At 46.5% G+C, this 70,826-nt stretch overlaps 3 protein-coding genes across 3 annotated transcripts in view; all 3 read right to left on the bottom strand.

Moving 5' to 3' along the window:
* LOC129342980 (ly6/PLAUR domain-containing protein 5-like) overlaps window positions 1–5,714 on the bottom strand; it is a 7,064-nt gene extending 1,350 nt beyond the window's left edge. Inside the window, exons 1-4 of the mRNA XM_054998938.1 lie at window positions 5,636–5,714; window positions 4,463–4,615; window positions 2,571–2,753; window positions 1,748–1,879 (exon numbers count right to left, since the gene is read on the bottom strand). Coding sequence (XP_054854913.1) covers window positions 1,748–1,879; window positions 2,571–2,753; window positions 4,463–4,615; window positions 5,636–5,714 — 547 coding nt within the window. The remainder of the gene's footprint in view (window positions 1–1,747; window positions 1,880–2,570; window positions 2,754–4,462; window positions 4,616–5,635) is intronic.
* A 5,759-nt stretch (window positions 5,715–11,473) lies between these two features.
* Window positions 11,474–29,342, bottom strand: LOC129343414 (urokinase plasminogen activator surface receptor-like). The gene is made up of 7 exons (XM_054999605.1): window positions 29,208–29,342; window positions 23,839–23,949; window positions 20,141–20,287; window positions 18,516–18,680; window positions 16,048–16,185; window positions 14,296–14,442; window positions 11,474–12,500 (listed from the first exon to the last, which is right to left on the bottom strand). Exons 1-7 carry the CDS (start codon window positions 29,260–29,262, stop codon window positions 12,235–12,237), a joined length of 1,029 nt encoding a protein of 342 aa, XP_054855580.1. The 5' UTR covers window positions 29,263–29,342; the 3' UTR covers window positions 11,474–12,234.
* A 10,362-nt stretch (window positions 29,343–39,704) lies between these two features.
* LOC129343299 (uncharacterized) lies at window positions 39,705–64,252 on the bottom strand. Its single transcript, XM_054999450.1, has 7 exons — window positions 64,167–64,252; window positions 59,131–59,244; window positions 54,900–55,046; window positions 53,259–53,402; window positions 49,995–50,129; window positions 47,984–48,139; window positions 39,705–43,025 (listed from the first exon to the last, which is right to left on the bottom strand). Exons 1-7 carry the CDS (start codon window positions 64,213–64,215, stop codon window positions 41,590–41,592), a joined length of 2,181 nt encoding a protein of 726 aa, XP_054855425.1. The 5' UTR covers window positions 64,216–64,252; the 3' UTR covers window positions 39,705–41,589.
* Window positions 64,253–70,826: the final 6,574 nt, after the last annotated feature.

Raw genomic sequence — 70,826 nt, 5'->3', positions numbered from 1 at the left:
CCCCCTGCCCCCCCTCGATCCAGCCCTGTGTGTGGCATGAGGGGAAAGACATCCAGGTGACTGTGACCAGAGCGCATGTGACACTAGGAGGGGCAATTTATAGAGCTAAAGGGGCAAAACTGATACGTGTAGAAGGGTTGCCACTCTCTAGGTGGGGCCTGGTGATCTCCTGGAATTGCAACAGATCTCCAGACTACAGGGCTGGAGAAAACAGCAGGCTTCAGAGGGTGGACTGTATGGCATCGCATCACTGCTGAGCAACAAAACTCTGCCCTCTCTAAGCACTGTCCCACCTCCCAAATCACCAGGAATTTCCCTAGCCAGAACTGACAACCTTAAGATGTAGGGAAGTGCCGGATCCTCCCCTGCCCCCTCTAGATCTTGTTCTTGCATCCCAATATTATTCTCTCCAATGGACTCGCTTCCAGTACCGGGAACAAGACCCTGGAGATTGTACTGTGGGGCTGTAAGAGGGCCAAGGGAAAGGATGCAGCAGGCGGCACCCAAGAGCCCCAGTTGTGCCTGAATCTCCCCTTTGGAAATTACCAGGCCAGACCTGCATTTGAAGACCCATGGGTCTGTGGCTGTCCAACGTAGCATGTGGGAGATGATGTTCAAGGCCTGCTAATGCACGTGACCAGTTTCACTGCTTGAAATTATGAGGGATTAGTATGGGCTGCGCCCGGCACCATCATTTACGTTAAGTGATGTCATTGTGCTGGCCACACGAGTGCTCCTGCACTCTGCATGGCTCCGATTTGCCCAGTTTGGGGCCCAAATCAGCCTGAAATAGAGCACAGGGACACTCCCGTGGCCAAAGAAATGACATCACTTACAGAAGTGACGTCGCTGAGCTGGGTGGGAGTATGTGCATGGCGCACGTTCCTGATGTGCCTGCTGGTGGCAATCGAGAGAGGAGGGGGCAAATCCCTGGGAATTTGCCCGTTACCAGCGGGCACCTAGGAACCCTAGTCCTTCCCCTCCCCAAACTCTGCCCTCCCCAGGTTCTCCCCATAAATCTCTAAAAATTTCCCAATCCATTTTCAACCATTTCCAACTCTCTTGGAACTAGGGATGCCAGACCCCCGGCAGGGGATCCCCCGCCCCCACACCCCGCCCCCACTTACCTGGCCAGTGGGGGGCGCGCACACCTTCCATGTGTGCTCCCCTGCGGTGCTGCGTGTTCCTTTACACAGCAGCCTCCAGAATCGGGCCTGTTTTGGCCCAGATCGGGGCCACTGTGGAGCACAGGAGCACTCCTGTGCTCCACAGCAGCCCAAAACGGGCCTGATCCGTGCCAAAACGGGAGTGGATCAGGCCTGTTTTTGCATGGATCGGGCCTATTTTGGGCTGCTGCTGAACACAGGAGCGCTCCCACGCTGCACAGCAGCTCAAAACGGGCCCGATCTGTGCCAAAATGGGCCCGTTTTGGGCCACTGCGGAGCACTTCTCAAAATGGGCCTGATCTGTGGGGGCGCGTTTTGGGCTGCTGTGGAGGGCAGGAGCATTCCTGCGCTTTGCAGTGGCCCCCCAACCCAAGCCCCTGCGGAGCGTGAGCATGCTCCCAGGGCTGTGTGATGACGTCACTTCCCAGAAGTGCTCCCCCCTGCTCAAAGGTAAGAGCCAGGACCCAATCCCCCGCTGGGAGATTGAGGGGACCCAACCCTACTTGGAACTGAGAAAAATGTTCTTGAAGCAAGAGTTTGGTTTGGGGACCTTGCTGTTGGAGTTTGGAATCAGGCCTCACCTGCTGTTATGGTGCCGTTGCCATGGTAGCACTGGGAGTAGTCCCTTCCGCACGTCACTCTGTCTAGGATGTCTTGGTCGGAGTCCATCGAGAAACCAGAGTAGCATTGGTTGGAGCTGCTTGCTTTAGAAGCTAAAATAATTTTTTAAAAAGAGAATATTTCTTGCTTCACAATACAACCCTTTCCTTCAGAAGTCTGTCTGCCCCCTTATCCCTCTCGCAGCACTCTTGTGTTTTGAACAGTTGTGCGGCAGGTGGAAATTCACCAGGGCTTGTGACATTTCTTTTTCCATACCAGGAAGCATTGTCCCTGTCAAATTTCTTTCTGGTATACAGTGATTAACGGCTTGGGAGCTCTGCCTCAAAAGAGGAGTCAGCTCAGCAGCCTGTTGGTTTTATTTTTTAAATTAAAATATTTAAGTCCACAAGCCTGCACACACAATCCAAAGCTTCACCTGTTGTCACCCTGTCTGGAAACTAGTATTTAGAGGTAGACTGCTTTAGAAGAAGGAGGCTCCATTTAGCCTCGGTGGTTAATAATCATTAATAGACTCCTCCTTCAGGAATTTGACTAATCTCCTTTTAAAGCCATCCATTCCTAGCAGCTGTCACTATATCCTGTGGCAGTGAATTCAACATATTATTTATGCACTCTTTGAAGAAATACTTCACTAAACTTCTGCCAACTAACTTCAGTGGGTGTCCCTGAGTTCTATTGTTATTGGAATGGGCGAAAAAGTTCCCTCGATATTCTTGCCCTCTTGCTGTGCCGCAAGGGAAAATAATGTATTTTATAACTTCTCCCCTCTGGCAATCGTCTTACCTTTCTCCTCTCCAGGCATCTTGAAGACATTAGGGTCTGTGAGCACCTCATTGCAAAGGTCACTCTGACAATAGCACACATTGGAATGAATGAAGGGCTGATGGTCAGAGGTGGTGCACCCTGCCTGGTCTTTAAGGCTCTCACTGGTGCAGCCTCTGTGAGTAACTAACATAGCCTTGTTTTCTAGAGCAAGAAAAACAGATCAGGAATAAGTCAAGAAAATTATATTCAGAATAAATCAAGGCAGCAGCCAGAAGTTCCAAAGAACTTACACTGACAATCTTACTAGGAACGTTTACTTTCAGTTTTTGTTACCCTTAAATTCTGCCCTGATCTAAATGGTCCAGACTAGCCTGATGTCACCAGAACTCAGAAGCTAAGCAAGGTGGGCTCTGGTGAGTATAGGATTGCCATCCCCCACCCGGGGCGGGGGATCCCCTGATCTCACCCTTCCCCCCCCCCGTGCCCACTTACCTGGCTGGCAGGGGGGCATGCTCCCTGGGGCGCCCACTCCCCGGGTGGCGCAGCGTGCCCCCAGATGCGGGGCACACTCCCGCGCCATGAGAGCGGGCAGTGGTGGTGGTGGTGGCAGAGAGCAGGCAGTGGCAGAGAGCAGGTGGTGGTGGCAAGAGCAGGCCGCTCTCCCCACTGCTGGTTCCAGGGTCTCTGGCACCTGCGGCACCCCTCCGTGTGTGCACAGTGCACACGCGCCACGGACTGCGCGATGACATCATTGCGCAATGACATCGTGCAGCGCAAGCTGGGGCATTCTCCGGCAGATGGCTGGGGTGGTGGGCGGAGGCTGCTCTGTGCTCCGCACGCCGCCCCGGCAGCGGCTCGTAGCTGCTGCGCCCGGCTGTGGGCGTGTGGCAGCGGCGGCAGCAGCGGCCCAGGGCTGGCTGGCTGCAGCAGCTGCGGGCCAGCCACCCCAGCTCCGTGGTGCGTGCCTCCACCCCCGACACCCCCTCCGGCACCTCTCCAGGGCCCTTGCGCCTGAGGCCATCGCCTACCTGGCCTCTATGGGCGCACCGGCCCTGGCTCTCACTGCCGCCACGGCGGCCCACTCTCTCGCAGCCTCCACTGCCCCTGTGCAGCCCGCACCAGCAGGGACAAGGGGCAAAGCGGTGGTGGCGGCGGCAGCGGCAGCAGCAGCGAGAGAGCAAGCTGTGGTGGCTACGGCCTGTTCTCTTGCTGTGGCCGCCACTGCCCCTGTGCAGCCGGCACCAGCAGAGACAAAGGGTGCAGTGCTGGTGGCATTGGCGCTGGCAAGAGAGCGAGCTGTGGTGGCCACGGCCCACTCTTTCACCGTGGCTGCTGCTGCCCCTGTGCAGCCCACGCTGGCAGCAACAAGGAACACGGCAGGGTGGTGGGGAGAGAGAGAGAGAGAGAGAGCTGCCTGCTCTCTCTGCCCCTTCCTGGCTTGCGTGACGTGGTCACACAGGGCACCCTTTTGACCCTGCGTGATGATGTCTCTCCTGGAAGTGATGTCATCACGCACGCCAGGAGCGCGTGCGCTTTGCGCGCGTGCAGTCAAAACATCAATAGCAGCGATATGGTGAGAGCTCGCGTCCCAGTCTCGCTAGAGTCCCGCTGGGAGACTTGAGGGACCTGGCAACCCTAGGTGAGTACTTGGGTGGGAAACCACCAAGACAGTCTGGGGTTGCTAAGCAGAGGCAGGCAATGGAAAACCACCATTGCCTCTTGTTTTGAAAATTCTATGGGGTCATCATAAGTCGGCTATGACTTAGCAGTATTTTACAAGCATAAGTTCTTTTCTACTTGGTCTCTAGCATGGTAAGGAAATTTTCCTCCCAAAAGGTTCTTGCTTCCTGGGATCTGACCTTTAAAAATCTGGAATCCTTTCTGAGTCCTTTTATCAGACCTACACTTACTTGTCCAGATCATAAGATGCGCTTCCACACAAGCAGTCTGGCTGGTGGAGCAGTTGTTGACAATATTGGATGTCACAGAGAATTCACTGCTGATTTTATCTCTGGAAACAGGCTGAATGGAGGTATAGCTGTGACACTGCAAGCCAGGAGCTCCTGAAGAAGAGACCAAAATGGGAAAATAAAAATTTAGAACTGATGTCAAAAATAAATGAGACGTTCCTTTGCTAGGAGAGTCATCTGTTCTTTAAAAAAAAACCCTAAATCAAAAGCTGCATAATACCACTGATATATAATTATTATTTATTAGCATAATAATAAAATAAAGTCTTAATAAACGCTATTACATGGCTTTTGTTTTTGGATATTTCTATAGCTACATCTTCCTGAAAAGCTCTTCAGTTGATAAATCCTAGAAGTTTTAATTGATACACTGATTCCAGTAATCCCATGTACATAAAACAACTCAGAAGGGGGCAAAGCCCAAACATTTTCCTGGTTTTTAGTTGATATTTGTATCCTAACACGCACTGTCTTAGGGTCACTCTAAATGTTACTTCCTTCACGAGTTCACAATGGAGCCAGCCTGGGCTTGCACAGACGCACAGCAGCTCTGGGGAATGGCTTGCATTAAAATAGGAGAGCCCAAATGGGCTTGGAAAGCTGCCTCAGGAGGAGAGAAAGTGCCTGCCTTTCTCCCAAACATTTTTCCCTGTGCAAAAACAGTGCAGAAGGGGAGTTTTCTTGTTTCTGCTACCACACACACACACACCACAGTTTTTGCACAAGGGAAGAAAAGCTTGTGAGAAAGGCAGGCGCTTGAGGCACCTTTCCAATCCAATTTGAGCTCTCTCTTTTTTTTTTTAATACAAGCCATTCCCCAGAGTTGCTGTGTGTCTGTGCAAACCTGGGTTGACTCCATGGCCAATGTGTAAAGGAAGTAACATTTAGAGCGACCCTTAGAAGAGGCATTTCCTGATGGCATAAGAAAGGCAGAGATGTTACTTTGGTACCTACCAGCTATGCTTTTGCTAAGTTTCTATTTAAAAAAAATTTTTTAAAGGTCCTCTGCCTTTTAGTCGTGTTCAATGTAGCTAGTCTATGAGCTAAATGTAGCATCACAACGCCTTCCCACACAGCAATTAAAGGTAGACCAATACAGGATAAGCTTGGTACCTGGGATAAGAAGGGTCAAGGGCAGGAAACGCAGCAACGCAATTGTGGTGGCCCTCCATCTTAATCCAGCACCCTCCATTGTGCTAGATCTGCCCACAAGACATCAAGGAATTTCTGATCAGGGGCAGAAGCAAAAGAAGAGAGGATATGCGGTCTGAGGCAATATTTGTGTGTGTGTGTGCGTACAAAGATTGGGCAAAGATCGGCTTCCTGACTCAGGGAACAGAAGTGGCCAAAATTGTAAACACAACACAGGGGCGAAGACCAGGGGCTTTTCCATACTGTTTTTTTCTTCTTCTTCTGCATCAGGGCTGCTTAACTGCATTGGTTCCCCCCTCCCTTATTCAAGGTTTTGTTTGCCAGTTATTGCTCTCCCATTTTTTTCCCAAGTCTTTCCCTTGTTGTCTGAAAAAAACATGGAAAACCCTTTGGGGAGGGGATTTGTCTACTGTCTACAATAAGAACCGGGAATCACTTGGCATGACTTTGTTAATCTATTGTCTCGTCTCCTGGACTCTCCTGGACTCGTCTTCCTGCCAGGATCCAGGCTGCACGAACCCATTCGACCCCCTGAGCAGTCCTCTTCTACAACTCAGATTATCTTAGCTATTAGTTTTTGATTGCATATTAGCTGGGTGTGCATACATTGCATTAGTATTCATTCCATTTCTTGCCATTGTTATTTCTGCATAGTATTTCTCCCAGATTTGTGCTATTTCCTATCTGCTCATTGTTAATTCCGCCTCGGCCTGTTTATGAAGTGCTGTCCAGGTTGGTACCCCAGTATACACCAGACAGTGATCCTAAATATAAACTGCTGAGAGGTGCAGGTGTTTGACCTGACGCAGACGGTCGGGATGCTCCGAAGTTAAGTCCCCTGCATGCATTCCCCATTTGGGTAACACCACTGCCATACAATGGTGTGCCAGCTTGCTCCTTTCCTGAGCGGGTGCTGTGGCGATAGTTTTACTCTCTTCCCTGGGTGCAGCTGCCCAGGTGCTGGGAAGAGAACACCAAGGCTGTGGGTTGCTGAAGATGATGGGCCTTGCCATGGAGCATGCATTTCAGGGAAACTCACAGCTTACTTGTCCTCCAGTCCCTCTTTCATTGGCTGCGTGAAGGTGGGAACCACCTGCCAACCACAAGTCCCACGGGGCAAAAGCTTTGCCCACTTTCCTGAAACACTGGTTGGGTGCCATATTGGAGAAAGGGGCTCAGAAGTGACATGGGAGCATGCCCAAGGGCCACACGTGGCTCCCAAGCCTTACAGATCCAGAGGAGGTGGCCGTGTTAGTCTGTAGTTGCAAAATAGTAAAGAGTCTAGTAGCACCTTTAAGACTAACCAACTTTATTGTAGCGTAAGCTTTCGAGAACCACAGATCTCTTCATCAGATGAATCTGATGAAGAGAGCTGTGGCTGTCAAAAGCTTATGCTACAATAAAGCCTTATAGAGTTGTCAATGATCCTTACGAAGCTTTTCTTCAAAAATGGCATTTAGTGTGCCTGTCCAGTAAAATTCAAATGCAGCAGAAAATTGTTAAATGTAAAGCAAGGGCGACCACACAGGATGGGCTACCACACAGAGCTTGCTTCATTTAATTTTTGCAAAATCAGGAACTTTCCCAATAGATGATTGTTGCAAAAAAAGTGCATCATCTTTAGGTACATTTTTTTTTGCAACAAGTAGTTGTTGCAAAATATTGGGGTAGGCTCACCAAAGGGTGTTTCAACACTGTTGAGTCCCCTCCCCCAGTTGTGTCACTATAACCATTAGAAACGTGTGAGGTCTGGGTTCAAATCACTGCTCAAATCCTTGGGTGATCCAGTCTTTCTCTCTCTGCACAACCTATCACATGGGGCTGATGAGAGGATACATTTCATCTCTGCACTGAACTCCCTGAAGAAAGGGCAGGATAAAGATGCAATTTTTAAAAATGTAGAATTTTTTTGCTATGATTTGAGCATGCCAAAAAAAATTGCATAGATTGGACAGCCTCTGGCACATTAGATAAGGGTTAAGTCAACAAACCAGATGGTCTTTGGTTCTGATAACTGGGCCAATAGGGATGGAGGCATGGTTAGGGTCGCCACTGCTGCCTCAGCAAATGATGGGAGATTTTGAGGGTGACACCTGGAGTCGGGGGGAAGCTGGGCAGGATTTGTGGGTAGTTCTGGGTGACATTCTAGGCATTTCCCCCAATCTCTATGGTAAAGACTCCTTTAGCATCGCAATGGAGGTCATTTCCAGCCATTTTTTCTCCCGCTCCTCAATTTTCCAAGAGCAGGGGTGGGGGGTTACCTGGCAAGGTTACGTGAAGAGGGGCTGGATGTGAGTTGCAGCTGAAATAAGTGATGGTCTCCCTACCAGAGCAAGGACACAGAAACAACTCTGGGTGTGAGCCAGACCCTTCCAGTAGATTTCCCTCACCAGGGATTTTTTGGTATGTTCGTCATCTGGCTCTCTGGGGATGTGGTGGGTTGGCATTCCGCCTTGGACTGTACCTAGCAGCTGATTCAGAACTGTTGTGGGGGATTCTGCATTTTAACTCAAACAAAGCATTGCAAAGGCCTGCGGTGAATGTTGATGCAATATGATTTCTCTCCCATAGTCCCCAGGCTGCACAAAGCATGCAGCCATGGCAGTCCAGATCTGCTCAGAAGCACACAAGACGTTGGTTGTTGTGGGTTTTCCGGGCTGTATTGCCGTGGTCTTGGCATTGTAGTTCCTGACGTTTCACCAGCAGCTGTGGCTGGCATCTTCAGAGGTGTAGCACCAAAAGACAGAGATCTCTCAGTGTCACAGTGTCATAGATCAAACTGTGACACTAAGGGCCAAGCTACACATGACGAAAGACACTTGCCTGGCAAGTGGATTGAGTGGAGGGCAAGTGAACAGGGAGAAATACACTTGCCGTTCAAGTACCATTTGTCACTTGTAGCTTGGCCCTGAGAGATCTCTGTCTTTTGGTGCTACACCTCTGAAGATGCCAGCCACAGCTGCTGGCGAAACGTCAGGAACTACAATGCCAAGACCACTGCAATACAGCCCGGAAAACCCACAACAACCATCGTTCTCTGGCCGTGAAAGCCTTCGACAATACACAAGACGTTATCGGCTCGATCCACAATCTTTGAAAATGGATGGTGCTGGACTGTTGGGCCCATATTGGGCTGTGGCTGAAGGTGAGGGCCGTGAGGGTTGCAATGAGTAGGAGAGCCACTGTGCTGGAGTTTGACGCCTAAAGCCTGGACAGGTGGAGCTGCCGCAGACGTGGACCTTGATTATACATTGATGGAATCTCTCCTTCCTGCAGTTCCTGCTGTGGCACTTCAGCGTACAATTTACAGGCAGCTCAGCTCTGGCAAAGGCAGCGCTGTTTCCCTGGGGGCACACCCTTCGGTGGTGCCAGAAACCCAGCCATGGCCTCTGTACAAGCCACAAGGCCTCTACCAGCCATGCTTCTACTGAGGTAACATTTCTGGAGCAAAATATTACCCTTCATACTCAAGGATCAGAGGGCCAAGCTACAAGTGAGGAATGACACTTGAATGGCAAGTGGATTGAGTGGAGGGCAAGTGAACAGGGAGAAATACACTTGCTGTTCAAGTGTCATTCGTCATGCGTAGCTTGGCCCTGAGTCCATTTGTACCTTAGGGCCAAGCTACACATGACGAATGACACTTGAACGGCAAGTGTATTTCTCCCTGTTCACTTGCCCTCCACTCAATCCACTTGCCGTTCAAGTGTCATTCCTCACTTGTAGCTTGGCCCTCAGAGACCAACAAGATTTTTAGCCTAAAAGCTTTTGAGAGTCAAAGCTCCCTTCTTTAGGTATCAAGCAGTCTGAAGAAGGGAGCTTTGACTCTTGAAAGCTTATACTCTGAAAAATCTTGTGGGTCTCTAAGGTGCCACTGGACTCCAATCCTTCCATTCTACTGCAAACCAACATGGCTACCGACCTGAAACTTTCCACTCAAGGTTTCCTTGGCAACGTCAAGGAGATTTGGAGATCAGCTGTAATTCTGGAAGAATTCCAGGCCCCGCCTGGAGTTTGGTAACACTGGTACAGCTCCATGTTTTATGAGTCTGGAGAGAACTCTCCAAAGACACTCTTTTCCCCTTGATACTTACGGAGAAAGCTTGTAAATATCAAGCCAATTCTGAGTCGAGCCTAAGAGAACTCCATTCTGCCATCATTGCAGGAAATTAATCACTAGTGCATTCATTGTTGCCTTCTACTTGATCTTCCAGCACATTTGGAAAACCATTAAGATTTGGCAGAAGTTACTGTAATGAAAGAATCAGTAAAACTCCTTTTTTAAAAAAGGCTCGTGGGGATGAATACTGAAGCTAGACTGGTACTTAGAGGGAAACGGACCTAAAATAGTGATTAACGGAAATCATTTTAATGGACAAGGTTTGGATATTAGTGTTGGAAATTGCAATGTCTGGTGTGCAGCAAAGAAAGAAGGAAGACGAGCCTTCTATGCAGGGGGCAGCAAGGACCACTTAGTTAGGATAGTGAGAGAAAGCATCTCTCTTGTTTCCTGGGGGTAATTTCCTTGACTTGTCTCCTATTGGGCTAAACAGGGCAATACCCTGCTTCTCTCTCCTGATTCATTCATTCTGCTCTCTCTCTAAGATGTAGTCAGATAGTGAGGACCTATCTCTGTCTCTCCTTTTTACTCTCAAGTATGTAGTTCCTAAATAAACGTTTTAACTTCTTTAATCAGCACTAGAGACGGGCACAAACTGAAATATGAACCAAAATTAAGCACAAACCAGGCCGGTTCGTGGTTCATGAACTACGGTTTGTGAGATCCCATTTCTGACGAACTGCCACGAACTTTTAGGCTGGTTTGTTTGGTTCATTTTTTGGTTTGTCACTGCAGACAGCCTGGTGCCATTCAATACGTTTCCTAGACAACAGGGGATGGACTTCCTGCAGACCTTCTGCTGACCTGGAAGTGACGATTTTCTGACCTGGATGTGACGTTTTCACGAACCAAACGAACTGGTTCGCGAACCAGGGGCAGGTTCCTGAAAGTTTGTGGTTTGTGGTTCGTCAAATTTGATGAACCACGAACCACATGGTTCGGTTTTTTTCCAGTTCGTGCCCATCTCTAATCAGCACAACTTCACTGCATTATTACCTAGCCTGGATGACACAACCTAGCCTGGAACTGAACTGCATGTTGCTCTCCCCTACCAGCCCCAAGTCAGGCTGCTAGTTCCTCCTAACCATGTGGAGAAAACTGAATTAGGAGATAGATCAAGATGGGTAGCCGTGTTAGTCTGTCTGTAGCAGCAGAAAAGAGCAAAAGTCCAGTAGCACCTATAAGACCAACAAAATTTGTGGTAGGGTATGAGTTTTCATGAGTCTGAATTATTATTGTTGTTGTTGTAATCATCATCATCATCATTATTATTATTATGGTCCACCCTCCTTGTGAACGGACTCAGGGCGTATTACAACATACAAATAAAATACAGATAAATTACAATAAATAGGGCAATAAAAGCATAGAGTTTGCAATCTAAGTTCAGCGGCATAAAACAAGCTCTACGATCTAACTTCTAATATCCCAGTAAAGAAGTGAGCTGTGACGAAAGTTCATACCCTACCACAAATTTTGTTAGTCTTACAGGTCCTACTGGACTCTTGCTTTGAATTGGGAGAGAAAGTAAGGCCAGTGTGGTTAAGATTACGTTCCTAAATTCGTATCCACTTCCAGCAGGCATTCACTACGATTCACCAAGGCCTGCAGGAAGAGAATGCAATTGTTCCTCATGGCATCGCTTGCATTTAAAATAGGGCAAACACACAAGACGTTCATTGCAATATTATAAAAATACTTTATTAACATAAATAATGCTTATATATAAAATAATATTGGATTAATTGGGATATACTGTTCACTTGTGGCTAAGATACTTCAGAGGAGCAAACTTTGGAGGACAGCCATTGCAGAAGAAAAGATCTTGACGTGATCCACGAGTCTTTTCAATTGCATGGAATTGCAATTCCTCACGTGAGGGAGGTACCTGGTGGGAAGGTACGAAAAGAAGAAGCAAAATCCTTGGGGGTGAGAGTCCTTAGCCTCAATAAATAAAAATAAATAATAAGCTGGGATGTTCCTGGTTTTGATATTCAGGATACGAAACTGATTTTCCAACAGCCATCTTCAGACCGAAGAGCTGTCCAGCACTCACACCTTAATTCGCTCACCTCCTTTTACTCTTCCATGGCCGAGAACAGAACCCAGAAATTCTATGTTCCATTCTTGCCCTTCTCTAACCACTAGTCTCTATTTCCACTCCAATTTCTCAAAAAATAAGTTAGTGGACAATTTGGGTACTGTTTGGAACTGTTTGGAACTTTTACTTTCTATCCTGGAGAAGCCAGCTTCTCATATCTGCTCCCTCGCCACCAGGGTTGAGAGAGTAGACTATCATTCCTCAGCAATATGGGAATTGCACTCTGCATAGACTCAGATGCCACGTGTTTATTCACAGCTGCACTGCAGAACTGGGGGAAGGGGAGCTGTGCTCTGGTATTTCTCGGCCCAAACTAAACTCAGGTGTTGGTGCCGGAGGTCAGGAGTTCTCTGAGCAGAGCAGAAAGGCAACCCAGAGAAGCAGGCTCGATGAAAGCAAAACAGAGGAGGTTGTGGGGTTGTGGTCGGCTTGGCTCCTGGCAGAAGGCTTCAAAGTGGACTCATTGACGATCCAGTTGTTGCAGAGCTCGCCAGTGCAGCAGCGGGTGTAAGGGGCCCCCAGATTCTTGTAGATGGCAGTGTAGGGGCTGTCGCACCAGGAAGAAGAAGCACAACCCTTGACAACAGAGCTCTGGCCAGAGATGCCTGAGTGGAGAAACGAACAAGGCATGAATGCAAGAATAACCTCGAGGGGCTTTATTTTGCCTTCTTCCCCAACTTTCTGCATTGGGTGGGCAGCACTGCCTTGGCAAATACCGGGAGATTATGAGGGAGGTGCCTGGGAAGATGGAGTTTGGGGAGAATGCAGTGTCCCTTCTGCGTGATGCTCTAGGAATGTCCCCTAATCTCTGTGGTAAAGTCCATAGAGACAAGGGGAAATTCCTAGAGCATCACTACAGAATCAATTTTCCAGCCATTTTTTTCTACAGCTCCTCAGTTTCTTGAGGATGGGAGATTGAGGCTGAGTGTAGAGGTTTGTGCACCTTGGGCAGGCAAGCCACAAACCTGTCCCTGGAATATCCTCCGTGCAGACAGAAAATTAGCCCAGCATGGAGAAATCTTTTACCCACTACCCCAACTATGCTTGCTTTGCTTATTTTCTATTTGTAGGGAGTTCCACCCCCACCCCTCTTTAATGCAGGGTGCAAACTTCCAGCACGACAAAGAAAGCTTTAAGGCTGTTGCTTTGAAATCTTATTTTCCAATGTCACTCAAGGTCAGTTGTGAGGTTTCCTCAGAAGCCAGATGTATGTTGTCATAGATAGCAGATCGGCAATACAAACAAAACACTGTGGAAACTGGCTCATAGATGCTACTGTTTACACAAAGTGCTTTATAGTATAACTGTTTGAACAATGAAATATAATTAGTACACTGTGTATCCTCGTTTATTTCATAAATAGCAGATTGACAAAGACTTCTGACCTTGGCCCAGCAAAACTAAGAGGGCTACAACACAGCTTGGCTTCTATGCAGCTCCAGTGCAAGTTGGACAAGTTAAGAAATTGGAGCTGCTCTATAGCTTAAGTTGAAAGTCTTGTCAGTCATCTTTGGATTATAACTCCATCTCTTGGCCAAGGAAAGCTTCACCTCCACAGCTTTTGTGTTGTACTGTGTAAAGTAGGGTTGCCAAACCTGGGTGGAACCTGGAGGGGCAGAATTTGGAGAGGAGAATTACCTCAACAGTCTACTTTCCAAAGCCACAGTTTCTCCAGGGTGATGATGAATCTGATGAAGAGAGCTGTGGTTCTCAAAAGTTTATGCTACGATAAGGTTGGTTAGTCTTCTACTGGACTCTTTTACAATTTTGCAACTACAGACTAACACAGCTAACTCCTCTGAATCTATTTTCTCCAGGGGAACTGATCTTTGTAGTAGAGATGGGCACGAACTGGAAAAAAAAATTGAACCATGTGGTTCGTGGTTCATTAGATTTCAAGAACCATGAACCACAAACTTTCACGAACCTGCCCCTGGTTCGCAAACAAGTTTGTTTGGTTTGTGAAAACGTCACATCCAGGTCAGAAAATTGTCACTTCCGGGCCAGTAGAAGATCTGCAGGAAGTCCATCCCCTGTTGCCTAGGAAACTGATTGTTCGGCACCAGGCTGTCTGCAATGACGAACCAAAAAATGAACCAAACGAACCAGCCTAAAAGTTCGGGGCAGTTTGTCAGAAATGGGATCTGACGAACCACTGGTTCATGAACCACGAACCGGCTTGGTTCATCATGAATTTTGGTTCGTGTCCATCTCTACTCCGTAGTCTAGAGATGTTGTAATTCCAGGAGATCACAAGGTCCCACCTGTAAGCTGGCAACCGTATCGTAAAGCACCATGCACCTTGTAATAACAATTCTGAATGACCCATGCCTGACAGTAAAACTTGTCTATGCTGGTTGACCTTGGGAAAGTGAGTATGGAAGGAGTTAAGATACTCACCATCTATTCCCGAGGCCTCTAAGCACTGGTTCATGGAGCCCTGGCATTGCACCTGAGTGATGTCGTTGGGGGCGCAACCATGGCTAAAGTTCCCCTCACAGCTGTAACACGTCAGTCCATTCAGGGGCAGAGGGGTAGCCTTATAATCTTTAGGAGAAAGAATGGGACACTGTGAATATTAAAGGGGAACCAGGATTTGGGAGACCCAAGTTTGAACCCCAACTCTGCCATGGAAGTTTACTGGGTGAACTTGGTCTTGTCTCATGCTTGCCTAACCTACCTCACAGGGGTGCTGTGAGAATAAAGTGGAGGAAAGGGGAACAAGGTAAGCTGTTTTGGGTCCCAATTGGGGAGAATGGCAGGGTATAAAAGAAGGAAAAACAATTTAAAAAACCGAAAAACTTTAATTTAAAAAATAATGGACTGAGGCTTAATATCTTTCATCTATGTGCGGAACTACAAGTGACAAAAGGCACAGATTGGACATTTGTCAGCTTCCCTCAAGTTTTGGCGGGAAATGTAGGCAGCTTGGCGAAATGTTGGACAAGTGACAGTTGAAAAGTCCATTGGACAGCAGTCGGAGAGTCAAGCTGCAAGACCAGGACGCCTACATTTCCCATCAAAACTTGAGGGAAGCTGACAAGTGTCCAACCTGTGCCTTTTGTCACTTGTGGTTCTGCTCTGAGTTCCTGCAGCTCTTTTTTCTACAAAATGACCCCTGCCTTTCAGGTCACTTTGTATGTGTACCTCAGTCTTCATGTAAACAAAGGAGGATGTTCCAATGGAACATCCCAGAGCAGAACCACAAGTGACAAAAGACACAGGTTGGACACTTGTCAGCTTCCCTCAAGTTTTGGCGGGAAATGTAGGCAGCTTGGCGGAATGTTGGACAAGTGACAGTTGAAAAGTCCATTGGACAGCAGTCGGAGAGCCAAGCTGCAAGACTAGGATGCCTACATTTCCCATCAAAACTTGAGGGAAGCTGACTAGTGTCCAACCTGTGCCTTTTGTCACTTGTAGTTCCACACTATGTCACACAATAGGCAAAGGGGACACCGAAATGCATTTGCTCTCCAAAGTGCTTTTCAAAATGTTATACCTTGAAACTGGATATGGATATCAGAGAATTTAACATTAGGTTTCCAGTATTTGGTGACAGATATTTATTTATATTTACTTATAGACATGTGGTACGTAGTGGCATTTCACTGTTGAATTCCATCCAGGATTTCTAGCTTTTGATTTCGAAATATTATCTCCTGCTTAGCTGCTCACTCCAGCTGGGCTTCTCTTATGTTCATTTTTTAAAAATGGTTCTGATTGCTTCAATTCCACTTTGGAAATGAGGCCAAGTAATTTGGAACTTCAGAATTGTGGGAGAAATTTAAAAGCATCCCTAGTTAACGGAGAAACCAGAAGTAACATACTGGTCAAGAAAGATCCAGGGTGACAGCTGGCATTTTCTGGCTTTTCCGACCACAAATACGGTTTTCCAACACAGAATAGAAGCTGGATGCTACCATCTTTTTTGGTATGTGGTGATGTTTATCATTTGATATATAAATCGAATGCTATTATTATTATTTATAATTAACTTGCGATCGTCTGAAATCTGACACCAGCTGGATTTGGGTCCGTCATGCTACATCTAATGGCTTCGATTTGTGGAAAAGGTATTGGCAGCATCACCAGTTCCATCTCTCCCCTTCCCCGGCTTTGAGGGTGCGCCCTCCATTCCAAATGACATCTTACCTTCCGTCTCTTTGTTGCATAGGCTGGCATTACAGCATTTGATCAGGTAAAAGCTGCCCTGGTTGTGGAAGCCCAGGGGTTCCTGGCAGTGGGCTAGCTGCCCGCAACCTTTGATGTGCTGTGCATCCTGGGAGAACTCTACCAGAGGGGAGAGAACAGGGGTTGAGAAAGCAGCTTTTCACCACTAGAGGGCGTGGATGCCAAAGAGACTGCAACTCACAGCACAACCTTTGGTGCATATAGCTAGCAAGTCAAGAGCACCAAGCATCCTGTTGGTGCAATGTAAATATTACCACTGATAAATATCTGGATCGCCTAGGTGAGTCTGATCTTGTCAGATCTCAGAAGCTAAGCAGGGTTGGCCTTGGTTAGTAATTGGATGGGAGACCTCCAAGGAAGACTAGGGTTGCAGAGGCAAACCATCTCTGTTAGACTCTTGCCTTGAAAACCCAACCAGGGAGTTGCCATAAGTCAGCTATGGCTCGAGGGCAGGATTTCATTTTGCCCTGATCTGGATCGCTCAGGCGAGCCTGATCTCATCAGATCTCAGAAGCTAAGCAGGGTTGGCCTGGGTTAGTAATTGGATGGGAGACCTCTAAAGAAGACGAGGGTTACTTAGGCAGACAATGGCAAACCACCTCTGCTAGTCTCTTGCCCTGAAAATCCCACCGGGGTCATCATAAGTTAGCTATAACTCGATGGCTCTTTTCACTACCAATATCTAACAGGAAAGTTGGCAGGACCCAAACTTTCTTCTGCTTCCTTGGAAGATGACCCGATCCCAGTTATGTGTGGGGGGAGGGGAGGCAAATATAGTGGTTATTCAGCGACAAGGGCAAGGTACTCTGCACATGCTTTAAGTCATGTCTCTTCTGAATAATTTGCTCTGTGTGTTCCAGGGTACAGTCTGCATTTTCAGCTCAGCCCTTTAAGGCCAATGTTTGCAAAAAAAAGTTGATCGATCAGCTATCTTGAAACTGATAGCTAATTCAGTTTAAAAGACACATTACCAAAGCTTCAAGAGAGGTGTATTTTTGAGATACTGAAGGAAATGCAGGAGATTCCAATTTAATAAATGATTAGCTTCTACTCCTCGGTAGAAGGATGTTCTCTGTTCTTAGAATGCATGACAACCCAAAATAGTCCCCAATATTTTAACTTGGGCCCTTTCCACATGTTGTTAAAGGAACGGCCCACTCACCGAACGCTGGCGGCTTTCCCCCTTGACTCCAGACATCTCTGTTTTCAAAATGGTTGCAGGCTGTTCGGCGGAAGCCAAACAGCCTGCAACTGTTTTGAAAACAAAGACGTCTGGAGTCAAGGGGGAAAGCTGCCAGCATTCGATGAGTGGGGCCGTCCCTTTAACAATGTGTGGAAATGGCCCTGCTATCTCACTAATTAAAATTTTCTTTCACTAATTAACATCCTTCACCAGTCCCTCACTTAAAATATAAAGTCTTATGTCCTGGCTTTATTAGGATATGAAAACAACATTTTCCCATTCTCAGGCTCAGTCAAAAAATCTAATGGCTTCTTATGACCTCAGGAGGGCTAGAACACCGAAAACTGCCATTCGCTGAGTCAAACCCTTAGCCTACCAAGGTCATTATTGGCTGTTCCTACTGGCCATATTTTTACAGGGTCTCGGGCAAACATCTTTCTCATCACAACTGAAGACCCTGGGGATTAGACGTTGGGACCTTCTGCATGCAAAACAGATTGTTCTGCCACTGAGCTATGGACCCACTAGGGCAGCCAGGCATCCTGCTATGGCAGGAGACCTCCCAGCTTGCTGCCCTGGTTGCCCACAGCTGATCAGTAGAACAGCAGGGGGGAATGCGGAGGGGGATAGGAAGTGACATCATCATATTGTGACATCATCATGTTAGGATTCTAGAGCTTTGTATCGATGCAATGATGTCATTTCTAGATTCATGCCAGAAGTGACATCACTGCATTGGTACAGCGCTTGTTGGCACATCCCTGCACCCTAAAGCATCTGCCTCTTGCCAGCGCTGGGCTGGCAACCTTCAGTTCCATCCCTAAATATGCACACCACAAGACAAGTGTGCTAAAGATTGTGCGATGCCCCAGGAGGCTGGTTTTTCTTGGAAATTACTTTCACGCTTCCTTCCTGTCCTGTGTCAACTTTTTGACTACATAATACCTGCTATCCCCGACATGTGAAATCAGAGTGATGAAACCAGTTCATACTTCTCTCCTTTTGTTCCATTATGGCTGGGAAGAGTGGCGGGAGCTGCCATCTTGGAATTTTAAATGTATTTATTGCTGATTCGGTTTTTATGTATTTAAATGGCTTATTTTGTATTATTATACTGTTGTACCCTGAGCACACTTGCAGGGTGAGCGGGCTAGAAATTGAATAAATTATCATCGTTGTTGTCGTCGTCATTATTAGGAACCACTCTCTTAGGTGACAGGAAGGAGTACATAAAATGAAGGCCCACCTTCTTCTAGCATTGTGAAGGAAGTAATGTCCACACACTGTTCTCCGGGTCGAGAGCAGCGCATCTGCGCCAGGCTGGAGTTGAAGCAAGTTCCCTCGGCTTGGCCACAGGAATAGCATTGCATGGGCCTGTGTTGGCGACCACGGGCAAGGAGAACGTCCAGTACTGCAAGGGGAGGAAGCAGCAATGGAAACAAATTAACCGTGCCAATTTTAATAGATGAACCTGCAGGTGTCTGTCTAGGAATAATAATGCACATGCTGAAGAGAAAAGCAAGCTTTTTCTTTTTTAGATGATGCAAGCATGTCAGGCAACATCTTAGAAGAAGCAGGCTGTCTTCTCTAGAGGGAATGCCCCTAAGGGCCAAATAAATGAAGCATTGAATGATGGATGTACAATGGGATCTTAGAAAGAGGGGGTGGGGGGAGAAACCTTCCAAAGCTGCTGCAAGGGTAGAATTAGGGATTTGGGCAGCAATGCTGGGCAGCCAATACAAGTCAGACCATTTCCCCCATGTTGCTATCAGCTCTGCTGGGGGAAAGAGACAGCAGTATCTGTACTCTTTCCCCTTATGGGACTAATAGCAGCTCTAGTGAAAACAGAATGGGAGGGGCTAGGTTTGTCAATCTCTAGGTAGGACCTGGAGATCACCCAGAATTACAAGATCTCCAGACTTCAGAGATCAGTTCCCCCAGGAGGAACTCACAGCTTCAGATGGTGGACACACAGAATCGTACAGTTGGAAGGGGCCTTACAGACCATCTAGTCCAACCCCCTGGACAATACAGGAACTGTCTGAAGCACCCCCGACAAGTATTTGTCCATCCGCTCCTTGAAGATTGCCAACAAGGGGAACCCACCACATCCCTAGGCAGCTGATTCCAACGATGAATTACTCTTAATGCAAAGAAGTTTTTCCTAATATCCAGACGGTACCTTCCTTCCGGTAGTTTAAACCCACTGTTGTGAGCCCTATCCTCTGTTGCCAACAGGAACAGCTCCCTTCCCTCCTCTAATTGACAGCCTTTTAAATACTTAAAGAGAGCAATCATGTCTCCCCTCAACCTCCTCTTCTCCAAACTGAACATTCCCAGGTCCCTCAGTCTTTCCTCGTAGGGCTTGGTCTCCAGGCCCCTGATCATCCTGGTTGCTCTCCTCTGCACCCCTTCCAACTTGTTCACCTTCTTTTTGAAGTGAGGCCTCCAAAACTGCACACAATATTCCAGGTGGGGCCCGACCAAGGTGGTATATAGTGGCACAATAACATAATTATTGGCATCACATCTCTGGTGAGTGCCCTCCCCTCCCCAAATTCCACCCATCTCAGAGCCAAACTACAAGTGACGCCTTACACAGGTTGGACACTTGTCAGCTTACCGCAAGTTTTGATGGGAAATGTAGGCATCCTGGTTTTACAGCTTGGCTCTCCATTACAGCTGCAAGACCAGGATGCCTACATTTCCCATCAAAACTTGAGGGAAGCCGACTAGTGTCCAACCTGTGTCAGGCATCACTTGTAGCTTAGCTCTCAGGCTCCACCCCAGATCTCCAAGAATTTCCCATTCTGGAGTTGGCAACCCTAGAGGGGGACTGTTGAGCCCTCCTTTACGCTCCTATCAACCGACCGTTTGGTGTCTCTTCGTTGCAGAGTTGACTCTCGCAGTGCTCCTCCGCCAAAAACACAACCTGGTTTTTGGAGAGGTACGAAATGGAATTGTTGGCCTTCCCGCTCACGTCGCAGCCCTTAAGGAAGTATGTAGAGATCCCTGATTCTGCAGGAGAACATGGAGGGAGAGTTAGGGGGGTGGCAAGTGGAAGTTTTGTAAACTGCAGTCCGACATGAACCCAGCATCACCCTTTTGCCTAAGGGCCAAGCTACACATGACGAATGACACTTGAACGGCAAGGGGATTGAGTGGAGGGCAAGTGAACAGGGAGAAATACACTTGCCGTTCAAGTGTCATTCGTCACTTGTAGCTTGGCCCTCAGAGATATATGTAAGAGCAAAGCTGCATTTTCTCCTCTTCTTGCTCCTTCCCTTGTGCTTCAGGCACACCAGTTACTTATATTGTATAGCAGCATCTAATGCATATATGGTTATCTGTCAATTTACCAAACTTAACGTTTTTATTTTTATGACTTTAAAAAAAAGTTTGGGGGTTGTCCTCAGTTAGTACTATTTTATAAACTAATTTGAGCCACCATGAATGACAGAATATACATATTTTAATGAAATAAATGAATAGCCATAAATATTAGGAATAGACGGGGTCATTGTGTAGAAAAAGAGCTGGAGAAACTCATTAGCAGAACTCATTAGCAGAACTCATTCGCATATGCCATGCCCCTTGACATCACCAGAAGTGTGTCATTAGCATGACTGATTTGCATATGCCACACCCCCTGACATCACCTATCCTGGCTGTTTGGGACCCAATCCTGGCCATTCAGGGCTGAAATTGGGCCCCAAATGGTCAGGATTGGGCTGCTGCTGAGTGGGAGAGTGATCCACCACCTGTCAGAGGCCCGATCCGGGCCGTTTCGGCTCCAATCCAGGCTGAAATGGGCCCAAAATGGCTGAAAGTCAGGTGGGCGGGGGCACCTGACATATGACCTCTTTGGGGAACTGCCAGAACTGCGTTCCTGTGCATTCCCCCCCAAAATGAGCCCTGGGAATAGAGTTGCAAAAATGTTCTGGAAACTGAAAGTGAGTGACTTCACAGGTATTTACCAAAAGGTACCCACCGTTATCAGTTTTCCCCTCATTTGCAAAGCTGTTTTTTTTTTCTTTTGAATTTTCACCAACATATTAAAATACATGTATATTTCCAAGGAGGTCAAGTGGCTTTTAAATCACCCCTGCCCCATGTTAAAGGCTACATCTTTTATTAATGAGCATTTGTATTGATTTTTACCGGTCCGCTACGCAGAATGTCAGTGCAAGGAAAGTCAAATAAACTTCCAATATCTCTTCACAGGTAGGATCAATGAAGGAATTCTGCCTAGTGGACTTTTCTTGCATTGGCATTCTGCTTCACAGTCCTGCAAAGAACATCCACTCCAACGTACTTGGAAAGTAACAACATTCAACCAACAAGGATAGTTTATTTCTGCGGCCATCGTATATATGTATGTTGAGATTCTTGTTCTTTATTGTAAAAGTGGAGATGACTACATAATTTTCTACTGTGTAAAGGGACGTGTCATAGGAATTTATAACAGCACTTTTTGCACTTTAACCTGTATTAATGCAACAAAATGAATAATGTTGATATAATTCAGTTTACAGTGCTGATCATTTGTCATTTAATTTTGGTAGTACCCTGGCAGGGTTTTGCCCTTTTTCTGGTGAGTAATTAATTCCAGGGTAGCCTCTTTCCTTCTGGGCTGTTTAGTGCACTAGATTCCCTGCAGTGAGGCTTATACAAGAGAAATCTGTGTTGTGTTGTGTTCCAGGAAAGATCTATCTGTGAGCCAAGCTACAAGTGACGCCTGACGCAGGTTGGACACTTGTCAGCTTCCCTCAAGTTTTGATGGGAAATGTAGGCGTCCTGGTCTTGCAGCTGGGGTCTCCGACTGCTGTCCAATGGACTTTTCAACTGTCACTTGTCCAACATTCCGCCAAGCTGCCTACATTTCCCGCCAAAACTTGAGGGAAGCTGGCAAGTGTCCAACCTGTGTCAGGCGTCACTTGTAGTTTGGCTCTCAGAGCCAAGCTACAAGTGACGAATGACACTTGCCTGGCAAGTGAACAGACTCACGTGTATTCCTCCCTGTTCACTTGCCATTCACTTGCACCCCACTTGATCAAGTGGAGTGCAAGTGAATGGCAAGTGAACAGGGAGGAATACACGTGAGTCTGTTCACTTGCCAGGCAAGTGTCATTCGTCACTTGTAGCTTGGCTCTCAGTCCTACTTAGCAACCCTTAATCTGTCACCTGAAGCAGCTGCCATCCTTTGCCTCATAGCAAGGCTACTTTTGTCAGCTTAGCAGGGCAATCCAGCGGGGGGCAGGATTGAACCATTCTGCTATAAAGAACTTTACAGTGGCATCTCTCTGAGCATAGATAAGGAGCTGTCAGTTTCAGAGTGCCTTGCATTTGAAATGCATGCAGGACACAGTATTTTCCACCCCCCTAATGCTGAGAGAGGCTCCTAAAGATATCTACAAAGGTGGCCGTTACAGTTGGGTTCTGCATGGTAAATCATCTGCATAGGCTGTTTGTTCCCAGAATGAGATGTGGGGCAGAGTGATATTTTGCAATATTTATCAGCAAAATTTTAGGACTCAAGCGGAGATGATTGCACATCTATCTTCACCCATCAAATGACAATTGCAGACTCATGTGGCTTCAACTTGCCTTGGGTCCATTAATTAAAACCCTTCAATCTCTAGTTGGCTTAATTATTCAGAAGCAACTATCCCACTTTGGGAGAAAAGGAGAAAAAACATGTCCTTTAGAAACATACCCTGGCCTGGATAGCCCAGGCAAGCTCGATCTCATTCGATATCAGAAACTACACAGGAATGACCTGGATTAGTAATTGGATAGGAGACCTCCAATGAAGACCAGGGTTGCAGAGGCAGGCAATGGCCAACCACCTCTGTCAGAGCCAAGCTACAAGTGACGCCTGACACGAGTTGGACACTTGTCAGCTTCCTTCAAGGTTTGATGGGAAATGTAGGTGTCCTGGTCTTACAGCTTGGCTCTCCATTGAATTGAAGTTTACAGAAACCCCCCCCCACGCACACCCAGCAGAGGGGAAGGGGGGCGCCCAGTGAGAGCCCAATGCCTGCACTCCCCTCCCGATCGCATGTTCTCCCTCCCATAGACTGCCTTTCTGTAAACTTCAATTAAATGGAGAGCCAAGCTGCAAGACCAGGACACCTACATTTCCCATCAAAACTTGAGGGAAGCTGACAAGTGTCCAACTTATGTCAGGCATCACTTGTAGCTTGGCTCTCAGTCTCTCGCCATAAAACCCCATCAAAGGTCATCATAAGCCAGGTATGACTTGAAGCATTTTCCACCATCCCTTAAAAACACACATTTATTTCCCTTTAAAATGCTAACAACAGTGCTGGAAGCCAGATTTCAAACATCAAAACTGGGTGGAAAGCTAAGGGTTAAAACTCCTTCTTTGCACAATTGTAGGCAAATTGAGGCTGCCTGAGCCAGCAATTGGCATTGGATCAATGGAGCAGGCCATATGATCGCTCTCCTTCTCTTGGTTTCAGTCTTTACAGAAATGTTTACAGTGTTTACAGAAATGGTTAAGGAAAACATTTTTACCACCACCCATGGCCACCTACAAAACTCACGGGTTAACGTTGTCATGACAGTTGTGCGGCATCGATCCTGATGCTCTTGGCAGACTTGGGAATCCAGGCAATTACTGTTCCCATCACAAGAGTAGCACTGAAGACCAAGGGCTACAAGACAAGATTAAGAAGAGAAGCCATTAGCAATTTGAGCTTGGGAGCCGCAAATTAAGGCTGCCTGCTAAATTGCCCTGCTGGGTCACCCCATCTCAGAAATGATTGCAGTAAGAACGCGGAGACTTACATGAATTTGTGTTTACATTAAACTGGATGCTGGAAAAATGGGCCCTTTCTCAAGTCTTGTGATGGGCATATTCCAAGAGGTGTGGCATCGGAAACTTCAAGCCAAACCAAGTCTCCACACTTGCCAAGAAATTAAACCAGAGTGTGTGTGTGGGGTGGGGGTGGGGAATCTCCCATTTGGCTGTGCTTTGTGCGCTTAGCATAATGATTAATAAAAGCCAGACAATTATACCCTGGTCGTTGCTCTCTTCCCAGAGGTCAGGGTAAAATTCAAGAGGATTACAATGCAATCATTTCCCAGGAGTAAGCACCAATGAATAAAATGGGACTTACTTCTGAGTAGACCTGCTTAAATGTGCTCTTCCCCCCTTCCTGCTCTCACTGGTATGCTCAAATCCCTTCCAGAAGTCGTGGTGGGCAGATCTCAGGCACCTCATTCCCTTTCCTTTATTTCTACTCTCACCATTAGACACTCCTCTTCCCTTTGTCATAGATGCAGAGGAGTTAGCTGTGTTAGATGCATCTGACGAAGAGAACTTGATTCTCGAAAGCTTATGCTACAATAAAATTGGTTAGTCTTAAAGGTGCTACCGGACTCCTCTTCCCTTGGAAAGCCAGGACGAGAACCTCGAATCTCTGGATCCATGTTTTCCCATTTCTGCTCCCACCACTAGGCCTCACTCCGCTCCCAGAGCTAGGGTCAGAACTCAGGAATCTTGACAAGCAACCCAGTAGGGGAAAGAGGCACACAGCTCATCTCTCCCCCTGCCTGCCTTTTCTGTGGTTCCTGCTTGGCTTGTGAGTGACCGTAACTGAGCCGGCTGACTCACATTGTTGGGAAGAGGGGTACAGGAATGCAGAGCTGTACAGATGGAGCAGAGGGGAGGGGGGAGAAACCCCCACAAAATCTTCTCTTGTCTCCCATATGGAGATGCCCCCCTCCAGTATCAATGCATCCTCTGTAATGTGCTTAGCCTTTCCTTTACGGGTAGAGGGGGAGGGGGAGACACTGTGTTAGACACTGATGGACGTTCGAGAGCCATTTGTGAACATCGTAAAGAGTCCAGCAGCACCTTTAAGACTAACCAACTTTATTGTAGCATAAGCTTTTGAGAACCACGGCTCTCTTTGTCAGATGCATCTGACGAAGAGAACTGTGGTTCTCGAAAGCTTGTGCTGCAATAAAGTTAGTACTCTACCATTTTGCAACTGCAGACTAACATGGCTAACGCCTCTGGATTTGTGAACCTGACACAGATAGGGTTGCCAACTGGCCTGGAGAAAAACGTCCTTTCCCTTTCATAGAGACTTAATGGGATATAGGCAATGTTATTTACCTCCATGCCATGAAAAGCTTCAGTTATCCAGTTCCACAAAATAAGCCTCCGTTAAAGGGACAGGACATTTTTTCACCAGTCCTGTTGGCAACTCTAACCATAGAAACATGTTTTTTTTAAAAAAAAAAATCTGTCCTTACATTGAGCATGCTCAAATCAGGACATGACTAGAGAAGCTCACGGGATCTTGGCCATTCTTTATATTGTATTTTCCCCCATAAAAGGAAATTTGCAAGATTACAGTTTTAGAGAGGTTTAGCCTGTTGGACAAAAATTAAAAACAGGCGTCTTGTGGCACTTTACAGGCTAAATGCCTTTGACACTACCAGAAGCCTTTGTGGACTAAATTCCACTTAGTCCGATGCATGTAGTGGGCAGACATTTATATATGAGATGTTGAAGAAAAAAAATGTAAACAGCAGGATCAAAAGGAGCTTGGAATCTAGGAACTCTTGGGTGAGATGCAATTATATAAAATTGTAGCCTAAGCAAGAAAAGTACAGAGACCAGGGCTTTTTTTCAGCTGGAACATGGTGGAACGGAGTTCCGGCACCTCTTGAAAATGGTCACATGGCCGGTGGCCCCACCCCCTGATCTCCAGACAGAGGGGAGTTTAGATTGCCCTCCTCTGTCTGGAGATCAGGGGGCGGGGCCACTGGCCATGTGACCATTTTCGCCAAGGGCAATTTAAACTTTAAAAAACTCCCCCCTTATTCCAGTTTATCCAAAGTGATGTCATTGTGCGGTCCTGAGTTCCACCACTGAGTTCCACCACCTCTTGACAGAGACCATTCACAAGAGCAAGCACGGATGTTCACGCAATTTCCCCAGCTTTGCTAAACTGATTAATAACACGTGTAACGGCAAAAGAATCCCAGATAAAGTTTGGAATCCTTGGAACCAAAGTGAGTGGAGATGTATCAGATGCAAATTTGTGTTTGTGTCTGCCCCAAGAACTTCAGAAAGCATTGCATTAGCAAGTGGTTTGAGCACAGTGGCTAAGAGACAGAACTACGATCCCTGCAACCCCTTTCCATTTAAATCTCCCCTCTGCCACAGACTCCCTAAATGGCCTTAGCCAAGCCTCCCTCTTAGCCTCAAGCCCGTGGGGGAAGTACAGGAATAGCAATACCGGCCTACTTTGCAAGGTTGTAATAACCCAGGAGAGCCTGATCTCATCAGATCTCAGAAGCTAAGCAGGATTGGCCTTGGTTAGAAATTGGATGGGAGACCTCTAACAAAGACCAAGATTGCAGAAGCAGGCAATGGCAAACCACCTCTGGTAGTCTCTTGCCATGAAGGTCCCACCTGGGGTCACCATAAGTCAACTCTGACTTGAGGGCTGGATTTCATTCATTCAAGGACTAAGAAAGAACACAGAGGAAGCTCTTTAAACACTGCAAACCCTGGCGTTATTCTGTAATAACTATTTTAAAAGATGTAAAGCGTATGGCAAGCCCGGGCTCAAACGGAATCCTCCTGGATCTTGCTTCTCTCCCCTTTGCACACCTGCCGGATCTGAGACGTTGAGTAAGTACAGGATGTGAGTCTGTTCACTGAGCTGCCCACAAGGAAGTTGCGGTCAAGCAGAAAGGAACGATGAACAAATCGAGGGAGGGTCTTTGTTTCCCACTCATTTCCCCCCTGATGAAACCAGGCACTCCAGCCCCCAAAGGATGGAATCTAGAAGTCTTGCCTTCCCCCCTCCCAGTTCCCTGTCTTCGGTCGATATCTCCTGCTATGCAACCACCTTAAGGAATGAATCATTCCTGAATTTTATTTATTTACTTGACGAATACGCTGCTTTCCTCCCTGTTGGAGACCCGAAGCAACTTACATCATTTCCCTCTCTTCCTCTTTGTCCTCACAACAACCCTGTGAGGTAGGGTTAGGCGGAGGGTGTGTGACTGGCCCCAAGTTATCGAGCAACCTTCCATAGCAGAGCAGGGATACAAGCCTCCCAAACTCACATCCAGCATTATTACACCCCTGGGTTTGTGTACACACCGTGGAGTAACTAACGCCTGATTTTGTGTACATATCCTCAAGATTCGCTAAGTGTGAATTAGTTGCATTCTCATATACAGGCAGGGTAGGTCGCTTTTTGAAAATTCCCTTTTCAGAATGTAAAAGTTTCTGTAATACAGGGAAGATAGGAACCTTGGCCGTTTCAACACTACTTACCTTCATCCTGAACGCTGCGGAACGTCACAAAAAAAACACAGAAGATAGCGTCTTCTCGCGCGAGTTTTGCACAACGTCGCACAGAACTCGCTCGAGAAGATGCTATCTTCCATGCGTTTTTTGCGACGTTCTGCAGCATTCCGGATGAAGGTAAGTAGTGTGGAAACGGCCTGTGGCTCACCTAGTAACTGAATGCTCAAATTTCAGTGAGGAGAGACAAAGATGGATTACTTTGATAGTTGAGAAGAATGAGCTCACAAATATTAATCAGAGCATTTCTTGTCTTAAGGACCCATACATTACCAGGTCATGGGCATCCTACCTTTTAGTAATCCAGCCTAAAAATTAGGAAATGTTTGTGACTGGAGTAAGATTCTTTTATCACTATATTGGCAATAGTAGTTTTAGTATTCCGGTCTTTCTTTCTTTGTTTGTTAACATAGGATCAGGCTTACGGCTATGGCCAAAAGAGCTGTACCCGGAAAAGAAAGGATATACTGGCAGGGCAAGTTTCGCATGTTTATTTAACCCCTCGGTGGTTTGCAAGTGTGAGGCTATGTGGCAGGAGGCACTTTTATTATCTCCCAGCCTCAATACTTTTCAACTTTGGATGAGTTCACACATTCAACAGCCAACCATCCAATCTACAGCGATCAAGGATAAAGACACCAAACGACTGGCAGATGCGTGTGCATGTGTGAATCTGCCCTAAGAGTGGCAAAGGATCTATAAGCCTTTTAGTGAAAAGAGCAAGAGTCCTGTAGCACCTATAAGACTAACCAAATTAGTGGTAGGGTAGGAGCTTTCGTGAGTCACACAGCTCACTTCTTCAGATACAGCTGAATCTGCTAGTCTTATAGGTGCTACTGAATTCTTGCTCTTTTCTACTGCTACAGACGGACTAACATGGCTACCCATCTTGATCTATCTCAGTGAAAAAAAAGTAAGGTTAATAATTCAATTATCTAGGAACAAAGAGTACGGAGTCTGGATGCTAACTCTTCTGGTTTGAGTAATCTAGAATAAAAAAGCTGTAATCTTGTGTACGGGATGTTGTCCACTAACATAAACGTTAGCGGACAACATCCATACCAAACAACTACTTTTATCTATGCAGAACTTTAACAATAAAGGGTAATAAAGGATAGCAATAAAGGATAAAGGGGTAAGGGAAAGCAGAGTGCATTAAGAGAATTTAAACATTATCTTCCCAGGACTTCAGCATTCTTGGCTGACAATCTTTTTTCCAATCACACCAGGCAGAGAACATTTCGGTTCTAACCATTACACACCACTCTCCATCCTCAAGATAAGAGCTGAAAACCATTTCCCTTTATGCAACCAGCCTTCCTGACAGCATATCCCCTCTCTCAAACACTAAGGCACCGTTTTCTCACTAAGAACAAAATCTATTTGCTTTGAGATCTAACTCCACCCCACCCAGTACAACACACGCTTCCTTCCAAAACTTGGAAAAGCAACTTTAAAGTAAAAACATGATCTAACCATTGGAACCCACTGCCCTCACCATTCTGGTTGGGAAAAGCCCTGACAACTCAAACATACCGACTTCCATAACACATGCAAGCAGAAGATAATTTTTACCATGAGCTGCCAAGAAAAGTAGGAAGACGAAATGGGTCCAGAAGAAAAAATCCATGTCCGCAAGGAGTGAAGTGAGATAGGCAATTGTGTTTCTAATTCACAGATGTATTTTGTCCCTGTCTTGTCTCAGCCCAGCGAGACTTCTCTGCCAGCACTTCTTTGTCTGTTTATTCTTTTAAAAAGGTTTCCCCTGTGGCCCCACCTCTGACATCAATTGGAGAGGAACTTCTCCCCCCCTTATGCTGAATTTCACAGGATGACGCAGCCAATAGTCAGACTAGGACAGGAAGAAGGGGAGCGATGACAGTTCAGCTTGGCTGTATATATACTCTGCTTAATGACTTTTCCTTGGCATCTGCTCTCAGCAAATCCAGGAAAATATGAAATCATTTTTGAAGCAGCAATGCTGTGAATTTCAAAAGGCCACTGAACATGTGAAGAGTGCGGAGTCTGTCTGGAATTGGGAAGACAATATTTCAGGCCAGGGGCATGAGTTTCAGATTTCATTTTTTAAAAATTTACTTCATTGAGGGCCAAGCTACAAGTGACAAATGACACTTGAATGGCAAGTGGATTGAGTGGAGGGCAAGTGAACAGGGAGAAATACACTTGCTGTTCAAGTGTTATTCGTCACTTGTAGCTTGGCCCTTAGTTCCAGTCTTTCTCTCCAGTTGGGACCCAAAGAGGCATATGCTGATCTTCTCTCCTCTTTTTTATCCTCACAACAACCCTGAGAGGTAGGTTAGGCTAAGAGTGTGGGGGGCAAACAAGCGTCCCAAGCTGTAAAACAAACAGCATGTCTCCTATGACCCTTTTTAATCTGCAAAAGTATGCTGAGCGGAAATCAGGGACCATCAAAGCCGCTCCTACCTCCACGCGCGCTTGTGAGCCCATTTCTCCCACACACTCCATTTTAAAGGTGAGCGTGGTCACATATTAAACCAACCACCTTGCAGTTATTGCACATGAAATCAGACCCAAATGCAAAAGCGCCAGCACACATTTGATCAAAAGAGCAAAGGCAGACACCTGGGGGGAAACAATGACTAGGTAACGGTAGAATTGGCTTTTGAGGATGGGTCAGCTTGGAAAGCTGTGTTTCAGTTCTGCGTCTTCTCTTTCCAGTGTTTTGGGATGAAGCCTCAAGTCTGCCTAGAAATGGAAACCACACTCTCTCCATTCCGCTAGCCTTTTCTCTTAATGCCTGGTGTGTGCAGGCAGGAACTCTGGAACTACTCAGAGGTGAAAGAAAGGGCTTCGGGCCAGTTTCATCCATTACTTCCATGAAAACCAGATGTCAAGGCTGAGTTCTAGAGAGGAAATGAGACCATTTAGTGGAACTGAGCATGTCCACCCTGGCACTGGAAAGAGAGTGGTTTAGGTGACGTGGGCAACTAAAACCTTGGTTGATTTCCAGTCTTGGTAATATGAAGGGAACGGAGCCTAGGGTTGGTTTATACAATCAGCAAAGTAAGAGCCAAGCTACAAGTGACGAATTACACTTGCCTGGCAAGTGAATAGACTCAGGGCCAAGCTACACATGACGAATGACACTTGAATGGCAAGTGGATTGAGTGGAGGGCAAGTGAACAGGGAGAAATACACTTGCCATTCAAGTGTCATTCGTCATGTGTAGCTTGGCCCTCACATGTATTCCTCCCTGTTCACTTGCCATTCACTTGTGCTCCACTTGATCAAGTGGAGTGCAAGTGAATGGCAAGTCAACAGGGAGGAATACACGTGAGGGCCAAGCTACAAATGACAAATGACACTTGAACGGCAAGTGGATTGAGTGGAGAGCAAGTGGAGGGCAAGTGAACAGGGAGGAATACACTTGAAGGGTCAGTAGTATCAGAGCACGCTTGGGTTGCCTGGTCCCTAGCAACCCAAGCTCTGAAACTAATGGGGCGAGGCCGGATGATGTCATAGGGGAGGGACTGATGATGTCATATGGAATAGCTGAACTTTCACACTCCATTAGGAATTATACCACACGGTATCCATGAATGTGTGTACATCACGTGGCTTTGAAGAGACTGGCTTTTCAATGAACGCAATAATAATTTTTTAAAACTATGCAAATTAACTATATGATGTGGTGAGACCATTTCTGACTGGAGAGATTACTTGCGATGGGGATCTTCAACTTGCCCTTTCCAAGTTCTGTGGCCCTGAGCTATATTCCCTGAATTTTCCAAGGCTGCTTTTTGCAAACCACTCACATGTTTGCCAATCTCAACGCTGCTCACGCGCTGAACCGTGAAATTAAGTTGATCAAATAGTTACATAGAGAAAAAAGAAACTCTTCTCAGAGCTATGATGAAACTCAGGGATTAGGGAAGGGTATAGAGGAACCCGGCTGCAAAAATGCCCCATCTGCTTCCTTTTTTGCTTCCCATTCATCCTTGTGACAAGTTCGGATTGACTCACTGCTGACTGTTCCTTTCTTTACCCAAACAAAAATCCCAGCCCTTTGCAAAAAGAACCTATATTTGGATATAAAGCAAAACCTAGCATTTGGAGTGGGTCAGAAGAACACCACAATCCGCACTCATCCTGAACCCACAAAGCACAGCTGGCCAGCCACCAAGGTCCCAAAAACCATCACACAACACAATCCAGATCCTCGTCGTGGCATTCCACAGAGAAGTCTCTGCAAATCAAACAACTCCAGGGATTTACACAATCCAAGCCACACAGCACGGGGGAAAGCGACATGTTAAAAATAAATTCACTGGACTATGGACTGTCAGTGCTAGGGCTGTCGACTGGCCATTTTTCCTACGGCATCACCCCCCCTACACACACACACACACACACACACACACACACACACACACACACACACACACACACACACACACACAATGTTTACTGGCTGGGTGCCAGATGAGAGGTTTCCCCCTTATAATGGGAGAAGTAGAAGAAAGGCAGGTTTTCATTTATTTGTAACTCATCGTTTCCCTTATGATCAAAATTATTTACATAACTTAGGGCAGGGCTTTTTTTCTGGGAAAAGAAGTGGTGGAACTCAGGGCCAAGCTACACATGACGAATGACACTTGAACAGCAAGTGGATTGAGTGGAGGGCAAGTGAACAGGGAGAAATACACTTGCTGTTCAAGTGTCATTCGTTATGTGTAGCTTGGCCCTCAGTGGGTTGCCCTCGGAGAAAATGGTCAGATGGCTGGCGGCCCCGCCCCCTGATCTCCAGACAGAGGGAGTTTAGATTGCTCTCCGCACCAGTGGCACGGAGGGCAATCTCAGCTCCCCTCTGTCTGGCGATCAGGGAGCGGGGCCACCAGCCATGTGACCATTTTCCAGAGGTTCCGGAACTCCGAAAAAAAGCCTTGACTTAGGGTCGTTTGAAGGAAAATGAGTAGGGAGGGTGTGGAAGGAAGGTCTTTAATAACCCTTCATGCCTGCAGTTAAGATACAGTTTTTGAGCAACCAAAGGCGGAAATCAGTATATAGCTTCCACATAGGGTTGCCGGGTGTCTGGTTTCCCCCTGGGAAGTCCGTTTCTTTGCCAGACTATCGGGGGGAAACAAAGTTGAAAAAAATGGACACCTGCATTCATGCCCGGAGTGCGGCCGACCCGCTCGCCTGCTGTGTAACGCACACCCAACCTGCTCGCGCAACAGCCTGACTTGCACCCGTTTGTCTGCCTGCCTGCCGTATGCCTGGGGAGTGGCTGGCCAGCCAGCCTGCTTGACCTCTTGCGCTCCAGTGATGATGTCACTGGAGTGATGTCATCATATTGAGACTGGGAGTGTACGAGTGAAAAAACAAAGGGTAAGTGCCAGAGCCACTGCATGATTTTGGGGGGCGGGGAGTGATCTGGGAACCCTAATTCCAAATGCTTTATATTACCAGCCAATCAGAAGAGTCGATGTTGCACGCGCACACCCTATTTCATTCAACACCTGACTTTATAGCATCCCTAACAGGCTAAGCATCTATAACAAAGTTCCCTTCTCAGTGTCCATAATAGGTTAAGCTCCATCCTCAGACCCTGAACGCTGTTCGAAGTCCCTCGCCTTCAATGAGTTCTGCCCTAAATTTCTAGCATAAAAGAAACTGGATTAGACTGGAACCCATTCTTATATAACTAGCATGTTACAGACTAGGTGTGGAAGGCGGTAAGGAAGTAGGAAGTTTTAATATGACAAAAAAAGTATAAGCAACATTTTTTTAAAAAAACCCAAACAAACTTGTGGTCAGTGTGTCTGTGAACTGATCGTTGCAGAGGGGTGGGAAGAACATTTTCCATGGTTGTGAAATGGCACAGCTCTTTCGCTTGAGCTTGAAGCCTGTATCAGACCGGCACTGTGCCATTTGGACAGCCTTGCAACAGATTACCTCCTGTAAGAAGAAAAGAGAAGGAAGAGCCATATTGCTTTTTCAAAGAAAACTGAAGGAAATAATTCTGAGAAGATAATATGAAGAAAGGTTTGGTGTCTAGCCCTTCTGTTAGCCCAATGAAATTAGCTGGCATTCTATGAACAGAGGGTGACAGAACTGGAATAAGGTCTCCTAGCTTCCCCCTTTCAGCTATGGGAAGGAAGGAAGGCCTGTCAGAATAAGAGCCTTCTCTGTGAGAAGGGATGGTTGAGTCTACTGGCAGCTCCTTCTGCTCTGCTAGCTGCCTGGCAGCTTTGGGCTCCCCTTGCTGACTCTTTCCCTCCCACCCTGCTGCTGACTACACTACCCAGGTAAACTTGCAAGAACATGACACGCGCCGCACGTCTCATGTAGTTTAGCCCTGAGTCTTCAAAAATGTGGATCATGAAACCTGCTTGATATGTGATTACTTGCCATTTCTCCTCTTTCAGGCTGGCGGCTCACCTTGGATTAGTGGTTTACTTGAAGGACATCCTCCTCTTGTACTGCCAGTTATGGTCTTCTTCTCCCACCTGCAGAGATGAGATAGGTGGCAACCATGGACCGGGTTTATAAAGTGCTGGCATCACTCCTTTGGAACACTCTCCCCCTCGGACTTTGCCACTTGCATGCTGCTGGTGGGAAACCTCCCAATGGCACTCAATGGGATGTTGGGGGGGGGTAGGAGGGGTGAAATAGTGCCCGTCAACGTTGTGATGTCACTTCCAGCTGCATCACCGGAAGTGATACTACCACATCATGTAACACAGTGGCATCACTTCCAGTTATGCAGCTGCATAACTGGAAGTGACATTGCAGTGTTGATGTATGCCCTTTTGGTGAGCCCTTTTCCCTAGCTTCTCCCCAGGGATTGCCAGCCCTTGTTTGCCCCTTGTGGCTCATCGGTGCCTACCTTATGGTATTTTAGGCACCCATACAATAAACTTTTCAGATACCCAATGCATTTAACTTGAGGCGTTCCATCTTTTAAAGTTGCTTTTATGGTCTGCTTCTAGCCTGCTTCAGGAATGTCATTTTATGCTGCTGAATGTTAATTTATGCTGTTTTTTATACCACTGGCTTGTTTATTATTGTTATGTTTTTTTCATCCATGATTTTGTTGCGTTGTTCAGGTGGGACATGGAGATTTCCTGGAATTACAAGTGATCTTTAGAGATCAGTTCCCCTGGAGAAAATGGTGGCATTTGAGGGTGGACTTTATGGCATTATACCCAGCTGAGGTGCCTCTCCTCCCTCAACCCCCCAGGCTTTGTCCTCAAATCTCCAGGAATTTCCCAACCCAGAGTTGGCAACCCTACGTATTGTTTTGTCCTCATGCGACATCTTCCTCAGGTCTCTGGAGAAAAGGCACATATATTGTTTATAGACTGGACAGTAGAAAAGAGCCAGAGTCCAGTTGCACCTATAAGACTAAGCTTTGTGGTAGGGGATGAGCTTTCGTGAGTCACAGCTCACTTCTTCAGCTACAACTAAAATGTGAGTCCATCTAACCTTATATCATGGAGAGTGGAGTAATGTGAGATGGACTCACATTCTAGCTGCATATGAAGAAGTGAGCTGAGACTCACGAAAGCTCATCCCCTGTCACAAATATTGTTAGTCTTATAGGCGCCACTGGACTCTTGTTGTTTTCTACTGCTACAGACAGACTAACTCGGCTATCCATCTTGATAAACTGGACAGAAACCCATGTGGCTGCATGGGATGGGTAACAGCCCAGTTTCAAAGAAAATTCCGTGTGATTCCAAAGCCCAGCATCACAGATTATCAGGCCTTGCTTTTTTTCTACTCTGGGCCTGAACTGAAGTGTATGGATTAGAAGTGACTGAGTCCAGAGAGATTTTTCTTCTGCTCAATGTATCATTGTCTTCCCACCTGAGCTACCTGTGAGTAACTCATGTGGATTGCAAGTAACATTCCAGATAATGAAGTCACCAGGGGTGGGCCAAGGAAAGATTGAGGGAATTTTGCACGCTGTTGTGACCCAGAATGACCTGAGAGTGAGCAGAGGGTATTTGAGGAATTTGCTGCGTCATAATGCCAAGCCAGTTGGAACATCTCTGTAGAGGTTTCAAAAGAAAACTGTAATCTAAGGAGAAAGTACTTTGCGGAGTCAAAATCAGAAGGAGCAGAAGGGAGGAATATCGGGACTTGAGGGCTCACAGAATTGTAGGAATTGTCTTGATGAAACTGAGTGGTGTAGGCGGCAGTCATTTTATTAGAGAGAAAGGTTAATTGGGGTCTTGTACTTTATTTAAATTTGGAATTGTAAGCCGCTTTGAGCTGCAAGGGGAAAACAGGACATAAAGCTTAGTTCTTTAACAAAAAGGAACTATTAAATTTCTTTAAATGTCCCTTTAGACGCCAAAGGAATTTGTGTAAAGGCTGCAAGTATGGTTGCCAGCCTGAGTGATTGGTAAGGAGGCAGAAATTTATCCAAACTGCATCCTGTGACATCATTGCATCATGGGGCACTCTAGGATTTCCCAAAAAACTCTATGGTGAATTCTTCCATATCCTACAATGTAACGATGTTTCTTCTGGTTACGAAACTGAAAGTGATATTTTCAGGATGCTGTTTTGGCTCCCCAACTCTGCACCCCCCCTCCACTGCCCTATTGAGATGTGGTGGGAAATCAAGTCCAAAAATGGAAAGTTGCCTGCCAATATGGGCAACCTGGCCACCCTGGCTGAAAGTACTCCATGTTTTAACTTAGCTCAGGGACAAAACAGAGGCTCAGGGACAAAACAGAGGCTGGGGGCTAAGTTTACCAACATCCAGGTGGGGCCTAGAGTTATCCCAGAATTACTACTGAACTTCAGACTACGGAGATCAGTTCCCATGGAGAAAATGGCAGCTTTGGAAGGTGGACTTTATGGCATCGCGCCCTCACAGAGTGCCCATCCCTCTCCAGACTCCACCTTCTCCAGGTGCTGCCCCCAAATCTCCAGAAATTACCCTAGCTGGAGTTGGCAATCTCTCTTGAGGTCCTCTTCCTGCCTCCAAATGCAGTTATAGTAGACAGGACTGTGTATTTAAGTACATGGAATAGTAACATTATAGGTGTATTATATAATTTAGTATATACTTTTACTGACAATAAATTCATGAATAACTGTGGCTGCTGAATCACTAGACAGGAAAATAGACTTCCTGTTTAAAACTGTTCTCGAGTGATCTGTTTATCTATTAAACACAGGCAAAACTAACCAGAATATTAGGAACTCTCAGGGCCAAGCTACAAGTGACGAATGACACTTGAACAGCAAGTGGATTGAGTGGAGGGCAAGTGAACAGGGATAAATACACTTGCCGTTCAAGCGTCATTCGTCACTTGTAGCTTGGCCCTCAGTCTTAGGGAGCCCTCAGCACTTTGTCCCCCTTCTGTGTACCCCTAACCTCAGATGTATATAAAAACAGGGAAAAAATCAGTCATCTCTTCCCACCCAACCCTCTAACAATCTCCCCGAAAGCAATAATTCTATAAAAAGATCAGTGTATCTTGTTATGTTGCCTCGTCTTCTCTTTAAAATGATTCCAGAATGGAAAAACCTTGGCGTTATAAATAAATGAAGAACTTTCCTGGACTTAAAATATTTCTGATTTTTAAAAAAATCTCACATCTTGAAAACACTTTGTACATATATTTTTCATCTTTTCTATTTCATGTATACAGAGGCAGCAACGGAAGGAAATACATTTATCAGCTTCTTTTTTCAGACCTTGCTGGCATTTCTAGATGTCACAGTGAGAGATCTATTATTTCCTTTCCAGTGGAAATAAAATAGCAGCCGTGAAGGGCTCTTGTGTTAGAACACTGACCATAAATTTTCTCTTTTCCCCCAGCAAACCTATTCAATACAGCTGCCCCAATCCTTAGTTACTGCATTAAAACACATTGCCATCAGGAAATGCCACACATATTTGCACGGACATAGTTATGGAAATCCAAACATACAATTTTAACAGGCCCCCACCCTGAGCAATGCTAAAATTGAAGCCAGCAATATTGTAATAGCTGTTTTGATGACCTTAAAAATTAGCATGCAATAGATTTAATTGCACAGAGGTTTTTTTTTTTTTAAGTGTCTGGATTTTTTAACGATGGGGAAGTTTGAACACACTGCTCATTAACAAGCATTTAAACAAGGCATTGTAGGAAATCAGAGCTTAGAAACAGGAGACTTCCAAGATGTATTGGCCTGGATCTTACCCACAGCCTTGAGAAAGACGGTCCGGAACTTTCCAGAATATCAGATTTACTCCTCCAGTGTTTTGAGCGAGATGTTGTGAAACTGGAAGGGAGGGCCTGTTTTGTCTTTTGTGGACTATAAAAAGAGTCTCTCTACTTCCTTCAGCTACTCTTTTCTTTTTTTAGACAATGCTATCTTTTGGGAGATTGTTGATAATCGCAGCATTGCAATTTATGTAGCTCCTTGCGTGTTCAAAGGGCTTCCATAGTTCTTTACTACGTTTCAGTGAGCCAGGGCAATGCTTGTGCATATCGAGATGATTCGCTGAGATTGAGAGAGTCTAGGACTACCTGGTAATAGGGTTGCCAGCCTCCAAGTAGTGGCTGGAGATCTCCAGGAATTATAACTGGTCTCCGGGCCACAGAGATCAGTTCACCTGGAGAAAATGGCTACTTTGGGGGGTGGACTCTATGAAATTATGCCATGCCAAGGTCCTTTTCCTCTCCAAACCCCACTTTCTCCAGGTTTCACCCCCCAAATCTCCAGGAATTTCCGAAATTGGAGCTGGCAACCCTACCTGGTAAAGTGATAGCAGAGGCAAGATTTTGACACAGGGACCTCACACTAAAAGAGCCAATACACAGAATAGTACACATTTCCAGAGAGCATGCTTTTATCTTCTATCCATCCCCCCAACCTCGCCATCAACAGCAGTGTTCAGGCCGGTGTTACCTTCCTTTATAAAACACAGAGGAACATGATATTTTAAAATAAAGATGGCGTGATAGAGCAGGGCCCCTCATCCTTCTTTAGTCTGAGGGCCTTCTTGGATTTTGAGAACAGATAGTGGGAACCAGCATAAAATGGCTGCCACAGGCAGGACCAATCACAAAATGGCTACCATAGGAGCTAAGGCCAAAAATGTTGGGCGGTTCTAAGCCCAAAGTCGTCCTATGATGGAAGCAGCTGTTTCCAAATGGGTGCTCCCTGCGGAGACAAAGGTGCTCTTCTGAAGCACCTTTTGTTCCAACGAGGTGGAAGAAAGTCAGGATTGCTTTGCTGAAGTAGGAAGCAGATGCCAGGAAATACAGTTTGGTATAGTGGTTAAGAGAGGCAAGACTCTCATCTGGAAAACCAGGTTTGATTCCCCAGTCCTCCACTTGAAGCCAGTTGGGTGATCTTGGCCATTTTCACATGCCTGTAGCCTCCGGAAAATTGCGCAAAACTCATGGCATGAAGTGTCTTCCTAGCACAATTTCCCATCATGAGCCTGTTTAATGGTGCAATTTCTGATGTCATCGCACCATTAAACGGGAAATAGCGCTAGGAAGATGCTTCGTGTTGTGAGTTTTGCACAATTTTCCGGAGGGTTACAGGGGTGTGTGAAAATGGCCCTTAGGTCAGTCACAGCTTTTTGGAGCTCTCTCAGCCCCATCCACCTCACAGGGTGATAGTCATGAGGATAATAATAACACAGTTTGTAAACCGCTCTGAGTGGGCGTTAAGTTGTCCTGAAAGGTGGTATATAAATCGAATGTTGGTGTTGGCAGCAGCCACATTGAGGAGCCCTGAGCTAACATGTATTATTAAGAATTAATAATTCTTAAGTAAATTAAAATTTAAATCTATTCTAATGCATGACTTACTATGCTGTTAGGATGAGGTCTATGAAGAAGGTTGCCCGCTGCTCCATGTTTTAAAATTGATAATTAGAGAAATATGGAGAATTTTAATGAACTGTTTGCCATTCCTTACAGAGGAACAGAAAAGGAATGGAGGATGTGTTAAACTGAAACCAGTGATCAAGTGAGCCCAGCCTAAGAAATTTTGTATAATTGATGAAGCTGTTTTCTAGCCGGAAATGCAATGAGACTTCAACAAACCAAAGACCCAACAATATCAATAATAAAATCACTTTATTGATCCCCCACTTTGTGTGGGGGTGTGCCAGGAACCATAAAGGGAGCAAAGGGGTGAGTGAAACAGAAGACAGAAACGAGATCTACTCTATGGCCAAACATACAAGACAAATAGATCAACCATGGATCTGAGAATCTCAAAGGCTGTACTTTACAGGCAAGGAAAAAATGGACTGAAGCTGTTCAAAAGTCTGCTTGGAATCTTAGCATCACAACTGCCTCCTTCAGACTGCAGAGTTTTGCAAAATTCAAAAGCAAAGATGCGTTGCATGTTGCATTCGACAAATCTGTCAGAACTTCATCAACATTCCTGCGTACATGGCACAAGAGAGAGATACATAAGCAAAAGCCAGACTCTGCCCCAAGGGACTTCCAATCTAACTTGCAGAAGAAGAAAAAAGATAACAATGAGCCAATGTGCGTTTTCAGGCTTTGCTTCAGTTGAGGATGAAAACTAAGAGACTAATAGAAGTTCTGGCATGAATTTCAAGCTCTGGCAACATTTATTTCAAGGATACACATTCTTCCCCCCATTTATGCCTAAAGGAAGAATTCCATAGCATGCTCACGGCCTTTTAAAATGTTCAGTTGTTTGTTTTAATTCTGAAGTTGACCAACTGTTTCAGGGGTCATTTCGTAGAAAAAGGGCTGGAGGAACAAATTAGCATAACTCATTAGCATATGCCATGCCCCCTGCCATCACCGGAAGTGTGTCATTGGCATAACTGATTTGCATATGCCACACCCCCTGACATCACCTATCCTGGCTGTTTTGAACCCAATCCTGGCCATTCCGGTCCAAAATTGGGCCCAAAATGGCAAAAAGGGGCTGAAAATGGCCGAAAAGGGGCCCAAAATGGTCAGGATCGGGCCGCTGCTGAGTGGTAGAGTGATCCTCCACCCATCAGAGGCCCGATCGGGCCGTTTCGGCCACAATCCAGGCCAAAACGGGCCCCAAATGGCTGAGAGTCATGTGGGCGGGGCCACCTGACATGTGACCTCTTTGGGGAACTGCCGGAACTGCATTCCGGCGCGTTCCCCCTCAAAATGAGCCCTGGTTTCAGAAGCATGGATCTTACTCTCTGTTCCAACTCTGCTTAGCTCTGTATTGGTAACAGCCTTGCATTGCAGATGGCTAAACTGGTACTGGAGATCAAGTTTTCCTTTATGGTCCCAGAGAGACGTTTTGCGTGTCTGATTTCTGAGAATTGTTGACCTTAAGGCCTTTTTGTCCCTTGCAATTGTCAAAAAGTTAACAGTAACAAAATAAATACCCAGCTATAGATTTCACAATAAATAGAACATGTTTCAAATGCAAGCTTGCAATTTATGAATTGAGGCAACTAGATTTGGCCACATAAATTCCAGCCTGTGCTTTGTACTAGCTGCACTGTGAAAAACACACCGCCATATATTAGCGTTTCATCAGCCTTTTTGTATATTTTGTTGGTAATGTTAGATCTATTTGTCTCTAGCAACGTGCTATCACAGAGGACCACTCTGATACGAAAACTCTCTTTTCAGGAAAAGGCAGTAGAGGGCCTACAAAATGCAAAGAGTGACATTCTCATTTCTACGTAAAGCAGATGAGATTCCATTCAGTGGCGCATATACACGTTCGCTCTCTTTTGTGCGCACACCCATATTCTTTTACAAACCCCAGGAATCCCAGTTTATCATCTTGGTTTGAAGCCTCACATTTCTGTGCTTAAAGATTCCTTAGGATCCAGGACACTCTACCTGGGTATAAACATTCCTTTCGCAAAAAAATGGAGCGAGACTAGAATGAAAATAGAATTGGGAATCAATTTCTAAAATAAAAAGTTCTAAAATAAAAAGCGCCCCCCAAAGCAGTCACTTGGAGCTCAATGTAACAGAGCAGCTAAGAAGACTGTAAGAGAGAAGAGCCCTACGTTGGCAGCAAGGCCGAAGCCTCCACTGTAGGTATTGGTTTTGTCTGGAAAGTTGGTTTTGCCAGGTATGTTACGTTCTGAATGGATGGCGTCATTCCGGGTGGTGCCTTCTTCCGAGACCCGTTTCTCGGCTTCCGATGAGGACATCAAGTTCACACCTGGCTGGCTTTGAGATCCTGGCCGCTTGCATGGAACCTTGTTTTTGGGACGGGACGTGCCAACCCCGCTGCCTGAAACGAGGACCTCTCTGTCACTGTTGCTGGTGCCAGTGGCACCGGTTGCAGCAGGGGTGCCTGACTCAATGGCAGAAGTGTTGTTCTCCTTGGAGGGAGTGCCACCACCAGCAGCAAGAGTCTCACCACTTGTAGCTACCACATCCTCATTGGTGGCTCCATGGCTGCCCGTCCCTGAGTGTCCAGGTCTTGGAGTAAAACTTGCAGTACTGTCATCATTGATGAAACTTTCCCCAGTAGTGCCATGAGAGTGGACAATACGGCTGCTGTCTACATTGGTGTTTCCTGCAGTACCAGTTGCAGGAGGGTGAGTAGACCCATGTCCCTCTGCGGTGAAGACGGGGGGCTGAGCGGGTGCAGTGTTGCGCTCTTTGGAAACGATAAAATGTTCTCCGGGGCTTTCTTCATCCTCCTCACACTCTTCTTGCTTTGCTTCGCTGTTGCTGGACGTTCCCAAGACCTCTTTGGTGGAGATTTCTTCAGAGGAAGAGGACGAAGAGGTAGTAGTGGTGGAGTTCCTCTTGGGGACGATGACGGGTACTAGCACAACAACGTTGCCGTGATTGCCAGATGAGGTGGCGCCAGCTCCTGAGTTGTTCTTGTCCAAATTTGTGGTAGCAGAAGAATCGCCTGTTGCAACGTGCCCAGATTCCATAGCACCCATTGGGGAAGCCGTCTCAACTTCAGAATAGCCAGTGAACAGATCGTCGTGGGACTCGTGTTCATCTGGGTGAAAGGAAGTCGTCACAGCGTTGCCTGCAGCGGTTAAGTTCTCATTACCCTCTGTCTCATTGATCATATGGGTCTCAAAGGGTTCCTCGACTGATGTCTCATTATCAGCTATGCCAGGAGGGGAATGCACAACCCTTGCTTCGTCTTCCTCATCCTCGTAGACACAGTTGGGGCTTGTTGTGTGATCAGATGGGGAGGGCGTGGTGGACGGGGCGACACACTCATCTGCTTCGGAGAGGTTGGGAGAGTCTGCAGCCACTCTAGCTGCCGTCACCACACCATTCACGATGCGCGTGTTGCAGAGACTTCCTTGGCAGCACAGAACTTCCGTGTCGTCTAGCTCTTGCACCAAGGTCAAGAGAGAACTTTGGCACATGGCTTCGGAGGCACAGCCTTTGAAGGTCATAATCAAGTCCTTGCTACCTGCAGAAGGAGAAGAGGGGAAAAGATCAGTGTTTATTTCAATGGCCACAAGTGGACTTGGACAACAGGCCTTCCAGGTGGTGGGATAAAACCCTGTTTCATGACACTTGGTCTGTTGCAAAGTACAGGAACTCCTGCAGCCCAAGGGTCTTTACTATCTGGAGTCTGGGACAAGGGAGCTATGGAAAGGGGAGCAGCAGGGAAGATAAACTTTGAGCCAAGCTACAAGTGACGCCTTACACAGGTTGGACACTTGTAGGGATGTGCGTTTCGGCATTCAGAATGCCGAAAGAATGCCGAAACAAAAGTGTTTCGGCTTCTTTCAGGGAATGCCGAAACGTTTCGGGGAATCCCGAAACGTTTCGGGTAGCCGAAAGAAAAAAGCCGAAACGTTTCGGGATTCTTTCGTCTTTCATTCGGCTTTTCAATGGGAAAATGCCTCCGTCTTCCCGGACGTCTGGGGGAGGCATCTTCCCACCGAATAAGCCCAAAATTGGTGGGGACCTTCCTCTAACCCTTCTCTAACAACCACCCAAGTTTCAGACAGATTGGACTTTGGGGGGCCATGTTATAGCCCCCCAAAGCAGGTCCCCCCATCCTCCCATAAAGGAGCATCTTCTTCATTATTTCCTATGGGGAAAAAATGAAGAAGCAGGCTTCCTTTGCCAGGGGTGGCATTTTGCATGCAAAATGCCCCCTTACCCTCAGGGGCCCTTCTCCCACCCCTCCTCCCACCCCCCACCAAGGCTCAGCCTGCTCCCACTTGGGGGGGCCATTTCATGGCCTCCCCAAGTAGGTGCTCTAATCTCTACCACTGACAGCTGGGGGAGGCTTGTGTTGCCAGGGGTGGCATTTTGCATGCAAAATGCCCCCCAACCCTCTGGGGCCCTTCTCCCACCCCTCCTCCCACCCCCCACCAAGGCTCAGCCTGCTCCCACTTGGGGGGGCCATTTCATGGCCTCCCCAAGTAGGTCCTCTCAGCCCCTAAAGTCCACCCCTTACAGCTCCACACAAACCCAATTCCCCCCAGCTGCCACACACAGACCCAAATCCCCACATTAGCCCCTCACAGACCCAAATCCACCCCCACCTGCCCCACACCCATAACCCCAGGAACAGGCTGGCAAAGGCCAGCCCTCTCCCTTTGTTCCCTATGCTGGGAACTTCTAAACTCTCTTTCCCTGGGCAATTCTGCACAGCCCAGGGGTGCCACAATGGTGGGCACACTTCTGAGTGCCAGCTGGTCCCTGTGAAAGAGCACCTGAACCACAGACACCCTCCCTCAAATTCCCCCACCACCTACAGAGATGGCTGGCCAGCCAGCCCCATTGTTCCCTATGATGGGAACCAACTGCACAACAAAGAATAAAACAAGAACAACACAAAATAAAGTTTTTTAAAAATTATTTTCTCCCTTCCAAAGTACAAGTAGGCAAAGCATTATGACACATAACACCAGCAGTCCCCCACACAGAAAAATAACACAACTCACTTAACATCAGAGAATCACAAAGCACGATTCCTGTCAAAAACACTTTATTTCTTGAACAGCTTTAGGCTACACAGCAGGGGGGGAACACCAAAGGGCATGGCAGCAGTATCTTACACAAAAATAACACAACTCACTTAACATCAGAGAATCACAAAAGCACAATTCCTGTCAAAAACACTTTATTTCTTGAACAGCTTTAGGCTACACAGCAGGGGGGGAACACCAAAGGGCATGGAAGCAGTATCTTACACAAAAATAACACAACTCACTTAACATCAGAGAATCACAAAAACACAATTCCTGGCAAAAAAACTTTATTTCTTGAACAGCTTTAGGCTACACAGCAGGGGGGGAACACCAAAGGGCATGGAAGCAGTATCTTACACAAAAATAACACAACTCACTTAACATCAGAGAATCACAAAAACACAATTCCTGGCAAAAACACTTTATTTCTTGAACAGCTTTAGGTTACACAGTAGGAGGGCACAAAAGGGCATGATAGCAATGTACTACAAAAAATAATACAACCCACTTCACCGTTTTTGACAGCAATTGTGTTTGTGTGATTCTCTGATGTGAAGTGAGTTGTGTTATTTTTGTGTAGTACACTGCTTTCCTGCTCTGTGGTGCCTTCCTACTGTGTAACCTAAAGCAGTTACAGAAATAAAGTGCTTTTGACAGCAATTTTTTGGGGTGATTCTTTAATGTGAAGTGAGTTGTGTTATTTTTGTGTAAGATACTGCTTCCATGCCCTTTGGTGTCCCCCCCCTGCTGTGTAGCCTAAAGCTGTTCAAGAAATAAAGTGTTTTTGACAGGAATTGTGCTTTTGTGATTCTCTGATGTTAAGTGAGTTGTGTTATTTTTGTGTAAGATACTGCTGCCAAGCCCTTTGGTGTTCCCCCCTGCTGTGTAACCTAAAGCTGTTCAAGAAATAAAGTGTTTTTGACAGGAATCGTGCTTTGTGATTCTCTGATGTTAAGTGAGTTGTGTTATTTTTCTGTGTGGGGGACTGCTGGTGTAATGTGTCATAATGCTTTGCCTACTTGTACTTTGGAAGGGAGAAAATAATTTTTTAAAAACTTTATTTTGTGTTGTTCTTGTTTTATTCTTTGTTGTGCAGTTGGTTCCCATCATAGGGAACAATGGGGCTGGCTGGCCAGCTATCTCTGTAGGTGGTGGGGGAATTTGAGGGAGGGTGTCTGTGGTTCAGGTGTTCTTTCACAGGGACCAGCTGGCACTCAGAAGTGTGCCCACCATTGTGGCACCCCTGGGCTGTGCAGAATTGCCCAGGGAAAGAGAGTTTAGAAGTTCCCAGCATAGGGAACAAAGGGAGAGGGCTGGCCTTTGCCAGCCTGTTCCTGGGGTTATGGGTGTGGGGCAGGTGGGGGTGGATTTGGGTCTGTGAGGGGCTAATGTGGGGATTTGGGTCTGTGTGCGGCAGCTGGGGGGGAATTGGGTTTGTGTGGGGCTGTAAGGGGTGGACTTTAGGGGCTGAGAGGACCTACTTGGGGAGGCCATGAAATGGCCCCCCCAAGTGGGAGCAGTCTGAGCCTTGGTGTGGGGTGGGAGGAAGGGTGGGAGAAGGGCCCCAGAGGGCTGGGGGGCATTTTGCATGCAAAATGCCACCCCTGGCAACACAAGCCTCCCCCAGCTGTCAGTGGTAGAGATTAGAGCACCTACTTGGGGAGGCCATGAAATGGCCCCCCCAAGTGGGAGCAGGCTGAGCCTTGGTGGGGGGTGGGAGGAGGGGTGGGAGAAGGGCCCCAGAGGGTTGGGGGGCATTTTGCATGCAAAATGCCACCCCTGGGTGGCAACACAAGCCTCCCCCAGCTGTCAGTGGTAGAGATTAGAGCACCTACTTGGGGAGGCCATGAAATGGCCCCCCCAAGTGGGAGCAGGCTGAGCCTTGGTGGGGGGTGGGAGGAGGGGTGGGAGAAGGGACCCTGAGGGTAAGGGGGCATTTTGCATGCAAAATGCCACCCCTGGCAAAGGAAGCCTGCTTCTTCATTTTTTCCCCATAGGAAATAATGAAGAAGATGCTCCTTTATGGGAGGATGGGGGGACCTGCTTTGGGGGGCCATAACATGGCCCCCCAAAGTCCAATCTGTCTGAAACTTGGGTGGTTGTTAGAGAAGGGTTAGAGGAAGGTCCCCACCAATTTTGGGCTTATTCGGAGGGAAAATGCCTCCTCCAGGCGTCCTGGAAGACGGAGGCATTTTCCCATAGAAAAAAGCCGAAAGAATGCCGAAATAATGCCGAAAGAATCCCGAATCCCGAATCCCGAAAGAGATTCTTGTTTCGGCTTTCAGCTTTAACGATAGAGAATTTTCTTTCGGCTTTCTACTTTCGGCTATAGCCGAAAATTTTTGGCTTGCACACCCCTAGACACTTGTCAGCTTACCTCAAGCTTTGATGGGAAATGTAGGCATCCTGGTTTTACAGCTTGGCTCTCCATTGCAGCTGCAAGACCAGGACGCCTACATTTCCCATCAAAACTTGAGGGAAGCTGACAAGAGTCCAACCTGTGTCAGGTGTCACTTGTAGCTTGGCTCTTTGTCCCAGGAACAGATTTAGGATTTTAGTCCACTCCAATCAAAAGACTGTCATCAGGCCCCTATGCTGTCAAGGGGCAAAGAGCTCATGCCAGCTGAGAACATGCTCAGCAGTCTACTGCCAGACAACAACAACAACAACAACAACAACAACATTTCATTTATATACCACCCTTCAGGCCAACAACACCCACTCAGAGCGGCTTACAAAGTGGGTTATTATTATCCTCACAACAATTACCCTGTGAGGTCGGTGGGGCTGAGAGAGCTCTGAGAGTGCTGTGACTGACCCAAGGTCACCCAGCTAGCTTCAAGTGGAGGAGTGGGGAATCAAACCCGGTTCTCCAGATTAGAGTCCTGCCACTCTTAACCACTACAACAAACTGGCTCTCAAGATGACTTGTGCAAGCCAGCCAAGACACAAATGGAATGGTTTTGAAGGAAATCTCACTGCCTAGTTCTCAACAGTATTTCACTCTCACCAGCATTGCTCTTAAGACCAGCTAAGATGTAGGGGGGAAACAAAAGCATCTTTGATTGACCAGCCTCTAAAGCAGCTGCTAGTCTCAGAGCCAAACTACAAGTGATGCCTGACACAGGACACTTGCCAGCTTCCCTCAAGTTTTGATGGGAAATGTAGGCATCCTGGTCTTGCAGCTGTAATGGAAAGCCAAGCTGTAAAACCAGGACACCGACATTTCCCATAAAAACTTGAGGGAAGCTGACAAGTGTCCAACCTGTGTCAGGCATCACTTGTAGCTTGGCTCTCAGCATCCTCTGAAGTCGTCCATGCTAAGAACCACTCCATCCCAATGGAAACTACAGCTCAACCTTCAAACCGAGACAGCATTGGGGAGCATCTTGTGAGGGCATCTTTGCCTGAGCAGGGAGCTGTGCCACCCAACACTCACCTTTGTGGCTGCCGATCCCTTCCAGGCACATGTTATGGACGCCGGTGCACTGCACTGTCGCGATGGTTTCATTGGAGCACCCGGAGCCAGTGCCGTCTCCGTCCACGCAGCTGTAACACTCCAGCCCGTTTGTCGCCTGACTGTGTAGATGCAGATCTGGAAGGGAGAAGGGGGTGAGTGGGAGAAATCGCCTTGAAGCACTTTAACTGGAGGCTGCTGATGGGACTGGTGAACCTATGGTTATCCTTTAGGGTTAGCTCTCACCAGGGCTTTTTTTCTGGGAAAAGAGGTGGTGGAACTCAGTGGGTTGCCCTTGGAGAAAATGGTCACATGGCTGGTGGCCCTGCTTGGCGGTGCGGAGGGCAATCTAAACTCCCCTCTGTCTGGAGATCAGGGGGCGGGGCCACCAGCCATGTGACCATTTTCAAGAGGTTCTGGAACTCCATTCCACTGCGTTCCCACTGAAAAAAATCCGTGGCTCTCACAAACTGAACATGATAACTTGCTAGTTCTTGAATTGTACCACTTCTGACCCCAGAGGAGGTATAACAAACATAAATGAGATTTCTCACTTCCATGATTTCTCTCTCTATATAATATATAAGCTATGCACTTAGAAAGCTAAATATCATAAAATCATAGGGTTGAAAGGGTCATCTAATCCAACCCCCTGCACAATGCAGGAAAGTCACAATTAGCCCCCCACACACACACACACACATAAACACCTCCAGTGAGCCCTGCTCCATGCCCAGAAAATGGCAAAATACTGTCAGGATCCCCAGCCAAACTGGCCTGGGGAAAATTGCTTCCTGACCTCAAAGTGGTGATCGGCATTACCCTGGGTATGTAAGAAGGGCCACGAGAACTAAGCACTGATGTAACCCTTCCTGCCCTCCCTCTCACGACCTGTCTAGGTTCACAGAATCAGCATTGCTGTCAGATGGCCATCTAGCCTCTGCTTAAAAACCTCCAAAGAAGGGGAGCCCACCAAGAAGAGTGTTAGCATTTAGCCTGGTTTCTTCCCAATATGCTAGTTTTGGATATTCAGATAATCTTTTTTTTATGGGGGAAAGCCTATCACCTTGCAATCCTCCAACCGCATTGTGAGAGTTCTAAGAGAGGAGGGAAAAAATCATTACACGTCTTACTCTGCCTCTAAAGTGCAAATTACAGGCTTGTAGAATCCCCGTTGGAGCTGTATGGGAAAGGGAGAAAAGGTGCAATTCTATTCCTATTTTAAAGGATGCTTTTGTTTTCCTTTAAAATGCTACAAGCTGAGGCTCAGGGTTGCAAAAGCTTCTCATCAAAGTGGGGAATTCTGCTTGGGTGCCACCACCACACTCCAAGCAAAGTCAGGAATTACAGGATAGGTAGCATCTTTGTCCACAATTGGCAGAAGGTGACCACCCCCTCTAAAAGCTCAGCAACACATTGCCCTGTCCCCTCCATTCTCCCACAATTCCGGTCACAGGTTGGGAAGAGGGGGGAATGCACGTTGGATAGAGCGCTCTCCCCCTCTCCTGGTCTTCTCCCTTCTAATGCACTCCTTGAAAAGATCTGTTAAGTGTGTGACCAAGAGGCAGGATGCTGGAAGAGGGAGCTCAGCACTCAAGATCCCACTTGCAGAACTGGATTGTTTGCAGCCCACAGACCAGTTGACAAAAAGCAAGAGAGGAAACCCTCACGGGAGAAGTGAAAAAATGCACTAGAATTTAAGAAACAGCATATAGCTAATAGTCAGTGTACAAAAATCAGGAACACTCCTTTTTCTATGCAACAGTATGTAACTAATATTAATCACTACACAAATCAGGAACACTTCCAGTACATGTTTGAATTTCACATCTGTTCACACAAAAGTCCTCTCTTGCTTTTTGTCCATTTACGGGAGACGCCATTTGGTTTTCTTCCCCACAGACCAGTTGAGGCTGAGCAGGTTAATCAGCCAGGGACCAAGAGACCCATTCCAAGATTCTACCTGCTGCATGTTACCGGGTTAGAAGGTTACCTGGGGTGAAGCTGTTGCAGAGCGGCGTGTCACAGCAGGTGGCATGGATAGTACGGGTGCCTGAGAAAAAGCTCAATGTGTCATGGCAAAGGGGAAGGTTGGCACACCCTCTCAGCTTCATGTTGGAAAATTGACCTGCAGGGATCACAGGAAACAGGGTAAAGTGGGGGTCCTGCATGCACTCTAGCGCAGCACCCCTCTTCCTCAACTAACCTTCCATCTGTGCCCTGGTGCTTTGTGATAGGCTTGCAGACTGGGCTGCCATATAAAGAGATGCAGCCTTCGAGGAAGGAAATTGACCTAGTGCAAGCCGCAGAAGGGAGCCAGGAGGGTTACCAACTTCCAGGTGGGAACTGGAGTTGCCCCAGAATTGCAACTGATCTCTACTACAGAGATCAGTTTTCCTGGAGGAAATGGCAGCTTCAGAGGGTGGCCTCTAAAGCATCACATCCTTGCTGAGCCTCCTCCCTCCCCCAAACTCCACCCTCCGCAGGTGTTGCCCCCCAATCTCCAGGAATTTCCCAAGCTGGAGTTGGCAGCCCTCACCGGTAACCTCACAGGGAAGGCTGATGTTTCTCTTTCTACTTTTGCTGGCCCACCCCTCCAAGGCCAGCCATCCTGATTTACTGCGCATGACTAGGGTAGTGGTGAAGAGGGTGAGCTGTGAGCCACAAATTTTCAGCCTCGAAACTCACCTCATCATACTACTGCCCTACTTCACACAACCCTTGTAATCGTTGTAAGGATTATTAAAGAGTGAAGCATTATAAAATATTATTTATTAAGAGCACAATGTCCCAGGTGCTTCATGTGCGGGTGTTTATGACAGGTGTGATGCATTTTGAGGAAGCAAGTCAAGGGAAACAGGCAGGAGAGCCAGCTTGGTGTAGTGGTTAAGAATGCGGGACTCTAATCTGGAGAACCAGTTTTGATTCCCCACTCCTCCACTTGAAACCAGCTGGGTGACCTTGGGCCAGTCACAGCTTCTAGCTCTCTCTTGTGGGGATAATAATGACATACTTTGTAAACTGCTCTAAGTGGGTGTTAACTCATCCTGAAGGGCGGTATATAAATCGAATGTTGTTATTTCAAAATTTCACTGAGTAATAATACTGACATTGGGAATTGGGGAATTCCCTGGGGGAAGGTCAGGATTTCTTGACTTCCTAGATCAAAAAGAGTCCAGTAGCACCTTTAAGACTAACCATTTTTATTGCAGCATAAACTTTCGAGAATCAAGTTCTCTTCGTCAGATGCATGATATCATGCATCTGACGAAGAGAACTTGATTCTCGAAAGCTTATGCTGCAATAAAAATGGTTAGTCTTAAAGGTGCTACTGGACTCTTTTTGATTTTGCTACTACAGACTAACATGGCTAACTCCTCTGGATCTTTGACTTCCTAGAGAAAGCAAAGACTGTCATCATTTGAAGAAAAGCAAATCCCACCAGACCCCAGTGCTGGGTACATTATTATTGGGATATTTCTACTCCCTGCCTGGTCCACTGATAAGGGTTTAATTTGTGTCATTGCTCATGCCAGCTCAACTGAAGAATCTGTTTTCAACACTAAGGAACAGAATAGATTAAAACAGCACAGGAAATGCCTCGGAACATGTACAGAGTGTATATCTCCCTCATAGTTCAGAAACTGTGTCAGAATTTAAAAGTTTTAGGTGGGTAGCTGTGTTGTTCTGCAGCAGAGCAGCAGAATTTGAGTCCAATGGCTACAAATCATTTCTTTAGCTGCAGAGAATCCTGGGGAATGTAGTTCTGTGAAGAAGGGCAGGGATCAGGGCTTTTTCTGGGGAAAGAGGTGGTAGAACTCAGTGGGTTGCCCTCGGAGAAAATGGTCACATGCCTGGTGGCCACACCCCCTGATCTCCAGACAGAGGGGTTGAGATTGCCCTCCGCGCAGAGGGCAAACTAAACTCCCCTCTGTCTAGAGATCAGGGGGTGGGGCCACCAGCCATGTGACCATTTTCAAGATGTTCCAGAACTCCGTTCCCCCGTGTTCCAGCTGAAAATAAGCCCTGGCAGGGATAGCTGTGTTGGTGTGCAATAGAACAGCCAAGATCTGAGTCCAGTGGCACCACAAAGACCAACAAGGTTTTCAGGGTATGAGTTTTCAAGAGTCAATTTGAATATGAAGAAGGGAGCTTTGACTCTTGGCAGCTTACACCCCCCAAAGCTTATTTGTCTCTAAGGTGCCACTGGACACAAATCCCGCAGAATTAAAAAGGGGAGCTTCTGGGACAGGTAGTCCAGTTTCCAGGTAAGCTAAGCACTGGCACTTCTAAGTTTAGAAAGCACAGAGGCGAACAAACTTTTGATCCCCCAGAACATTCACTGAAAGGAAGGCGCCTCCCAAAGAATCTCCAAATTTCATCTTCCTCAAGCGACCCCAGCCAGTCAGGTAGTGTGTATGAACCATATCAGGACACTACACAGCCAATCAGATCTGGCTATGTGAAGCCGCTTTTGAAGGCAAACAAAGCCAATCCTTTGGCCAAGAGCTGCCAATCTCCAGGTGGTGGCTGGAGATCTCCCAAAATTCTAGCTGGTCTCCAGACGACAGAGATCAGTTCCCCTTAAGGTTGCCTCTCGGTGGGAGGCTGGGGCTGCAGCACGTACCTCGTGCCTTGCTCACTTGGCATACATGCACTTTCCAGCACGTGTCATCATACCAGCTTTGCCCGGGATGAATTCTGACCCATTTGGGGCCAAACAGGAACACACTCTGTGTGTTTCTGGGGTGCCTGCCAGTGGTGGGCAATCTCCGGGGGGGGGGGCTTGCCACCGCCCACCAGTCGCTGGCAGATTGGCAGGCAATGAGGCAAACCCCTAGGAGGTTGCCAGCCACTGGTGGGCACCTGGGAACCCTAGTTCCCCTGAAGAAAATGGCTGCCTGGAGGACAGACTTTATGGCATTATGACCTCCTCTCCTCAAACCCTGCCCTCTCCAAGCTCCACCGCAAAATCTCCAGGAATTTTCCTATCTGGAAATGGCAACCCAACTTTGGTCTCATTTTAAAAATTTGCTACGGAGAAAGGAACATCCTTTTTGCAGATGCAACAATGCTGCCTTGACAGTGGGAACATTTCCATGCTGCCTTTTCAGCTCCAAGCATCATCAAGTAGGGCTCTGCTTTCCACCCATCCCGCCACAACAGATTCTCTTCTCAGAAAGCCCTGCCATTCATCCCTTCCTGCTGTAGCCAGCCCTCCTCTCCCCCAAATCTCCTGTTCCCCTCTCCTACTTACCTGAGCTTCCGGTGACGTCAAGGTTCACACACTGATCCTGGTCCCCAACACAGCTGATCTGATTGCGGGCACCTTCGGGACACCAGGGGCCTTGGGTGGCACACGTATGGCAGCGCATGTGGTTGGCGGGGGCTGGATGGGAAACTGGGAGGAGACAGACAGGGGCCATTAGGGACCTAGGAAGGAAAGTGGCAAAAGGGAACAGGCAGAGAGAGAACAGCACCATATTGGCAGTCAGAGAATTACCCATCCCAGAACAATTCTGCAAGGATTGTACCATTGTTGTGCCATTGCCACATCAGATCTGAGCATCTTTTGCCAAGCTGTGCTTGTAGGGAACTGGCTATGGCAATTCATTACCTGAAAAAGTCTTCAAGGGTACACAAATCCCACTGTATCTGATACAGCTAATCTCTATGGGTCAGAACAAGGTCCAATCAAGTCTGATATGCTTCACCTTTTTTAACAACAAAGGAGTCAGGAACAGATTGCCTCTTAGAGTCTCTCTACACATTACTAAGTACCTAGGGACACTCAAGTGAACCTTATTTGACGAGTCCCCCCTCCAACTTTCCATGCACTCAATTGCACAGTCACACGTCAATTTACTCCATGTCACATGTTTGATATCAGTTCCTCCTCAATTGCTAAAAGTATGCCCGTTTCCCTCACATCCATTCATTGAAATGCAGATCCTGACACTCTCACACCTTAAAGAAATGCAGACTGGCAATTCAAAGGAGCCTACAGTACTTGTTCCTGCAGCAGAAACAGAGTAGAATTGACACTTCGCCCTCCCCCCGTAATCACTTGCAGATGCAGTCACACAAAGGGAGCTCCCATGAAATCGGCATTCGCATGCACTGAGCAAGAACAGCTTGCACACAATTTGAGGACTAGACATACAGTCCTGCATCTGAGCGTCCCTAGGTACTTAGTAACGTGTAGAGAGACTCGTAGTACATGGAGAAAGACTATTTTCTCTCCTCCTGCCCCGCTTCAATGCCAAAGCAGCCTCTTCAATCTCATGAAAAACAGCACGGAGAAGGGTATTTTGAGCAGAAAAGGGGCAGCTGGGGAAAGGATTCAAAAGACCATCTCCTACTGATATGCACTCCCCCCCCCCCCGGCAACTTTGGGTTACGAAAAGAAATCATCTAACCACGTGGTGCAGGGTGGATGAACGGTCAGACTCGTCCTACGAAGGCCTGAGTTTGAACCCTTGCTTTAAAATAAGCCAGTTAATGTTTCAGCCTAACCCACCTCACAGGTTTGTTCTGAAGATTAAAGCAGGGGGGGAATTGTAAATGCTGCTTGAGAAGGGTGGGATTAAAGAACGACAACTAAACACATTTCCCTCCCTCCCAAACGTCACACATCATTGAAAATTCACTTCCCTCCCGATTTCTACAAATGTGGTCACCTCAGCCAGACCCTTTCATATCTTCTTGGAATTTCACAGCGGATGAAACTGGGTGGCAATTCTAGAATTCCTCTGAGAAGTTTCACCAAGGAAATCTTGGGGCTGCGGGACCCGAATCTTGCTCTTCGCCTGCCTGTTCACCTCCCCCAGAATCCCAGCGTTGTTTGAGAGGAAGTCCTCCTTGGCCTTTCAATTTTGGCATCAGCAACGGGACTCACCGAAATAGGTCTCATTGTTACATCTGTCCTCGGAGCAGAACCGTGACTGATACGACAGAGCCATCATGTGCGAGTTGATGGAGACGGATTCCTGTGGGTACAGCTGGCTGGCACAGCCTTTTTTAATGGTCTGGAAGTTCATGAACGCTGGAAAGAGAAATACCCTTCAGGTGGTGCCGGGTTTCTCACTCATGGTTGGCGCCTAGCACAGGACTGGATTTTTAAAATTTATTTTATTTACGTCATTTATAGTCCGCCTTTCTCACTGAGACTCAAGGCGGATTACACAGTATGAGGTTAATACAATCAGTATCAAGTACATTTCAATACAATACCATAAAGTAAACAGATACAGGTTTAAAAGACATAGCATTAGCAAGGATCCAAGACAGAGTAGAAAAAATACTGGAGCAAAACATAATCAATTCTAGGACTAACATTAGATAACATGGAGCACTGGTGGTACATAGGAGTACATATTTAAAGCAGCAGATAATATGTAAGGCAATATAGTGATGAAGTCTATGATTCCCAACTCGTTAGTGAAGCATCTGAGACCCCATTCCTACAATACAGCCCTCCCATTTGAGTAAAAACCCTTTTTGAATAGTTCGGTTTTGCATCATTTACGGAAAGCCAGGAGAGTGGGGGGGGGGGCTCTTCTGACTTCCTCAGGCAGGTCATTCCACAGGCAGGGCCGGTGCGCCCATTGAGGCCAGGTAGGCAGTGGCCTCAGGGCGCGAGGGCACTGGAGAGGCGCCAGAGGGGGTGTCGGGGGCGGAGGAGCATGCTGCGGAGCTGGCATGGCTGGTCTGCAGCTGCTGCAGCTAGCCAGCCCCGTGCCACTGCCGCCGCCGCCACATGCCCCCACCCAGGCACAGCAGCCACGAGCCACTGCTGGGGCAGCGTGCGGAGCGTGGAGCAGCCTCCACCTGCCACCCCAGCCATCCTCTGGTAAATGCCCTTGGCTTGCGCTGCGCGATGATGTCATTGCATGATGACGTCATTGTGCAGTCTGTGGCGTGTGCGCGCATAGCGCGTGCGCGTGGGGGTTGCCGCAGGCGCCAGAAACCCTGGTGCCAGCAGTGTCCACAGGATAGGGGCCACCCCAGAGAAAGCCCTTGTACAGGCTGCTGACATCACCCGTGTGCAGGCTGGCACCTGCAGGAGACCCTGTTCAGATGAGCGAAGCTGCCATGGAGGAACATAGGGAGGGAGGCGGTCCCATAGGTGTGCCAGACCAAAGCCGTGAAGAACTTTGTATGTAATAACTAATACCCCTGGGATAAAAACTGGAGACACGTTTCACCCACACCCACATACAAATTCTCAAACACGAAACAACAGGCAGGTGGCTTGCTTGCATTTCGGAGAGAGCCACATTTAAATTGGTTCCTGGAATGGCGCTCTCTGCTTTGCTTCGAGATGCCAAGCTGGATTCTGCTTTCGTTACAGCCGTGATGGTTCCAGGTTTCCTGTATTTTTCACACCTGTATATTTCACCTGAGGGCCCAACTGCAAAAGCAGCCCATCTCCCAGCATTCTCTGTTGTGGATTCCACCTGTTTGAACGACCTGCTTCGGGAGTCTGGGAAGGCTCCCAGCTAGGTGGTGGCTGGAGATCTCCTGGAATGATAACTTATCTCCACGCCACAGAGATCAGTTTCCCTGGAGAAAATGGCTGCTTTGGAGGTCAGACTCTGACACTATACCCTGCTGAGGTCCCTCTCCTTCTCAAACCTCACAATCTCCAGGCTCCCCTCCCCCAAATCTCCAGGAATTTCCCAACCTGGAGCTGGCAGCCCTAGCCTCCACTCTTCTGTCATTTCATAGAATGTATGAGCCAGTTTGGCGTAGTGGTTAAGAGCAGCAGGACTCTGATCTGGAGAGCGGGGTTCGATTTCCCACTCCTCCCCTTGAAGCCAGCTGGGTGACCTTGGGCTAGTCACGGCTCTCTGGAGCTCTCTCAGCCCCACCCACCTCACAAGGTGATTATTGTTGTGGGGGTAATAATGACATACTTTGTAAACTGCTCTGAGTGGGCATTAAGTTGTCCTGAAGGGCGGTATAAAAATCGAATGTTGTTGTTGTTGTTGTTATTATAAAATGGAACTTTTCAGGAGAGCATTTTGAAAAAGAAACATGGTAAAACTGAACTGTGCGAGAGGCCATTTTTAAAGAAACTAGGGAGCAGAATTGTAGTTCGTTGGTCTTTGAAATTTTGGGACACTTTTCTTTTTCCTTCCTCCTCATACTGTATTGCTTATTAGATGTATAATACTGGGTTTTTTTTCCTGTTTGCTTCAGTGTTTTCGAAGGGTGTAATCCAGTTTTATTGCTTTGTTTATATTGTGCTGGTCTTTTGAATTGTTTTTATACCCCTGTATTACACCTTGAGTTTCAACAAGAAAGATTGAAGCGCAATGAAGTAATTAAATAAAATGACACATATTTACAGGTGTGCCCTGGGACCTATTGAACCAGTTGTGTGCTGGGAGTACTGTGTTGAAACTAAATTCTCATGCGTGTGGGAGCTTGTTTGAATTGGGACTGTGGGAGGGGTGTGTGTGTTAAGCCTTTCCCATGTGACTTTTTGCTGACTTGAAATGGCCCTGTTGGGAGGTTGCTGTTTGCCCTCTCAGGAAACTTTTATGGAGCCCGAGACCTTGGTAATTTCCACACGCCCTTATAGGGACAGCTTACTCGCGGCTTTTCCCCAGGAGTCCAGACATCTCCATTTGTAAAATGGTTGCAGGCTGTTGGGCTTCCATTTTTTCGGCACCTTTTTTGGGAATGCACTTTCCACATCCCTGAAATGGCACCGAAAAAACAGAAGCCAAACAGCCCGCAATGGTTTTGCAAACGGAGATGTTTCCAGTGTTCTGTGAGTGGGCCGTCCCCACAAGGGCTTGTGGAAACGGCTCTTATCATTCCCAGTTTTTGTTTGAAATATTCATTTATTTTTGTTTAAAACATTTCTACAGCACCTTTCTTCCCAGTCTAGGATCCCCATAATGACAGCATTGGCCTGCATACTGTGGATCAGGGCTTTTTTTCTGGGAAAAGAGGTGGTGGAACTCAGTGGGTTGTCCTCGGAGAAAATGGTCACATGACAGGTGGCCCCGCCCCCTGATCTCCAGACAGAGGGGAGTTTAGATTGCCCTCCACCCCTCTGCCTGGAGATCAGGGGGCGGGGCCACCAGCCATGTGACCATTTTCAAGAGGTTCCGGAACTCCATTCCACCGCGTTCCAGCTGAAAAAAAGCTCTGCTGTGGATATAATTTTTTCAAACATGATGCCTTAAGATTTCGCTTGCCATTTGCTCATCTGCACTGGGCAAACCCCCTGACCTTACCCCCAGTCCTCCACTCTCAAGAAATTGAGGAGCAGGAATAAAATGGAGGGAAAATAGCCTCTAGGAATTTCCCCTTGTTTTTGTGATACTTATGATAGATATTAGGGGAAATACTTAGAGTGTCACCTGGAAGTGACATCACATCCTCCCCAGGCACCACCCTAGCCTTAACAGGCTGCCCACCAGAGCAGGAAAACTGCCCTGCTCTGTGAAGCAGCAGGAAGGAAAAAAGGAGGGGGGCGGGGAATGTCAGTGTGATGCTGTGATGTCACTTCCAGTTGAGCGAGTAGAAGTGATGTCATAGTATCAGCAACACTAGGAATTTTTCAGATTTCTATGGCATTTAATATAGAAATTGGAGGAGGTCCTATGCCATGTCACTTCTACCCGCTCAGCTGGAAATGATGTCATAGAGTTTGTGACATGGCCCTATCTCCCAAAGACTGGCAACACTACCAGAGGTGCCAGGTGAGCATGGATACAAGGTATGCTCCCATCCCACCCCCCCGCATGTAGGTAAGCACCACCCCTGATTCATCCCACTGAGAGAGTTTGCTATTCTTCATCTATAAACTATAAAATATAAACTATACATGATAGACAGACAAACTATAAAACTGAAAAACAGAGGCATCTACAAAGAACTTCTATCCCCTCTTAATTGTCTTCTTCTGCTATCAAGCCTGTAAAAGAATGCTGTGAAACTCAAAAACTTGCTCATTCTACTTTGTGGACTATTCAAAGCATTATGAAGCTGTTCCTATTTACATTTTTCCCTTAATGGCCTAACATGGCTGCTTGCATTAAAAAGACATAAATAGAAGAAATGATCCTCTACAAGGATTGCCTTTAAGCATCGCTGAAGATCATACTTACAAACCGAAGCCTTGCGGACAGATGTGGTGCAGCTGGCCCAGGGTCCTTCGCACGTTACGGTTTCTCCAACACAGTCATATTCTCCTTGGCATATATTGCACTCCAGGCAGAAGGCTGGAAAAGATGGAAAAGAATTCGTTAAGAATATATTATGATTAATAACATATACCGGGACCCGGCACACCTGGGAGATAGAAATATTTTAAATAAACAAAAGGATAAATCACATCCCTTCTAAGCTGAAGCTATTGTACTTTGGTCACAAGACTCAACTCACAGGAAAAAAAACAATCATGCTAGGAAATGTGGAAGGCAGCAGGAAAAGAGGAAGACTGGAAATGAGATCGCTTGACTCAGTAAAGGAAGCCATGGAATCTAGAATGCAAGATCTGAGCAAGGCAGTTAATAATGACAGAATGTTTTGGAGGCTGTTAATTCACAGGGTTGCCATAAGTCGGACACAACTTGATGACACATAACACAACTGCAAATGTGACAGGATAATTAAGGACGCTCTGGGACTTCAGTTTAAACAAATGTGCAAAGGTCAGATCGATTACTAAAATTATCTGATCCCCTAGGAGCATTTTAGCTGCAACCTTGGCCGTTTCCAGATGGCTTACCTGAAGCTGCTCCATGCCGCAATGTTGTGGATCGTGCTGGGGAAAATGCGAAATATTGTGTTTTCTCATGCGAGTTTTGTGCGACGTCGCGCAAAACTCGCACGAGAAAACGCGATATTTCGCGTTTTCCCCAGCACGATCCACAACATTGCGGCATGGAGCAGCTTCAGGTAAGCCATCTGGAAACGGCCCTTAGAAATCACAGGCATTCAGATGACAGTGAAAGAAGATGCCTTTTTAACCTCTCTCCTTGTTTCTAAGCCTTTTGCGTTTCTGGCTTACAGCTGTTTTTCTGCAACTGGCGGATTAAGAACGCTTAGGACTAGGAACTTATTTTTTATTTTATATAAAGGTTAGATTTCTCACCCCTTTTTGTGGGATGCGTGGATTTGTAGGTTGATCACATTCCCCATACATAAACAGCTGCTTAGGAATTTCTAGGCAAAAGAACTCAGAAGTCCAAGGAAGAGGAGCCAAGAAGACGAGTTTTGGTCTGCTAATAGCTCTTTCGCCATCTCAAGGTGTTTTGTGCAGTCCATGTTGTCAGAGGCAGTGGGCGTTCATTTAAAAGATGGGATAAGCAAGTGCAAACTTGCAAGAAACCAAGTGGGAGTATCCAAGAGACTGTGTGCACCATTTGGCCGAGATGGTATTGGGACAAGGAAGTAAAGGACCGAGGTTGGTTTTTAAAAGGTGAAACAGGAAATGCTGCTTGGTGGGTGGCCTTTTGCTGTTTGTCAGAACAGGCCCTTTATTTCCCCTCCTATCAATCAACTCCTTTGAATTCAGCAAACCCCAAATTCTGTTTGTGAATTCTAGGAAGGTCTATTAAGAAAAAGCTTTTGGGTATTGAGCAGTCTTAAAACTGGCCTTTGCTTCTCCCAAGATTTTAAATAAAGAACACATTCAGTATTTAAACTGATCTTTTGACTTATGATCAGTAATAATTATTCCGAGGGATAATCACTCACAACACGTACAATGCCGTCATTATTTATTCTTAACACTGACAGGGACTTTTCTTTCAAAGCATTTTGTGTATATTAGCTAATCGGTTAATGTTACTAACTCTGTATTGCTGGTAGGGGGCAGTAGTGAGCAATATTGCTAAGTCGTGTCAGGTTGCTGAGTAAGTTCACAGAGATTTGAACCAGGGCCTTTCCAGTTCACAGACTTCATCACTTTCCCACTAAACCAGCTCTTGATATGGCACAGGAAGAGAGACGTCAGGTCCAAAACGGTACATTCCTCAGGAGACAGAAACAGTTTTCGGACCCCAGTGGCACCCAATAATTAGCTGCCAGTACAATGCATTATATAACGAGGACTAGAAACTTACCTTTTGTTTTACAAACTGAGAAAAAGCCTCCAGAAGTCTGACTCATAAAAAAAGAAATGGGCCATCTGCTTTCGAAGGAAGTAATGAGTCCAACCTGGCCCACAGCCAGAGGGGCAAAGAGCATTTTTCTTATGGGTTAGCAGCTCCCACCTTCAGCCTCCTGTATGATTTGCGGATAGTGACCCCCCCCCCCGCTTACATCATTTCCTACTCAGCATTAGTGTCTCGCATGTCCTCCTTACAGCCAAATTTGCAATTAAATGTAGCTGCAAATTCTTTCCCCCTGTCCTGGTTTTCCGTCCCCCTCCCAGATTTCCCACAAGTTATGTCTAGAGGGTTTCCTCTGCATGATGCTTCTTAAGTTAAAAATTGGGATTGTGCAACAGAATAAAATATTTCAACTCCTAAGAATAAGACAGTGAACGGTACTGCCCTACCACTTTTTGTGATAACTCAGACATGCATTTGCTACATTAAACATCCACTTCTGCAAAATTGCATCTACTGTTAGTCTAGTCTGATCTAGAGACTAATTGCGCAGCTCATAAAAATTGCATCGAACATCCATCCTGAATGCCTCTGAAGCGCTTCAAGTTATTTTTGCAAGGCAGAATTTTATTCTGCTCTGAAAAATTAAAATTCAGTCGTCCGTGGCTACGTACAAATCCTGCTGTGAGCTGTACTACTTCTCTATTCTGCATCAAGGAAACCTGAGTCCTTTTTTGCAATTAAAACATATTTGCATCCATTTTTTGGTATAATTCTACTTCTGCAAGAGAGAGTCAAGAAGCTTTGCCATGTACTGAAGCATGGGAAATAGTAGAATAACAATATTTTATTAGGTATCTGCCACATACTGGGTTATCAAAACTATTATTGCCTGGAACCCAGTAAAAAAAAAATAGGGATGGTTCCATCCTTTGCCTCAGGTACAAGATTCAGGAAGGTGTTTTCGTACACAGGATGAAAAAAGATGCTTGTTGTCTTCCCAGCCAGCATGGCCTAGAGGTTAAAAAGTTATACTAGGGCTTGGTACACCTGGGTTCGAATCTCCATGCTCCCATGAAATTTTGTCAGATTAGCCTTGGGCCCATCACAATCTCTTAGCCTAACATACCTCACAAGGTTGTTGTTGTGAGGATAAGGTGAAGATGGGGAAACTATGTGACAAGCTGCTTCGGGTCCCCACGAGGGAGAAAAACAGGATATAAATAGAAAATAAATAATATATTAGAAAGAGCCCCGTGGCGCAGAGTGGTAAGCTGCAGTACTGCAGTCCAAGCTCTGCTCACGACCTGAGTTCGATCCTGGCAGAAGCTGGGTTCAGGTAGCCGGCTCAAGGTTGACTCAGCCTTCCAAGGTCGGTAAAATGAGTCCCCAGTTTCCTGGGGGTAAAGTGTAGATGACTGGGGAAGGCAATGGAAAACCACTCCATAACAAAAGTCTGCCAAGAAAACGTCGTGATGTGATGTCCCCCCATGGGTCAGTAATGACTTGGTGCTTGCACAGGGGACTACTTTTACCTTTTTAAGTAATATATTAAAAATGAAAGAGTTCGTGCAGAGCAGTATTGGACTCCCACCTACGCAATCTCAGTGTAATTTTTTCCTCTGGCACAAGGCTTCCTTGTGTTGGCCAAATCAAGTGCTCAGACCATGCATTCTTTTACCCCAAAATTATTTAATCTATCCAATGAACACAGATGCAAGCCCCCCAACAACAGCTTCTGGCGATGCTGGCATTGCTGGGGAAATCTACATTATATATTTATTTTGGTTCTACATCAATTTAACCATTGTGCCCCCCAATTCCCGTTGAAACTGTAGTTTGGTCAGGACACTAAGAATCCCCCGTCTGACAGAACCGCAACCCCCTGAATTCCCTGGGGAGAAAGAATGACTAATATCTAATAAAGTCTTATGGAGATCCGCCCTGATTTCCAATAGGATTTTACACCTCGGCTATCAACTGAAAGCAGATTTTAATCTACGGCATTGACTTTTGAGCAACTGTTTACATATTGTCAACATTCAATTAAAGTGTTCCTAATCACAGCATCTCTTTGCTCCATTTCTGATGGTTGGCAAATTCTAGACTAAAAGAAGAAGCCAGCCATCTTTTTCATCAGTTTTGGTGCAGATATCTTTAACCTTGTCAGGTCACACAAATACTTCAGGCCTGCTTTGGTTATTCATTGCAATTGTCTCTCAAAGTTCATACCCAGGGCTTTTTTTCAGCTGGAACACGGTGGAATGGAGTTCCGGAACCTCTTGAAAATGGTCACATGGCTGGTGGCCCCGCCCCCTGATCTCCAGACAGAGGGGAGTTTAAATTGCCCTCCGCACCAAGCGGCATGGAGGGCAATCTAAACTCCCCTCTGTCTGGAGATCAGGGGGCGGGGCCACCAGCCATGTGACCATTTTCTCCAAGGGCAACCCACTGAGTTCCACCACCTCTTTTCCCAGAAAAAAAGCCCTGTTCATACCTATACGTTGACTCCAACAAGGGAGCAATCAAAAAATGCTCCATTGGAAGCTGTTTGCATTTACATCAGCAGGACTGAGTAGTAAACAAAGTTAAGACTAGGTCACAGTATTAATGAGAGCTGCTCCCGAAATTTCGCTGGATGTAAAAATCTGAAGCGAATCAAAGCCTGAGGTATTTCGGCAGAAGCCAAAAGATTTTAAGTCCAGTAAAATGTCTCAAGAGACATTATATAAATCCCCAGACAGTCACAAAGTTTAAAGAGTTAAGAAAGTATAGCTGCCATTTAAGGTGATGTTTTATTAAACTGAACTGTCTGTTATTTATGATTTTATCGCCGGTTTTAAATATATCCGCCCTAAGCCCATTTGTGGGGAGGGCAGAATAGAAGTTAAATCAATCAAGCAAGCAAGTTTAAAGGGAAAACATATCAACAAATTTGGAGGCCCCACCATGAGCGAAATATTTCAAGAACCTGGAAAGCCAACAACTCTGTGAAATTCCTCAGATGATCTCTGCACATCCCTAATCCCAAACAATAAATAATATTCTATTAATAACAGCCCTGGCATCCTTGAATTTATCTTTACCTTGGCCGAGGAGAACAGATAGTATTAAAGCCACCAGGGTCCGTCCCATCTTGAAGCACCTCTAAGCTTCCCCTCCTTGTCCTTTTCCTTGTTTATGACCTGCTTGTAATGTCCTCTTAAATGCTCTCACCCAAGCCTACCTTTCCAAAGGGACCAGCCCCAAACAAGGTGTCTCAATTGGTCTCCGGCTGGGATCCACCTCTCTCCCAATGGGTGGAAAGGGGACAGTGCTAATTAACGTTGCTAGGCATGTGAGAGAAAACACCATAAGGGCACATGCCGGACAGGGGGACCCACCCGGTATCAAGGTGAGTCACAGCCGGGATTTCAGAGCCGTTGGGAGCATCCCAAAGGATAAATGAGAAGGCAGATTGTGTCAGGCCTCAGGAATCCAACCCATCTGGTTGGGAAGGAAAACTTGAGTGAGGCAGAGAGAGCGAAGAAGGGAGAAAACAACCCAGAGTGAAGGAGACAGAGAAAGGGGGGAGGGACAGAGAAGCAAAGTCTGAAAAGAAAGCCAAGGTGGGGTGGAGGGTTGAATATCAAACCAGTATTCAGTTCCCCTGCTCAGGCATAAAACTGATGGAATGACCTCGGGCCAATCACTCTCTTTTATCTCAGACTACCTCACAAGGTGGTTGTTGTGAAAGCAAAATGAAGGAAGAGCTATGCACGCCACTTTGAGCTCTTTGGGGAGGGGAAGGGTGGGATAAAACTTGAGTACACAGAAAGAAAAGGGGCTTTCTTCTCAGAGGCCATAATCCCTGCTGTTCCTTCAAGTAAAGTACTTCCTCGGGGAGGGAGGGCTCCATGTTTGGGGGGCTTCAATATTCCGGAGACTGGGAGACTACAGTGGGTCATCTCCACAGCTGTCGCAGTGGGGTGAAGAGACCAGTTCCTCCAGCAAAAGCAGGTCTCCCACTTATTGCCACCTTCTAGAATCAGCTTTCTGTTCAGGTCTTCTAAGAGCAGGAAGGGCAATGGGCAGAAGAATTTAGGAAATGTGTCAAGTCAACAGTTCTGGCCCTCCAGCTGTCAAGGGACCTCAGGCCATTGCCTCACCTAGACAATGTCTGGCGCTGGCCATATCCACACACCTCAATACATAAACAATAATACAATTTCCTACTGAGTGTAATGGAAGGTTGCACTTTGTTCCAAGGTCTAATTTAAAGTGAGTTTCTTTTCCCCGTTGCATAAATAGCCAGTACAAAGCTGTCACTGCAATCCATGAGCACACACGTTGAAGTTTTTTCTGACTGAAGTTTTTTCTAACCAGAGACGACAGGGGCTGCTTTTCAGAGGAAGGCAGAGGCAAACCACCTCTGCGTCTCACTTGTCTTGAAAGCTCTTCGTTTGGGTTGCCAAAAGTCAGTTGCCAGTCGATGGCATGTAGATATGTACATACACATACAGCAGACTGAAGCAGTGGTAGAGTCCCAAAGTGGCAGAATGAACTGTGTATGTGTTATGTGCCGTCAAGTCACCCTATGAATGAAAGACCTCTAAAATGTCCTATCGTTAACAGATTTGCTTAGGTCCTGCAAACTGAAGTGGCTTCTTCTATTGAGTCCAGCCATCTCGTTTCAGGTCTTCCTCTTTTCCTAGCTTTGTTGACCTTTCCAGAGAATCTTGTCTTCTCATGATGTGACCAAAGTACAATAGCCTCAGTTTTGTCACTGTAGCTTCTAGGGAGAATTCAGGCTTGTTTATCTAATACCCACATATTTGTCTTTTTGGCTGTCCATGGTATCTGCAAAACTCTCTGGCACCACATTTCAAATTAATTTTCTTCCTGTCAGCTTTCATCACTGTCCAACTTTTACATCCATACATAGTAATGGGGGATACCATGGTTTGGATTATCTTGATCTTGGTCCCCAGAAAGACATCTTTATCTTCAAGGATCTTTTCTAGTTCCCTCACAGCTGCTCTTCCAAGTCTCGATCTTTTTCTGATTTCTTCATTGCACTCTCCCTTTTGGTTGATGAATAGAAAATCTTGAACAATTTCAATTTCCTCACTGTCAACTTTAACATTGTGTAATTCCTCAGTAGTCATTGCTTTTGTCTTCTTGATGTTCAGCTGTAATCCTGCCTTCTCCTTTAACCTTCATCAGTAGTTGTTTCAAGTCTTCACTATTTTCTGCCAGTAACGTGGTGTCATCCACATATCTCAAATTGTTAATCTTCCTTCCACCAATTTTCACTCCACCTTCTTCCAGATCTAATCCAGCTTTCCTTATGATATACTTTGCATAGAGGTTGAACAAGTAGCAAGATAATATACATCCTTGTCTGGCACCTTTGCCAATTGAAAAGCATTCTGTTTCCCCAATTTCTGTCCTCCTGACAGTAGCCTCTTATCCAGAGTACAGGTTGCACATCGAAACAATAAGGTGTTGTGGCAACCCCATTTTTTTTAAATGTTCTCCATAGCTTTTCATGATCCGCACAGTCAAAAGCATTGCTGTAATCTATAAAACACAGGCTGCTTTTCTTCTGAAATTCCCTGATATATTCCATTAGCCATTCCATTAGCCATTCTAATGGTCCATTAGAATGAACTGTACTGGTTCAGATATCATGCAGGCAGGGCTTTTTTTCTGGGAAAAGAAGTGGTGGAACTCAGTGGTGGAACTCAAGACTGCACAATGATGTCACTTTGGGTCAGCTGGAACAAGGGGGAGTTTTTTAAAGTTTAAATTGCCCAAGGTGAAAATGGCCACTGGCCATGTGACCATTTTTAAGAAGTGCCGGAACTCCTTTCCACCACGTTCCTGCTGAAAAAAAGCCCTGCATGCGGGAATCATCTTTCGGAATGTACCTGTATGTGTGTATATAAACAAACCTTCCTCACAAGTTGAAAGAAGCTAGGCAGGGGATGGTATGGGCCCTGAACCTTTCTCCCTCATGTTATAGGTATTTTTTACAGAGATGTATGATACATTCTCCCGCAACACACACACATATACAATGGCAAAGAATACAGACTCCCACCTCAGGATTCTACTGTATCACTTTGGTGACACCTGGGAACACTGAATCTCTTCCTTCCTAAACCCTAGGTGGTCACAGAGTCTCTCTACACCAGACATCTTTCATAGGGATGCTCAAGTGACTTATTTTCTGTGTGGTCTTGCATTCAAGTGTACTTCGTCTCCCTAGCAGTGTGTGTGTAGCCACAATGGTAGAACAAGTACAAGATCTTTCACTTGAGCAGCCCCATGTAAGATGTCTTGTGTAGAGAGTATGGTCTGATATCTCTGCTGGGTTCCTTCCCCTTCCCAAACTCTGCCTTTCTTAGAATTGGCCCCAAATCTTCAGGAATGTCCCGTCCCGTCCCAGAGCGGTCTACCCTATAGGATCTTGGAGTCTGTTTTGTATCACCTCCTGCTTGATCCTTTTTCCAGCTAGGTGTGTCCGGGGCTGAACCTGGGACCTTCAGAGAAGATGCCCGCCCACTAAGCCATGACCCCTCCCTCCAGACTGAGCTGCCCACACTTCTTTTGCTTCCCGGCTCAGTCTCCCAGACCTGGCCCCTTCCAAGCCTCCCACTTTCGCTCCCCTCTCTGGTGTTTCCACCCTGCAGACACCTGCTTTGTATGGACACTAAACTGCAGGCACGTGCTTCCCTCCGGGGCATTCCCAAGCTCTGCTCAGAAATAAAAGCATCCTCCGCAGCCAATTCCAAGCCAAGGTTGAAACTGAGTGGGAGGAAACCGTGGTGGTAGCACATGCGAGAGGCCAGAGGATGCACGCCCTTTTGTTTATTTAGCAGGTGCATTCGCTGTTTCTCCAGAGAACAGCTCAAGGAGGATCACAAAGTAAAAGAGAGCATCAAACTGCATCAAAAAGTATTGATATGAAAGCAAGCCATTAAAGCAAGCCACGTGCCAAGCACATGACGTGGGCAAACCCTCGCCAGTGTTTGATGGAGCAATGGAAAATGCTCCAGAAAATGCTCCAGAAAATGCGGGGGGGGGGGCAGGGCGGAGGTCAGGAACAGTATTGCAGGTTGCCAAGGCACCACTTTTGGCTAGGAACCTGGAAGTGACATCACTGCGGCGCTCTAGAAGTGTTCCCCATCTCAACGGTTTTTACCATAAAGACCAGGGAAAATCCAAGAGCAATGTGCAATGCAGCAATAGCACTTCCAGATTCTGAGGCAGAAGTAATGTTGAGATATTACATGATGCCGTTTTGCTAGTCTCTGGCCCCCAAATGCTTTTGCTTCGATCGTGTCTGGGACTGGCAACTCTACACACCCACACCCACACCCAAAGACCCCAGCCACAATTGAAGCAGAAGCTGAATTTTGTTTTGTGCTGATAAATAATAACAATAACAATAACAACAACAACATTCAATTTATATACTGCCCTTCAGGAAATTTAACACCCACTCAGAGCAGTTTACAAAATATGTTATTATTATCCTCATAACAATCACTCTGTGAGGTGAGTGGGGCTGAGAGAGCTCTGAGAAGCTGTGACTGACCCAAGGTCATGCAGCTGGCTGCAAAGTGGAGGAGTAGGGAATCAAACCCGGTTCTCCAGATTAGAGTCCTTCTGCTCTTAACCACTACATCAAACTGGCTCTAAAGACAGCTTAAAAACATGGAATCCCTCAATTCAAAGTCTAGGCAAAAAGGAGTGTTTTGGCCCAGTACCAAAAGGAAAGGAAAGTAGGCACTAGGTGAATTTTAAGGAGTGGTGAGTGCCACCACTGAAAAAGCCTGTCTCTGATTGCTGCCTGAAACCTCTGCAGGCAAGGACTCAAAGAGCAATGTTTGGAAGGCAGATCTTTACTGCTGGAGAGGACAGTATGGAGGAGGAGGTCCTTCAGGCAATCCACTCCATTTGACTCAGGGTGAGTCTATTCAGATGACTGAACACCCCCTCATTCTATACTCACCATGATCACCTATATGACCATATAACATTTTTCCTGCAGGATAAAGAGCCATATTGGAAGGAAGGGTCAACTTAGATTAGAAATAGCACTGATCTCTCAGGGAACATGTTTGATATTCACACTTCTTGTTCTCCCAATTAGGTTGCCATTTGGCTGCTGTCAGGGGAAGCCCCATCAGTGTTCCCCGTGCCCCATCAGCGCTCAGTGGGGCAGCAGGAATAAAATGGGGAGAGGGGACACAGCATCGCACAGTGTCAGTTCTGGGAAAGTAAACTGGAAGTGATATTGCCACATTGTGGGACACTCTGGGATTCACCTGAAACTCTACAGTTTGGGGGTGAATCCGACAGTATCCCATGACATGGTGACATAACTTCCAGTTGCGTAGCCAGAAGTGATGTCACAGGGTCAAGGGATGCTCCTGCCAGTCTCCCATTGGTTGCCACCTAAGGGCTGCCAACTCTACTCACAATACCCACAATTCTCTTGAGTTGAGCACCCTGTACTCTCACACTTCTCATTTGTTTCCATGAGAATTGCTTTATTTTGATGCAGAGGAGTTAGACGTGTTAGTCTGTGGTAGCAAAATCAAAAAGAGTCCAGTAGCACTTTTAAGACTAACCAATTTTATTGTAGCATAAGCTTTCGAGAATCAAGTTCTCTTCGTCAGATGCATGGTACAGAAACTGGTCAAATATAGACCAGTTTCTGTACCATGCATCTGACGAAGAGAACTTGATTCTCGAAAGCTTATGCTACAATAAAATTGGTTAGTCTTAAAGGTGCTACTGGACTCTTTTTGATTTTGCTTTATTTTGAGTGGCTTTTCTTGTGTGCCATTGGCAGCATTCAGTCTGGCTATTGGGTAGATAACTGTCCTTTGTGCAAAATGTACTGGGTTGCCAAAATTAGGGCCATCGTGCCTCACAACCATGCATCATTTAAGAACAAGTGCATTTTGCTGCTTTTCTACCCGTCCAGTCGATGGCATATGCCACACTCAGAACTTAGTGGGTTAAAACTACAATTCCAATGAGACAGTGCAAGAACACGCAATGTATTTGTGATCCAATTTAGAATACTTAATGAATGCACTTGGCTTTGAGAACCAGGCTGGCCAAATGAAGAGGGCTGGAATACCAGAGAGCGAGAGAGAAGTCATATGATATTCTACCTCCATCAGCATATGTTGCACTCAGAACTTAGTGGGTCAAACAAAACATTCAGTTTGTTAAGTTATTTTTCTCCCCTGTTGGTACAAAAAATAGAGCAGCCATGGGAAAGCAGTGCGAGAATGCACCTCCCCAACACATTTGTAATTAAAAACAACTTCAAGTGCTCAATAAAAAACAGCCCTCCCCCCCTCTATTAATTTGCAATGAAATTGTAATTCAAGCCTGGGAGTGATCACAAATCTGCATCTCTGATACCAAATTTAGAACTGAAAAATGGCCTCCCACTCAATCTGCTACAGACCAAAACCACTCAGCAAGCAGGGCGTGAGATTGTTTTTAAATAGCCAGTTCCACTGCCAACCTGTAAACAGCATACCTGCAGCACAGTGGAATGTGGAGGATATTTTTACTCCCTGTCGAGAGAAGCAAGAACCGTCTCATGAGTTTATGAGAAGGGAGGGAAATATGAAACTCCTCAGGGCAAGTTCGCCCTTCTCAAAGGCAATAATGCTACACAGGACTTTTTTTTCTGGGAAAAGAGGTGGTGGAACTCAGGACCACACAGTGAC

Source organism: Eublepharis macularius, chromosome 15 (genome assembly GCF_028583425.1).
Source record: "Eublepharis macularius isolate TG4126 chromosome 15, MPM_Emac_v1.0, whole genome shotgun sequence".
In the NCBI taxonomy this organism is placed as follows: Eukaryota; Metazoa; Chordata; class Lepidosauria; order Squamata; family Eublepharidae; genus Eublepharis; species Eublepharis macularius.
This window is presented reverse-complemented; position numbering and strand designations above follow the sequence as displayed.

Bases quoted from the DNA above. Each gene is read 5' to 3' on its own strand.
- LOC129343414 (XM_054999605.1), bottom strand. From the start codon at position 29,262: ATGGATTTTTTCTTCTGGACCCATTTCGTCTTCCTACTTTTCTTGGCA. The intron at 18,681-20,140 runs GTCGGTTGATAG...CTCCCCTTGCAG, and splicing joins CAACGAAGAGACACCAAACG to TACTGGACGTTCTCCTTGCC. The intron at 14,443-16,047 runs GTAAGATGTCAT...TTTCTCCTAAAG, and splicing joins ATGCAACAAAGAGACGGAAG to ATTATAAGGCTACCCCTCTG.
- LOC129343299 (XM_054999450.1), bottom strand. From the start codon at position 64,215: ATGGGACGGACCCTGGTGGCTTTAATACTATCTGTTCTCCTCGGCCAA. The intron at 53,403-54,899 runs GTGAGTCCCGTT...GTCTCCTCCCAG, and splicing joins TAACAATGAGACCTATTTCG to TTTCCCATCCAGCCCCCGCC. The intron at 43,026-47,983 runs GTGAGTGTTGGG...CTCCTTCTGCAG, and splicing joins AGGGATCGGCAGCCACAAAG to GTAGCAAGGACTTGATTATG.